This window comes from Prionailurus bengalensis, chromosome A2, assembly GCF_016509475.1.
Source record: "Prionailurus bengalensis isolate Pbe53 chromosome A2, Fcat_Pben_1.1_paternal_pri, whole genome shotgun sequence".
In the NCBI taxonomy this organism is placed as follows: domain Eukaryota; kingdom Metazoa; phylum Chordata; class Mammalia; order Carnivora; family Felidae; genus Prionailurus; species Prionailurus bengalensis.
The window spans coordinates 125,623,980-125,696,068 of record NC_057348.1 but is presented as its reverse complement, the minus strand read 5'-3'; the positions used below and the strand labels follow the sequence as shown (position 1 = coordinate 125,696,068).

General features: G+C 38.6%; 1 protein-coding gene across 2 annotated transcripts; it reads left to right on the top strand.

Annotated features, from left to right (window-relative positions):
- The first annotated feature begins 32,477 nt into the window (after positions 1–32,477).
- HERPUD2 (HERPUD family member 2) lies at positions 32,478–67,997 on the top strand. Of its 2 annotated transcripts, XM_043589245.1 has the most exons (9): positions 32,478–32,859; positions 33,036–33,454; positions 43,200–43,277; positions 46,827–46,940; positions 48,965–49,119; positions 61,454–61,576; positions 65,491–65,814; positions 66,531–66,648; positions 67,133–67,997. In XM_043589245.1, exons 2-9 carry the CDS (start codon positions 33,308–33,310, stop codon positions 67,292–67,294), a joined length of 1,221 nt encoding a protein of 406 aa, XP_043445180.1. In that variant the 5' UTR covers positions 32,478–32,859; positions 33,036–33,307; the 3' UTR covers positions 67,295–67,997. The 2 variants fall into 2 exon arrangements, with proteins under 2 accessions (XP_043445180.1, XP_043445181.1); XM_043589246.1 differs by lacking the exon at positions 33,036–33,454 and having other exon boundaries at positions 32,483–32,859.
- Positions 67,998–72,089: the final 4,092 nt, after the last annotated feature.

Genomic DNA, 72,089 nt, shown 5'->3' with positions numbered 1-72,089 from the left:
CCTTTTGATGTCCACATTACAAAGGTAACAACAGGATCTGAGCTTGGCCTCAGTGTCCTCCAGCTATGTCGGGGCGTCCCCAACAGGATGTGTCATTCGTGCTTACACACCAGCTGCTGCAACCACGCAGATCCACCTGGCCCTTTCCGTCCTGCTCTGGCTCCCCCTGGTCTGCTTCCTTCAGGGCCCCTTGGAAAGAGTCAGCACTGTCACTGCCCATTACAAAAGTAGTGCTGCAGGTGCCAGGCCCACACTCTCTCCCAGTGCTGCCAAGCCCACCAGGCCCCGGCTTGTCAGAGCAGAGTGAGGGTCCACAAAGGAGCAGAGAACATGGCCTCCTGGCTTTCCAGCTCCGCGCTATATAGACTTCATCACCTGGGATCTGAAGCAGTGATATTTGAGACTGAGAATCATATGAATGGCTTCCCCACTTCCCGGCCCTCACCCGTGTAACACTGCTGCTTAAAACCAAGCCCAAAAAGCTCGGTGGGAAGAGAATCCATGCCATCCCTCACACCTTTTTAGTTCTTAGCCATCCCAGCAACTACACTTGGGTCTACTCTCCAAGTCACCCAACAAAATTCCTCATGTCAGTAAAGGCAAGCAGGTGCTACAGTGTCTGTGGGGGTGATCGTTGTGCCAATGAGGGTCTGTGTTCACAGTCTAAAATCAGGCTCAGCTGACCAAAAGATATTTTATGTAGTACTTAATAATTATAATTCACTCCAACAACTGAAACACTTAGTTTTAAATAGATTCTGAAAAGAAGGAGGCCTGGGTGGCTCAGTCAGTTGAGCGCCTGACTTGGGCTCAGATCATGATCTCGTGGTTCATGGGTTCGAGCCCCGCGTTGGGCTCTGTGCTGACAGCTCAGAGCCTGAAGCCTGCTTCCAATTCTGTGTGCGTCTCTCTCTCTTTCTCTGCTCCTCCCTTGCTTGCACTCTGTCTCTCAAAACTAAATGAATAAACACTAAAAAAATCGAATAGATTCTGAAAAGAAATAACCCCATATTACAATGCCATCACCAAAAAGGACTGAACACAGTACACATTTATGTAAGAGAATTCCTAAGAACCGCAAAGGGGAGAACCTGTTTATCGTAGGAATGAAGCCAGAGCTCTGCCCCAATCTCATGTGTGCTGGGGAGTGGAGCTGTGGTTTAAGAGCAAGGCTTGTGGTCTAGCAATGCTCTTGCATGTATGAGGCCCTGCTTTACCTCAAGACGGAGCTTCTCCTATTTTCTGGTGAAACTAATAAAATTGAGAATGGGTCAGTGGGGGACATTGACTTCTCAAGACATTTATTGTTCTTTCTTTTAACACTCACTGCACCCCTTCCTGCTGGGGATGTTAGAAAAAGAAATTTTTTTTAAAGAGAGAGAGCACACATACACGTGCAAATGGGGGAGGGACAGGGGGCGAAAGAGAGAATGCCAAGTAGGGTCCACACTCAGCGCGGAGCCCAACACAGGGCTCAAGCCCATGACCCTGGGATCATGACCCGAGTGGAAATCAAGAGGGGAACGTTCAACAGACTGAGCCACCCAGGTGCCCTGGAAATTTTTTAAAAAGTATAAAACACTCTCTTTAGAAGTTTAACATTTTAAAGAATTGAGTTTTTGAGGGCATTGTGCTAAGTGAAGTAAGCCTGACAAAGACAAATACAGTACAAGTTCACTTATACGTGGAGTCTAAAAAACAAACTCCTAGAAACCGAGAGCAGATTGGTGGTTGCCAGGAATGGGAAGTGAGAGGGGTGGGGGAAATGGAGGAAAGTGGTCAAAAGGCACACACTTTCAGTTTTAAGGTGAATAAGTTCTGGGAATGTATTGTATAGCATGATGGCTATAGTTAATCATACTGTATTGGGTATTTAATAGTAGCTAAGAGAGTAGATTTTAAAAGTTCTCACGATATACATACAAAATTGTAACTGGGTCAGGAGAGGTGCTAACTAACCCCGTATGTAAGTAAATACATAAAAATCATCATGTTGTATACTTTAATCTCACACGGTGCTATATGACAATTATACATCCATAAAACGGAAAAATTTAACCTTTTAGTGAGCCAGGCACTATTTAGTTTACACTTGAGGATTCTCTCACTTAATCTTTACACAAGGTAAAAGCTACTGGTGGCTTTATGTTACTAATGAGGAAACGGAAACTTGGAGATGTTGAGTGACTTACTCCAGGACACAGCAGAGCTGGGATTCAGACCTGGATGAGCCGGATTCCAGAATCTTTGCTCTTATCCAGTGCCTCGTTCCACCCTACCTTCCCTACCCCTGAACACTTTCATTAAAAATCCTAGAACTGTGGGGCGCCTGGGTGGCTCAGTCGGTTGAGCGCCCGACTTCGGCTCAGGTCATGATCTCGCGGTCCGTGAGTTCGAGCCCCGCATCGGGCTCTGTACTGACAGCTCAGAGCCTGGATCCTGTTTCAGATTCTGTGTCTCCCTCTCTCTCTGCCCCTCCCCCGTTCATGCTCTGTCTCTCTCTGTCTCAAAAATAAATAAATGTTAAAAATCCTAGAACTGTTGCCAATCCGGCCATCAGATTCCCCTTAGTACATACTTGATTTGAACATAGTAAAGTCTGTAAGTTGGGATAAATATTTTCTTCACTGACTGGTAAGAATTCTAATAGCCTCACTGAATTGCAATGCTCATTTTCTGAGCAGAAATTTGGATTAAAAAGCTTTAAATCCTGGGGCGCCTGGGTGGCTCAGTGTGTTAAGCGTCAGGCTTCGGCCCAGTTCATGATCTCACAGTTTGTGAGTTCGAGCCCCATGTCAGGCTCTGTGCTGGCAACTCAGATCCTGCAGCCTACTTCGGATTCTGTGTCTGCCTCTGTCTCTACTTCTTCCCCTCCCCTGCTCATGCTCTGTCTCTCTGCCTCTGTCAAAAATAAACATTAAAAAAGAAAGCTTTAAATCCTTAAAAAGTAATAGAGCCTTTAAAATAGTACCACTGGTTATACTTATAGCCATTAGAATATAAATATTGAAACTTAGAGGAAGTTTTCACTAGGTGATATACTAACACGTACAAGCATTTCAAGAGTGAGATTCTGGTAACTACACATTATTTCCCTAAATTTGATAATATAAGAATCTATTTCTTTTTTTTTTTCTTTTTTTTTTTAACGTTTATTTTTGAGACAGAGAGAGACAGAGCATGAACGGGGGAGGGTCAGAGAGAGGGAGACATAGAATCTGAAACAGGCTCCAGGCTCTGAGCTGTCAGCACAGAGCCCGACGTGGGGCTCGAACTCACGGACCGCGAGATCGTGACCTGAGCCGAAGTCGGCCGCTTAACCGACTGAGCCACCCAGGCGCCCCATAAGAATCTATTTCTAATAAAATAATAATAAAAGTGAGAGACTGTGTTCCTGTAAGAAAAACTATAAAAAAAAAAAAAAAGGCATGGCAATACTCTGATTCTGATAATGTTAGGACAGGTGTTATTTGTCTGCCCGGGACGGGGGCTGTTAGTTGTGATATTAGGACTCATGCCGGGTGAGGAGACACAGCACAGCACAGAGCTTAAGAGCATGATGCTCAAGGTCAGATCCCTGTGTTGTCACTCACTAGCACTGTGATCTTGGGCAAATTACCCAACCTGGCTAGATCTCAGTTTCCTAATCTGAAAAATAAGGGGAATAACATTACCTACTGTTATGGATTCAATGTGTTCTCCCCAAATTCATGCTGAAGTCCTAATCCCCCCCAAGTGGCTGTATTTAGGCCTGAGGCCTCTAGGGAAGTAATTAAGGTTAAATGAGGTCCTAAGAGTGAGGCCCTGATCCAACAAGATTGGTGTCCTTGTAAGAAGAGACAGGAGAACGCTTGCTCACTTTCTCCCTCTGCAGGAGCACAGGGGAAAGGCCACATGAGCACAGCAAGAAGGCAGTCCCGTCTGCCACCCAACGTGAGAACTCTCCCCAGACACCAGCCCTGCTGCTGGCACCTTGATCTTTGGGCTTCTAGTCTCTACAACTGTGAGAAAATAAACGTCTATTGTGTAAGCCAGCAGTTTATGGTATTCTGTGATGGCAGTTCCAGCAGATGAAGACACCTACACTCTAAGGCTGTTGAAGGATTAAATGAGCTGATGCATCAGAAGAACTCTACACAGTGCCTGGCACTGGAAGCTCTGTGTGAGGGTTAGCGGGCATTGCTGACCCCAGGACTGTGGACTCGGGTCTTGAGAACTGGTGAAGTTGTGCACAAATGTGGCATACCCGAGTGTCCATGGGCAGGCTGAGTTCTGCAAAACAGATTCAAGAAACTAATTTTAAATGAAGTGGGAAGACATTTTTATTCTGAAGTGAACTCGGTCAGGCAAAAGTTAAACTGCCAGCCTAGGTGAGGGCTGACATCTCACGCTTTCCTCCACCTTTCCTCAAAAGTTTGGCTTCATGTTAGTCTAAAATGGCTTCTCTCCACTTACCGTCCCAAACACAACCTCTCAAATCAACGATCAGTAGATTGTTATGGGTCTCTGGGGAAAGAGAAAATGGAAAAAAAGTGTCTGTTATAGATAAAAGAAGGCTGTAGACCATAGAAGATGGTTGTAGTTTTAGGAATTCCAGTATGAATGGCATCAAATCAAACTCTAATTTTAAATTTAAAAATTTTCAATGTTTACTTATTTTTGAGAGAGAGAGGGTGTGTGTGTGTGCACGCGTGCACGTGAGCAGGGGAGGGGCAGAGAGAGAAGGAGACACAGAATCTGAAGAAGTCTCTGTGCTGTTAGGGCAAAGTCCAACCCGGGGCTCAAACCCATGAACCTCGAGATCATGACCTGAGTTGAAGTTGGACACTCAACTGACTGAGCCACCCAGGTGCCCCAAATTCTAATTTTGAAATAATAGAGGCCAGAATGCTTAAATGCTAGTAAATTATTTTTCCCTTTTAATGTACTAAATTTACATATATTATAGTTCTTTAGTCTTCAGTAATGATTATGAAAGTAAACTTGGGATAGAAGAATCATTTCTATGAAGGGTCAGAGAATCCTCTGGAAAAGAGACAACTGCTTTCAATAAATACAGAAATATACTTTGGGTTCCAAAGTATCACCTCTACTGGGGTGGAGGAAGAATAGTTGGGGAAACAGGAGAGAAAGAGGGAATGACAAGAATAAATAGAGGAAGGAAAAGGAGGGAAAAGAGAAAATAGAAGTGGAGGAATAAAGAGGATTGTGAAAAATTTGGTTCTGTATGTAGGTTTTGAGGGGCTATTTGTCAAGGTCATTTGTAAAGTTTCTCCAGAGGGAGAGAGTCAACAACAGTCTTCCCCATCCTTTTAAAGTTTACATGAGCTGGGGCGCCTGGGTGGCGCAGTCGGTTAAGCGTCCGACTTCAGCCAGGTCACGATCTCGCGGTCCGTGAGTTCGAGCCCCGCGTCGGGCTCTGGGCTGATGGCTCAGAGCCTGGAGCCTGTTTCCGATTCTGTGTCTCCCTCTCTCTCTGCCCCTCCCCCATTCATGCTCTGTCTCTCTCTGTCCCAAAAATAAATAAACGTTGGAAAAAAAAAATTTATAAAGTTTACATGAGCTAACTCTAGTTCACACAGCTTCAACGGCCTAGAACTTGGGAAGAGCGGCCTTTGGCCTGCAGGACAGCAGGCCCTCCAAGTCTGGAGATGTAGCACTGAGGTCTAATTCCAGCAGTAAGACTTAGACCTGTAAGGAACAGTCTGCCACCGCCACTCTTTACTCAAGTGCCTGGTAGAAGGTCTTCCCTGAGCTGGGTAACTCCACCTTACCCACCATTTCCTGTTCCAGGACTGGGGTTCTGCGAGTGTGGGTCCTGATAGAGAACCGCAAATGCGGGGAGTATGGTGGAGAGTGACAGGGACAGCTGTCTTCAGCTCCCTTCCTTTCTTCTTAAGGCTGTGGTTCATCAAGGATATACCCTTCTAGCCTTTTGTAATTAGAAAGTAGAGAAGGAAAATTTTGATTAATGAAAACAATGTGTGTGTGTGTGTGTGTATTATGTGATAGGTATTGGGCATACAGATAGACACTGGGTACAGATGCCCGAGTTCCTGGATCCTTGAGGTTGACATTGGAATGGGGGAGGCAGGAAAAGTCCATCATTTGCACCATATTTTATACCCCTCCAATCCCACTAAATATGTTCATATCTTTAAATATATGCTCTGACTCCCGTTCCCTCCCAGACTCTCCTTCTGGCACCAACTCCAGAAAGCAAGAGACTTTCTTTGTCCCCAATTGGTCTTCAAATCCCTCAAATCTTGCCTCTAGTTCCAAGGCGTTTTATCTTACACAATCAAGCAAGGAATCAATGACAAATACTGTACTAGGTGCTAGGCTTGTAGGTCAGAAATTTGGGGTAAATAAAAAAGAAATCTCTGATGACTAGGAAATAAATAATCTGAAAGACAACTGTTGCATTTCCTCACTTTTAAAATTGTTTTATTATGTGGGGCGCCTGGGTGGCTCAGTCGGTTAAGTGTCCAACTTCAGCTCAGGTCATGATCTCACGGTTTGTGGGTTCAAGCCCCGCGTTGGGCTCTCTGCTATTAGCACAGAGCCTGGACCCTGCTTAGGATTCTGTGTCTCCCTCTCACTCTCTGCCCCTGCCCTGCTCACACTCTGTCTCTGTCTCTCAAAAAGTGAATAAACATTAAAAAAAATTTTTAATTGTTTTATTAAAAAAATAACCTTTCCACATCATTTTACTTAAATTTTTTTTATGTTTATTCATTTTTTTTTTGAAACAGAGAGAGGCAGAGCAAAAGCAGGGGTGGGGCAGAGAGAGAGAGGGGCACACAGAATCTGAAGCAGGCTCCAGGCTCTGAGCTGTCAGCACAGAGCCAGACGTGGGGCTCGAACTCACAAACGGTGAGATCATGACCTGAGCCGAAGCCGGACGCTCAACCGACTGAGCCACCCAGGCACCCCTACATCATTTTACTTTAAATCTACCCTCACTCAAGCAAAACAAAACAAAGCAAAAAAAAATTGTGCACCTTTAAACCCAGGACAGGATCTTTAACAACAAGGTCAGCCCTGCCAGTTCCTGGGAGGAGCTTGATTCTCTGGGTTTCTGTTAAGGCAGCCTCTTTCCCTTGCTTACCTCCTAGTTCTGAGTTCCCCAGGTATCCATGGGAAGCTGGACTCATTGTTCTCCTTGGTGTGGGATCAGGAATTGGCAGTAAAATTATGTTCCTTCCAGTTGTTCTAGGTGCTCTGGTACCTGCTTCATCTTCATCATCTTCTGAGCTTGACTCAAAATTTTCTAGGGGATTCAATGGCTGCACTATTGAAAGAAATGCCTGGAAATCTTCTAGAATAACTCTCACCCCACATCACTGTGGCTCCTTGGTAATGGGTTGCCCATCCATCTCCGGTCCACCCCTGTCTCTTACTCACTGGAGGAGTGCGGATGTGTGGATTTTTGTTAGCTATAAGCATCTCCCACCCCCAGGGACTCTATCTAAGGATAATGGTGAAACTATCCCCTTGGCCAGTGATTCATGTAGTGAAGTGCTTGTGACTTGATCCTGGCCAATAAAAATAAAAATAAGTGGGTAGCAAGTGGCAGAAAGATCCACAAACGTTTCCTTGCTCTTAAATTGAAAGTTATGAAAATGATATGGCATGGTAGGATTGCAGCCATTTGCTAACGAAGCTTGCCTAAGGACTAAATTAACATGTTACAGATGGTAGGGTAGAAAGATGGAAAGAATGTAGGTCTTTGATTGATGATGGTGAGCTACCGAATCCAAGTGACCTTGGGACTACCCTACTCAAGACGTATTATGTAACGTACCACATATTCCTTGTTGCTTAAGTCAGTTGGGTTATTATTTTCTATTACTTAAACCTGAAGGTTCCCTGATACACCTGCCTATGCCGAGCAGTATGAACACCAAAGAGGCTCAGCTGCAGGTCAGACGTAAGTTTTTGTTTGACCATTTTGTCTGACCGTTCTGTGATTTCAGAAGGAGGGAAATGACAGGATGAGAAATTCGTGCCGTGGACTTATTTATTTATTTATGATAAAATTTTTTATTTTCAGATAATTGTAGAGCCACCTGCAGTTGGAAGAACTGATACAGGGAGCCCTGGTGTACCCTTCAGCCAGTTTTCTCCGGTTGCAACAAAGCTATAATACAATATCACAACCAGAAAACTGGCATTGATACATTCCATGGATCTTATTCAGATTTCACCAGTTTTACATGTACTCCTTTGTGTGTGAGCATATTTTTTTTATGCAATTTTATCTCATGTGTAGGCTTGTGTATTCACCATCATGGCCAAGCTGCAGAACAGCTGAGATTTATTTTTTAAAGAAACTTCTAAATTCTTTTACCCTTTTGGCAGAAATCGCAGGGAGTTTCTTTTTTGTTTGTTTGTTTGTTTATGTATGTATATATGTATGTATGTATGTATTTTGACAGAGAGGGAGAGAGAGCAAGCCGGGAGGGGCAGAGAGAGAGGAAGAGAGAAATCCCAAGCAGGCTCCACACTGTCAGTGCAGAGCCCAGTGCGGTGCCACTCCTACAGTATTTTTCAGTGTTCCTCTGAATCCTTGGAGTCTCACCCCTCCAACTCACTTCAGCTGAAGCAGGTTAACACACATGTATTTTATTCTGAGCTTTATAACAAGCCTTCACGGGGGAATAAGTTCTTAGCTTAAAAACAAACAACAAAAAAATGGAACTGATAACTTATGGTAATTATCCCTTTGATATTCAAATAATGTTACTTGGATAGAGCTTTATAGTCTTTCAAGTCCCTTTCCAGTCCATCATCTTTCTTAAGTCTTAAAACAGCTCTGATTAAGTGTGTAAACTAATGAACACATGAAAAAAACATGTATGTGATCAGTGGTTGTGGGAGGTTTAGTCCCACAGGCATGGTCCATGGGAGCTGAACTGTTAGAAAAGGAACCCTGGAGTTCCATGGCACAAACTCCTCAGTCCTCTGCCGGGAAGGAGTGCTGACCCCCTGAAGTGTTTCCCAACTCCGTCCCTTGGCCAGATCCCACCAGAACTGAAAATTAAATCCTTCATGTCAAAGGACAGGATTTGTTCTGGAACATGTGATTTCAGCATTGTGCTGAGTACTATTACAAAAGCTGGGAAGCACTGTTCTATAAGACAGATGCTTTCATGCTCATCACCTGTCATGCAACAAGGTTTGCAATGAATTCCCTGAAATCTTCTAGGCTTTACTGGGGAAATTTACAAAGCAAAAATGAACAAGAAAACAGAAGAGATGGGCCAAGATTCTCTGCTGGACACACCATGGGTGGACATTCCAAGGAAGGGAATTTGTCCCCTTGCTGCATTTAGGGCAAGAGTGGGAATGACCTAGATGGGGGGGAATAATCGAACTTCTTGGATATCATCCAGTTTGCGGTTAGATACTAGGTCTAACTAGATACTAGGAGAATCAGTTATCCAGCACCTGAAGACCTTGTTTTTATGGAAAGCAGAAACCGGTCCCGTGAGAAATTTGGGTGCGATCCCTTCTGTGCGAAATGAGAAGCCCAGGTCCCAGCTGGCCTGTCCAAGCAACCCAGAATGAGGTCGGTTTTTGACAACCCTGCTTGTGGCACCACGAGTCTCATTCATCTTTGTATCCCCAGCACTTAGCACAGAGCCCGGCACATGATAGGTACGTGAGCACCGCCTGATGAGTTAATGAGTAAATACACTTTTGTGCCAATTGAAAACAACTGATTTTGTTCTTGCTGATGAAATGAGAGGAGAGCAAATAAGAAACGTCGTTGCCTACATTTCTTGAATCTGCGGAAGTCGGTATGCATGCTGTGCCTCTGCTTTGGTAAAACCTCTTTGAAGAATCCCTAACTTTGTGAGAAGGCTCCCTGGCTGCAGCAAGGTCTACTTCTACAGAATTTCTATCATTTCTTTGCAGCTCTGGCAAGTAAGGCCGTGGGATCTGGATCTGAGTGTCTGAGATCTGAGACACTCAGCAAAGGAAGTCTCCACAGGCGGTGGCAGCTCTGGAATTTCCCACAGCCACTCCTCCAACAAGCTTTGTAAGTCTTCAGTACTTTGATTGAATTAGATGCACAGCAGAATGGGAAGTAAGCCACTGTTGGTGAAATGTTTATGGAAACAATTTGAAAAGTTACCTCCCTAAAACAGTTTTCTGTCGGACAGTGTTTGCTAAACTCTTCCCCACTGAAAACCCCTTTTAATATGATTTCCCCTGCGCAATCCCTGCTTTGAAAGATTTTGCAAGCACAATGAATTTACCTTCCCAAAAGGAAATCAAGGAATCAAGATTTTTTTTTCCCCCCTAACTAAAAGTCATCCCTGAGGCTTTATTTTAAGTAAACAATTACTTTCAAGCTTCCTGAAAAACTGAAAGTAGCTGGAGGAATTTTTCCCTGTTCCCTGGGACTGCGGTTATTACTTTCTGAAACTGCTAGGCTTCTAAGTTTGAAAGTAGCGTTTCGGATGGCAGGCAGATAGCACCAAATTAACACAAGCCTGTGAGTTCTAGGTCTTTTGCTATCAATTTATCCTCATGACTGCTAATGAGGACTCAACTGTGGCAGCTATTCCTGCCCCAAATTCTCCCTGTGTAGGTGTCCTGCTGAGTGGTAAGATTTTCGTCTGATGAGCAGGCAGAGGCCAGACTTTCGCCCCCAGCTTTCTGTTAATGTGATTATCTTGGGAGAATGTTCAACAAGCAAACTGGAATATCCAATGCCTTTTACCTAAGGAGCTGTCCCTTTGAGATGTAGAAGAAGCCACTTGTCTCCCTAGGTCAAAGTCTTTTGTGGTACAAAGTTGTTTGGGATGCGGGAAAAATTCTCAAGAGCATAATAAAGCAGTAAGCAACACTATTTTCTAAAAGGAAAAAAAGAAGATAACTTTTATTACCTTCACAAATTGTCATAGCACTTTTTGGGGGGGAAGATTAGAATAGATAGGAGCTTAGAAATCTGACCTTGGCTGGTATGAGAGTACAGAGAATCTGGTACTTCTTAATTTCCCATTTAGGTTCTCAGTGTTCCAGGAAGTGGTTTGCTCAAGTTTCTTTTCTCCATTTAGTTCTCCTGAATGCCCAGCTTCAGTGCCTGGGCATTGCTGCCAGGGATCCTGCTGGTGCATTCAGCTGCCATTCAAGGAAACAGCCCTCCACACCGCCTCGCACTTGGAAGTCTGTCTTACAGCATAAAACAGGTGGAAGGACATTCTGCCTTTAGAGTTCTACTGGCATGTCTTGCTACTTCTACTGCCCGATGCCAAGAATGACAAAAATCTTTTGTGTATGTTTGGGGGTGGGAAAGACCAGATAGTACTGTGAATAGCAGTTAACTTGCTGTTTGGGCAAGATTCCCAGGGCAGCTGTTGTAACTCAGGCGGCAATAACTCTAACACTTGGCTCTGTTTCTAGGATGGATTGATAGAAACTCTGGACAAATCATTTAAAAAATTAGGCTCCTGTGATATGTTGAATGTATCACTGATCAACTCAAAAGCTGAATGTTTGTTAGTATCATAATAATGAAGCACAATGAGCATGTTAATCAACCAGGGTTGTGATTACACTTCCATTTCCATTCTAAATATCTTCTGCTTTCAGTAAAGTCATTGGCATCTGTTGGCAAAAATTTGAACTGATGCAAGATTTGCAATCTGTAGCTACAATTGAGACAAGATTACTTTTTTCATATGTTGGCAATCTTTTTTTTTAAGTTTATTTATTTTTGAGAGAGAGAGAGAGCAGGGCAGAGAGAGAGAGAGAGAGAGAGAGAGAGAATCCTACTGACAGTGCAGAGCCCCACACAAGGCTCAAACTCACCAACCATGAGATCATGAACTGAGCCGAAATCAAGAGTCAGACACTTAACTGACTGAGCCACCCAGGCACCCCTATATGCTGGCAATCTTACTTGCACAAGAAGTTAGTCAACTTCACAATGGAATTTTAAGTTCTAACTGTGAATTTGTCAATCATTTGTTCTTTTTTGGGGGGGGGGGGACAGAGAGAGACAGAGCATGAACGGGGGAGGGGCAGAGAGAGAGGGAGACACAGAATTGGAAACAGGCTCCAGGCTCTGAGCCATCAGCCCAGAGCCTGACGCGGGGCTCGAACTCACGGACCGTGAGATCGTGACCTGGCTGAAGTCGGACGCTTAACCGACTGCGCCACCCAGGCGCCCCAATCATTTGTTCTTAGTCACGACTTTAACCTATGTTTAATTTTTAGTCTTGACACATACACGTACACATACATACACGTTATTTTATTTTTTGTGTGTAAAGAAAAACATTATGTTAGTACTCAAGTGGTAGATATTCATGCTAGATTAAATTTACACTCCAGTAGAAGATAAAAATGTGACTAATTGAAATAAATTATTCCTGGAAAATGAATTCTCAACATAAAGTTATATGAATCTCAACATTGTCAAGTTAAATCTTCTCAAGATTCCCAGACCTTATTAATGAGCATCAGTTTTAAAAATAGTTACATGGTTTTGCCTTCATCATTTCCTTTTGCTGAACACATCCAGACCAATAATAAGGGATACAACTGCTCCCATTTCAGAATGGGTTTAGCATGGGCAGTATTGATACAATTGATGATCCTATATCACCAGCAAAGCATAGAATTCAAATTGACCTTGGCCTAAATTGACTTACATTTTAATTGGGTTATTTGATCACAGCTGGAAAATTGGACCCATAGTAACAGCCATCTGGCCTGCCCTGTGTCTGTTCCTCCTGACCACTCACTACCTTGGCTTACCTATTAGGTCTCTTCTACTTTCTCGTATGTGCCTCAACCTCCTTGATCAAAGCCCAACGTGGCCTCAGTTGTGGTACTGGCCGAGCTGGTCTGTCCTGCCTAACAGCTTCCACTTACCAGTGCCAGCCTCTCTGTCATTCCTGGTGCCTGATCAGACCAGCAGCCTGTGCCAGTTTTGCTGTCTGCTTCCTAACCCATGCCTCAACCACTCCCGTGGTGGCCTCTTCTGCCATCACATTTTCTCTGACACTCTTGATTTCTGCCTGTGTTGGCCGCAATCAGCTCAGCTGCTGGTACTTGCATGGGCCCACGTACTGCTAAAGCCAAAGCACAAGGTAAACTCGGCTCTACCACACTGACTTTGGTCCTCCCCCCAACTCATTGGACACGACACTGACACTAGATCTGACAGGGATTATAATCATGGCTTTCTACTTTTTGTTTGAGAATTCTTCCCCCCTTGCTGCCTCCTCCTTCCTGCTCTCACACCCCACAGTAACGGTGATGCCTCCTGCTTTATGTTGCCTTCTCGGGAATGCCCGTGAGTGGGCCAGCCCAGCAGGTCCCCAGGCCTGGCCCACATTCACTTGGATGCTCTTGCTACCACCTGCTTATATACCCTCCGCCATTGCACTGCTTTTTGGACAGGTTGATGGTGTTGCCTCTGTTCGCCTGCCTAGGATTTAAGGCAAAAGAAGCCCACAGATCAGAGCAGATACAGCTAAATGTAAGTGGGAAAAGTGAAACAGTGGGGGGAAGGGGTTATGGGAAAGGAGGTGGGATGAGAGAATCTAAGTGGAGTTATTAGCAGGAGTAAGAGTGAATAACAGTGGTGCAAGACGGTGGGAGTGAGGGGGACATGAGAAAGTGATTGTGAATATAAAGAGAGCTGTACTTGACCATGAAATCCTACCCACTCAGAGCCCTGGCATTTGACTGGTAGCATGCCCTACACACTTAATGGACATAGTTTATTGAACCAATTCTCTTTAATGAACAAATGTCCCAGAAGATTTAATGAGAATAAAACTAAGAAAGGAAGTTCCTAATTCCTTAAATATAAATTGTGAATTCTATGGAAGTAAGGCTGCTATGTAGGGCAGTAAAGGAAATCCACAGCTTTAACGTGACTTTTAACATAATCTTATCATATCCCCAAGAGATAATATAATTGGTGTCTGAGTGCAAAAATCTTGGGAAACCATGGACTACAATGTTACATGAGGAGGATGGTTTTCCACAAAATAAGATGGTTTTTGTGTGTGTGTGTGAAACAAGGCAAAATAAGGTAATTCCCTATAGCAATAAATTAGGGATAATGCTAAAATTATGCTAAAAAGGAGTGGGAAACAGGCTGCTCAAAGGCCTATGTCATGATAATAATGCATTAGTCACGAGAATTTATATTTAAAAATTTTTTAATGTTTATTTTGAGAGAGAGAGAGAGAGAGAGCAAGCAGGCAGGGGCAGAGGGAAGGGGACAGAGGATCCAAAGCAGGCTCTGCACTGACAGCAGTGAGCCCAATGTGGGGTTTGAATCTGTGAACTGCCAGATCATGACCTGAGCCGAAGTCAGATGCTCAACCGACTGAGCCACCCAGGCGCCCTGAAAGTTTATATTTTTTAAATAGCGTATTGGTGAACAAGTTATTAGATACTTGGGCAATCATCAAGATTTGTTTTCACACTTTAACACCTATGTCGTCTCTATCCTTGATCACACTTTTAAATTTACTTCAAGGTAAGTGGTGGTTTAATTTTTTTTTTCATTTTATTTATTTTAGAGAGAGAGTGTGTGCAAGCTGGGGAGAGGGGCAGAGGGAGAGAGAGAGAGAATCTTGAATAGGCTCCACTCAGCGTAGAGTTGGCTCCAGGGCTCAATCCCACACCCCTGGGATCATGACCTGAGCCGAAATAAAGAGTCAGATGCTCAACCAACAGAGCCACCCAGGCACCTGGGTGATTTAAAAGGATTTTCTAATATCTCTCTTGAAATTGTGGACAGAAGTTGGTAAAAGTGGGAGGATGAGGGAGATAGAAGGAGGGGCACTTTTTTGTTATTATAAAGCTTCCAGTGGGGCGCCTGGGTGGCTCAGTCGGTTAAGCGGCCGACTTCAGCTCAGGTCACGATCTCGCGGTCCGTGAGTTCGAGCCCCACGTCAGGCTCTGGGCTGATGGCTCAGAGCCTGGAGCCTGCTTCCGATTCTGTGTCTCCCTCTCTGCTCTTCCCCCGTTCATGCTCTGTCTCTCTCTGTCTCAAAAATAAATAAACGTTAAAAAAAAAAAAAAAAAGCTTCCAGTGTTGTGAGATTATATTTTTGATTATGCTCAGGTATTTTCCAGCCTGATGGCTATTTATATCTGCAATTAGGAATTCAAAAACCCTCTAAAATGACTTATTCTATTTTTCTAATAAAGAATTGAAGGAGGATTCTGCAGGTTGCAGCTTTAATAAAAGAGCCTTACTCTTGTGTTTGAAGGGTCCAGGAATAGCAACTGAAACTGCCAAATAATCCGCAGGTGACTCTAATACCATACATTCCCATCTGCAGTCCTTACAATTTGCTGACAATGTGCTCCTGGATTTGCATCAGGAAATGGATCTTGGAAGTGGATCCTATTTCTCCACAAGAGCAATGTCAATAATTGGGGTCCTATCATCAAGGACTCAGAAGGACTAAATAGATTATAGACGTGAACAAGGTGTGCAAGGAAGGCAAAGCTATAACTATACACCTACATGCTAATTTAAATAGCTAAATATACTCTATGTCCTAAAAAAATGGGTATTCATACATTATGCAGTTTCCTTCTCAAAGTGCTATAATAAAATTTTATTTCAGACAGAAAATAAAATTCTATGAAAGCGTATGATTTAAAATAAATGTTAAGTCTTCATAATTTTTATTTAACTCTTTCAGAGATCGTTGAAATTAGCAAGAGGGCCTGATCCAACAGATTCATTTTATAGATGAGAAGAATGAGACCCCAGAGGAGTTAGATAAATTGCCAAAGTTGGTAGAGTCAGGACAAGACTGTAAGACCACTAACTCCTAGGACAAGACCTCTCTACTTTATTTTGCAGCCCAGCAGCTCAGTGATGGCTTACTGGTGTTCATAACATATCGAAAAACTTTGGGGGTATTAATTACTTGAATAGCCCAGGTCATCTTTAGAAACTGTATGAGAGAGTCTGAAAACAGACTATTTTTCTTAATCCATTTTTCCATGGTAAGCAGATAGGATTGAAATCATTGCTGTTTCAAAAATTGTTTGCAATCTCTCATTCTCTCCACTAAATAGTAAACTTCTGTATGGCCAAATAGCCCAGTGAAAACAAAATCAGAGAAAACTGAGCTCCGGGTCTAAATTAAAACAAATGAAGATTGATGGTGAATGCAGCTAAAATGGGTAAATCGTTTATCTATCTATCTATCGCCTATCTATCTATTTTTAATTCCAGCATAATTAACATATAGTGTTACATTAGTTTCAGGTGTACAATATAGTGATTCAGCAATTCTGTACATTACTCAGTGTTCATCGTGGCAAGTGTACTCTTAATCCCCTTCACCTATTTCACTCATCCCCCCACCCATGTCCCCTCTGTTACCATCAGTTTGTTCTCTGTAGTTAAGAGTTTGTTTTTAAGTTTGTCTTTTTTTCTTCGCTTGCTTGTTTTGTTTCTTAAATTCCAGGTATGAATGAAATCATATGGTATTTGTTTTCTTTGCCTTCTTTCACTTAGCATTATACCCTTTAGATCCATCCATGTTGTTGCAAATGGCAAGATTTCATTCTTTTTTATGGCTCAGTAACATTCTCAAAATGGATAAATCTTAAAAATACAATGTTAAGTAAAAAAAGCAAATTGCAGAAGGTGATATGCAATATGGTGCTACTTTTTATAAAAGGTTAAAATGTTCGTTTATGTATATTTTGTTTAGGAATGCATACATATATTCTCAAGCTATAAAAACACGCATGGGATGATAAACACCAAATTCATGGTAGTGGTTACTTGAAGGGAAGGATGATAGACAGTGGGATTGGGGGAGGTGGTGCCAGGGATTTCATCTGCATCTGAAATATTTTAATTGTGTAAAAAAATTCTAAGGAAAGTGCTCAGGCAAATAAGGAAAATGTTAAAATTTGACTTGGCTGTATAATGGGCACCTGGAAGTTCATTCTATGATTCCTCATAATTTTTTTATATTCTGGATGCACCTCACTATTCACATAAAAGGAAAGAAAGAATAATTCAAGTTTAAGCAAAAGGAAATTGAGTATTTGCACAAACACATTAGACATTTAGGAATATTTAAATACATTTTTGATCTCAAACTTTGTTAACACAAGTCTATTTATGGATGAAGAGCATTATAGATTTAGCCCCATTCAAGAGTTGTAATTTATATGTAAACTGGTGTGCTATGAGATCCAGCCACTGCAGAGTCTCATTCAAAAAAAACATAAGTCTAATCTCAGAAGACGGGAAATAATGAAGGCTCTGGCGTGGGTGTGGTTGCTGCCATTTGGCTCCCATGCTATAGAAATATACTTGCTTGTGACTGGGGAGATAGTATTATTGACATATGTGACAGCCAGCATAGGGATTTGACCCACCCTTAAGATAGCTATATGGTATGACTGGGCTTCCAGAGTTTCGTGTAGATTTATCTTCTTTGGGTAGGATGGTAACTGATTCACTCTCTCTCCCTGATCAACCATCAGGTTCCTTGCTCCTTTCCCTTTCTGCAGAGAACTCTGTGAATTACACGATATTAAATCATTCCCAAACATAGGATCCAAGATCCTACATTACTTCTTCCTTGTCTATTTGAATATGCTTAAAATGATGTATTCTCTAAGTTATGACTGTATTTTTTTCTCCTGATAAGGTGACCTTGTTATTTAATTTCTACTTTCTCCCTTGGAGTCCTGTCATCTACACCAAATTATGTTTTAATTACTCTATTTATAGTGTGTAGAATCAAAAATATGTTCTCTTTTGGGGCGCCTGGGTGGCTCAGTCGGTTAAGTATCCGACTTTGGCTCAGGTCATGATCTCAGGGTTTGTGGGTTTGAGCCCCACTCAGGCTCTGTGCTGACAGCTCAGAGCCTGGAGCCTGCTTCGGACTCTGTGTCTCCCTCTGTCTCTGCGCCTATGCCGCTCATGTTGTCTTTCTCTGTCTCTCAAAAATAAAAAATAAATACGTTAAAAAAATTTTTTTTAAATGTGTTCTTTTTTTAGTTTCACTGCTGTTTGAACGCAAATGTTTTTTAAAAATCTGATTCCCGTAGGTGATGGGCATTGAAGAGGGCATCTTTTGGGATGAGCACTGGGTGTTGTATGGAAACTAATTTGACAATAAATTTCATATAATAAAAAAATAAAATAAAATAAAAATCTGATTCCAACATTCATTAGTTTCCCCAAGCAAATTAGTAAATCAGTTATACAACTGATTTATTAAATAACATGATTACTAGCTCGAGTATTCTTTTAATTGTATTCACGTTTAGGGGCATCTGAAACTCTGAACCATTTATATTAGATTTCTAGAATTCCTTTCCTCTGAAGGAATGATTCAGAGCCAAAGAAGAATTTTTAAAACAATGACTTTCATTCAAAAAGTATATACTCAACCTAGAAAATGAAAAGAGACAGCAAAAAAAAAAAAAAAAAAAAAAAGGTAAAGAGGGGACAGGAGATTGAAAATGAACTGAGAACAAGAAAGTGATAAGTTTGGGGTTGAAAAATTAGACTAAAAAAAGGCAGGATGGAGGAAAAGCTTATCATAAATGCATGAAATGCAAATGTAATGGCATCTAGAAACAAAAATTGAGGTCAAGTTTCTAAATTGTGATTAGATCCAAGGTGTGGATCTGTGATTCCAGGGAGATTTAGCCTTACGGATCCCTTAATCAGAGACTAATTCTACATCTTTGTGATTTCTGTCTTCTTCTATTCACTAGCCCTTAACAGAACACAGTGACATCTCCTAGAGGTGGAAGCTAGCAACAATGTAGCTTTCTACCTTTCCAAAAGTAGATACTAAATTCATATCTAGTGGTAACTTTTCTTGTTTTTACTTGAATTATTTTATTATAGGACATTGAAAACAATAGTTATGAAAGTAGCTAAGATGTCACAAATGAAGGTTTTTGACTTCTGATTAAAAAATTGGAACAGGAAATGATGCAATGTTAAGGGGAAAAAAATTAGGCTTTCTCCCTCCTTTCCTTGGCAAATCAAATGCCCAGTTATCAAAGAACTCAAGCAAATACTGCATACACGAGCATAACTGTTTCTAAATAAAATGTCGAGAATGTAAATGCTGCATCAGTTCCTAATTAAGCATTCTGTAAATAAAGCCTTACTCTTCAACTTTGGTTTTATAGGAAACTTCCATGGTCAGAGATAGCGAATGGAGTGGAATAGTAGAGCCACCCAGTGGCTAATGTGGTTAACCACAGCAACAGTGTATTTCATGGTTCATTTTGTCTGTTTCCTGTTTCACAAATGAGTATATTTCCTCTTGAAGATATGGCACTAAGTACCTTTAAGAAGAAATTTAATAATGTGATAGTGAATATGAAATCCATAACTTGAATATCACTCACAAATTAGGTCTTCATATACAAGATTGAAGAATTTGTGAGTAAGCAACTTTGAAAAAAAAACCCATATCATTTGGGGCGCCTAGGGGCTCAGTCTGTTGAACCACTGAATCTTGGTTTCAGCTCAGGTCATGATCTCACGGTTCATGAGATTAAGCTCGGTTCATGAGATCGAGCTCCATGTCTGGCTCTGTGCTGACAGCGTGGAGTCTGCTTGGGATTCCCTGTCTCCCTCTGTATCTGCCCCTCCCCTGTTCACGCTTATGCTCTCTCTCTCTCTCTCAATACACTGACAATTGTGTATTGAAGGTAACACATTTTCAATTTCCCTTTTTGAATCTGGTAGATTAAACAAGCTGCTTCCAAGAGAAGGAAACATGAGTGTAATTAATTATTTGATGTCTTGGTATAGGCTTTTGGGGGGATTACTCTGTGATAGTGATAAGTGAATGACTTTAACCACTGGGTAGCTAAAAGTGACATAAAAGTTTTATTTGAAAATGCCACTATTTGTAAAATTCCAGGAATAATATCTTTTTGTAACTAAACTCACAATGAAAACTTTAGATGTCAACTTAAAAATGCATGAGGGGTTTCACAGTTAAAAAAAATCGTTTTGGAGCTATAAGAACAACCATTTTTGAAGACTACTATTTTAGGCCCTAGGGCCTGTAGCCAAGTTAAAAGGAGGTTTCCATGTGATTTGGCCTTTCAAGTCAGAAGATGATGGCCTCTTTCTTCTCCTTTGTCTTTTCTTCCTATTTTCCCTTCCCCTCCCTTTTCCTCTCCTCTTTCCCCTCTTTCTTCTTCTTGTGTTCCTCCTTCCTCTTCCCTCTTCTTCATCTTCGTCATCATCATCGTCATCACCATCATCATTATTAAATGACTCTCATTTATTGAGGGCTTGCTATGTGCCAGTCACTGAACTAAGCAGTCTGTATGCTTTATCTCTTTTAATACTCACAGTACCCCATGAAGTAGAAATTACTATCCCTATGCTATATTCAAAGGTACTAACACTCCCAGAGGTTCATTTATGTGCCCAAGATCATATAGGTAATAAGTGATAGAGCTACGTTTGAGCACAGGTTGGTCTGACTCCAGAGCCTAAGTTCTTAACTACTTTTACTTTGTTGTACGATAGTGTCATGGTAATAGAGAGGATGTATTGACTAGTCTTGACTTCTACATATGTATTTTCTCTGAGGATCTAGCTGAATGGACAGAATTCAAGGGTTTGAGATCCTGGGTCCCAGGCAGCTCTTACATCCTTTTCACAAAAGATATGACTAGTAATCTAAAGAAAAAATGGGGGCTCCTGGGTGGCTCAGTCATCTGACTCTTGGTTTTGGCTAAGGTCATGATCTCATGGTTTCATGAGTTTGAACCCTGCGTTGGGCTCCGCGCTGAGAGTTTGGAGCCTGCTGGGGATTTTCTGTCTCTCCATCTCTCTCTGCCCCTCCCTCACTCACACTGTCTCTTTCTCTCTCAAACTAAATAAACTTAAAAAAATAATAAAAAGAAGGGGGAAAATGAATTTCTAATAGAAGGGGAGGTGCTCAGATGTCCCCACTCTCCTGATAATTGTTGTCTTATTCCTTTCTGACTATCCTCAATTGAAAACAAACCAACTTTAAGGAAGGTGGTAATTTGAATCCCGGGTCTTAATTAGATTTTTCAACTTGTTTTCAATTCCTGCTAACTGAAAGTAGGCTTTGATAGGAAACAGGTTAGAAAGAACATTAGGTCACTGGACAGTGGTGGGTAGGTCTGGGAGAAAGGAGGAAGAAGGATACAGTAAAGGGGAGATAAGAAAGTGAGAAAACAAAACTTCTTACTTCACAGTCTTAAATAGGGTCAAGTCTACATTTATTAATTTAAAGAAGTTTAAAAGTAAGAAAGGGAATACACACATCTGTCAAAAACTCCTCGAAGAAAATCACCTCTGTCCAAATCCAAGCCCTCCTAGTAGGGCTGTCAGTCACAGCCTGACAGCTGGGGGGTAGCCTCCCCCGCATCCCCATCAACAAGTGACCAAGATGGGCCAATGAGAGTGTTACATCTTCATGGACATAATGATTGGTACAGGGTAGGCATCAGAGCCAAGCAAGGATAATCAGAATCTTTCAATGACATCCGATATGTGGAAGTCATAGGTCTTAAAGATGAGGGCTTGAGATCTCCAGTGGCCATTTTTCTACTCTGAGAAAGCCCACTAAGGAATGATACCAATACGTCATTGGGTAGTAACGAATGGGAAAGAGAACTGAATCCAGTGATGACTTTTTGATAGTTAGCTAGCACCACTTGCAAGAAAATAGACAAAATGGCATATTTTCAGAAAATTTCAAAACGTTGATGACTACTAGCTGAACTAAAGCAAGTTTTAAATAATGCCAAATTCTTACTTTCATGTCAAGCTTAATTTCAACTGATTTTAAAATATAATGGCCAATGTATATCAAGAGTGACAAAATAATTACTTTTGACTTAGTAATTATTCTCCTGGGAATGTGTTTCAAGAATGTGGGCTAAGCATATCAAGATATTTATAGAAGCATTATTTTTAATAATAAAAAATTGTGAACTCACCTAACACTTGAGAAATAACTAAATAAAATTATGGCATATTAATGCAGTGTTATATTTTGAAACTCCAGCACTGATAAATATGATTTTATAAAATAAAAAAGTACTCAAATAGAAATAAAGAGAATTTATAGAAATGCTTTTATTTTATTTTTATTGTTTAAATTAAAGGGTTTTATTTTATCCTTAAAGATTTTAGCTGGTGCAGCAATAAGAGCCACTAAAACTACCATAAAAGACGAATCCAAAAATATGTGGGTTTACAACTACTTTGTATTTCAATACAGCACTTTTTGTTAAGAGCAAGAAAGTACTCTCTAAATATTTAAGAGGTGAGGGGTGCCTGGGTGGCTCACTCGGTTAAGTATCCAACTCTTGATTTCAGGTCAGGTCATGATCCCATGGTTTGTGAGATTGAGCCCCACATCGGGCTCTGCGCTGTCCACACAGATTCTACAGAAACTCCTTTAAGTGAAAAAAGGCATTTCTAAAATTGTGTATGTATACTATTAGTTCAACTGTATAAAACTATATATACGCATAAATTCGTTATACATATGCATACGTATACAATGAAAATTGGAAGACATAAAAAATAATGATAGTTGCTAACAGATAGTGAGATTATAAAAAATTAGACTAAAATTTCTTATGAAGTCAAAAAATGTTTTAAATAAAAGAAAATCATAGCTGGTATTTTTCTATGATGTTTCTATGAAATAGCAATCTAAAAATAGTTTCGGTTAACAAGAAGTCAAAATGATGTTTTGCCTGGGTGGCTCAGTTGGTTGAGCATCCGACTTCAGCTCAGGTCATGATCTCAAGGTTTGTGGGTTCAAGTCCCTTCACGTTGGACTTTGCGATGACAGGGCCGAGCCTGCTTTGAATTCTGTGTCTCCCTCTCTCTCTACCCTCCCCCACTCTCTCTCTCGCTCTCTCAAAAATAAACATTAAAAAAATTTAAAAAAAGTAAGTCAAAATGAAACAAACTGAGGTTTCTAAGGGAATATTGAAAAAACTGGAGAACCAATACATAACAGGTGGGGGACAAACATTGTGTCTCACATGAATCTGAGAAAAAGTATGAAATTATTCAGAGTGCCTTTTTCCTTCTTTAAGCTTATTTATTTTCATTGGTTCCTTGAAATCCTCACAAATGTGGGTGGTTTGTAAGGAGTGCCTCAAACTTTTCCCTTCCTGAAGTGTTACTCTATAAGCTGCACTTTGGGGTAAAAGTGAATAAAAGATGGTTGTGTTAAACAAAGAATGACTTTCATAGACACAAAATGAAAAGGCTACAAGCATATAATGATTACAGGAGATTCCAGTTACATGTACAATAACAACTAACAGATTAAAATGTTGAGTTTGGCAGGGGAGTTAGCAGAAAAATGCCTGTGGTCTGGCCAATCATTACATGATAGAAGAAAGTGTATAAGAGAAGAATTAGGTATAATGCTGAAATTCCTGGGGTTGTTTTCTCCGTTTCTCTGGGTAGATAACAAACAAAATTTATGGCTAATCAGGGATGCTGCATTTAGTTACCTGAGATTCTTAGCAGATGTGTGAAGAGTGACATCACCGCATCACTTTTGAACTCTGTGACAATTCTGTAGTCTTTTTGCTAATCTCATGATACATCTCCTCAATATGGCCCAGATATCTGGTAGTTCTACTGGATACTCTACTGCCTATTATTGCACACAGAAACAGTACATGGATAGTTAACAAAAATCCTATAGAATCGGAAACTAGAAGCGGTATTAAATAGGAACAAATAGGAAATGCCATAAAGTTAATGGATTTTTGTGTCAACAGCTCTATCAATTATTAATTGGGTGACTTTGGGCAAATCACTTAGCTTCTCTACAGCTCTTCTCCTTTCTCTGTAAAATGAGTATTATCATGTAGTTGATAACATTTATTGTTACTATGCAATAGGGATTGTGCTGAGCAATAAAAATAAATGGTTACAGCATAATATCTAGCCTCAGGGAGCTCACAGTCTAGGGAAAGAGACACACTTATCAAGAGATAATTATCACATGGTAAATGCAATAGTAGATTTCACATAGAAGCATAGAGAAAGCATTCAAGAATGGGGCAAGGTAAGTTGGAAAATGGGGCTCAGGGTTTATCTTGAGAGGATTCAAAGAGATCGCCAAATAAAATCACTTAGCACACTCCACATTTGTAATAGGCACTGTGCTAATGTTAACTTGCTTTATCTTCATTCTTAAGTGATTTTAGTTACAGACTCTTGCAAAGGAACTGAGCATTTTGCACTGGGCAATATCAAAGTTGTGAAACATAAATCCCTTCAGGGAGATAAAAATCCTGCATTCTTTGAGAAGGAGTGTTACAAAGACTACACTCAAGAAGCTGTCCTATTACTCTCTAAAGCCTGGAATGTAACAAATTTTCTTAGTTAAAGCTAGCTTGCTGTTTCAAAGACTCCACCTAGTTGACAAACCATAGGGAGTCATGAAGAGAAATACACAAAGAAACTAAGAAAGGGGGAGGAAAAATGAACTCGGCCAAGATTTTTCTTAGGAACTATGGCCTTTCTCCTCATTGCTTTTATAACTGCTTTAAAAAACTGTTATACATGATTTTGGAAATACTTTTCAAGGTAAGATAAAAAGTAAAAAATCTTTGGGGTGTGAAAACGCATAGAATGAATGAATGAGTGAATGAAATGGGTTTCTAGTGTAAAGTATTTGAAATACTTGACTTAGCTGCCATTCCCTTTTTTTGTTACTTTTGTCAGCCAAACCAGTTAATTATTTGGTCTTAGAATATTAACACAATGAACTAGGAAGCCACTAGGAATACGATTGCTGTACTTACTGGAAGTGAAATGGGAGGGATGGTGGAGAGGGTGATGAAAGGGTTGAGGTTGTCCTTAAGAATGGCACAGCGAAGGGGCGCCTGGGTGGCTCAGTTGGTTAAGTGTCTGACTTCGGCTCAGGTCATGATCTCGCGGTCCGTGAGTTCGAGCCTTGAGTTGGGCTCTGTGCTGACCACTCAGAGCCTGGAGCCTGTTTCAGATTCTGTGTCTCCCTCTCTCTCTGACTCTCCCCCGTTCATGCTCTGTCTCTCTCTGTCTCAAAAATAAATAAACGTTAAAAAAAAAAAAAAGAATGGCACAGTGAAAAATAGGCATTAATAAGGGGGAAGCAGACCTGCAGGCCTGGTAGTGTGGGGTCCAACTTCTGAGCTCCCTAGTGGCTGAACTGCAAGAGTCTCAGCTGGACCTGAGGAAGGGCAGTGGATGGGGTTTTAACAAACATATCATCTAGGGGAAATGTGAGGAAATTTGGAAAAGGCCGAGGGAAGGAAAAATCATGTCAATTATTGTTTGCCTTTAGCAAATTGCCCCCAGCCCACTTTGATATAGCAGATCACATACTTTACCTCACTTTCCTCTTCTGCTTTTGGCTGAGGCATAAACTGGGGTGTGTGCAGAAGGGCCTGGGGCACTCCCCTTACTCTATTTTTTGCCTTGTGTGCTTCTTATTTTTTTCCTATTGAATTGTAAACTCCTTGAAGGCAAGTGCATCTTACTATTCTATGTGTCCTCTACAATAGTGACTAGCACTATTATTATGTAAATGGTGGACATTAAGTGTTTTTGCAGTTGAGCTAAGAATCCACACGGCTCTCTGCATATAATGGCCTCTGATTCAAAACATACTGCATCCACACACCCTCCATTCAGGATGCCATCTCCCATCTGGCACTATAATCAACTCCAGCGATAGCATCCTTTTCAGGCATACTTGGTCTACAAATGAGAGCAACCACAGAGCTTTCCAAGGATGTGGGTGCTCCCCTCACTAATGTATTTCTCAATGCTTTAGTGAAGTGAGTGTTTTCTGGGCCTTCTCATGGAACCTTGGAGAGGGTGGGTGGTGTGTAGGTAACACACGAAACAGTTTAACATTCCTATCTCCCTAGGCCCTCGGATTCCTTTATCTAGATCATGCCAGGAAAGCTCTGATATCTCAGTTGTTTTAAATGTAGGTCATAGTTGAGTCTAGGTTTCAGTCAATCAATCAATAAACTGTGAGAGCCACCTTCAGTTTTATGAACTAGCACATTTACTCTGGAATCTCTAGTAAGTACACTCATATTGAATAATTTGTCTCAATCTAGTGTTATATTTCACCCTCCTTGGTCTAACACTCTTAGAATATACTGCCATGCATGTTCCCAACTTCTGTTGATAATAGGTTAGCAAAGGCTTGCTATTATTTTAGTGGGTAAGCCATTTCTTCCTGGGTCATAATGTGTACCTGTCCTCATGAAAAATGCTGAGATTTGACCCTCATTGTAGGTATAGTGGTGATAGGGGATGGTTATGGTGCATCTTGAGGAGAATAAACATCCCTCTTAAAAGAATCTGCCCTAGATGAGGTTATCACAGATCTTTTAAGCAAAGGAAGGCTAGTCTCTAGAGGGCAACTACTTTACTAACCAAGGAGCCTTAGAGTGACTTGTAGTTTCAAGAATGTCAGTTTCATCTGGGTCCAAGCAGATGTCCCCATTCTAATTTTCAGGATCCCATCCTTTCCCATTTAATATCCTAACTTTCAAGTGAAAAATTTGATTGGACTGTGAATTCAATTATTGCTATAAATTAGCAACTCTTTTGTGCTTAATTTACATCAATATCATCCCTGTGTCTGCAAGATCTAAAAGATTCTTCTATAGCTGTCATGGAAGCATTCTGGTCTTAGACTGACTTGAGCTGAGTTGAAAGACATGAGCTTGTCATTTTCTTTCTGTAAGTGCTATAGTGGACTCAGAAGAATCTGTCCCATACCATTGTCCTGATAGGTATCTTAACCGCCATAAGGGTCAAGTGCAGCAACACTTGGGCAATCCCTTGCTTCAGTTGGTATGTCATCACATCCGACCACACATGATAGTTTATTGTAATGCCCTTATCTCATTTCCTATTGGGAGGAGCTCAGCCAAAGGGCATGACCAAAGCAATTCTTAAATTCTTTGTATGTTTATCTCCTGGGACCACTATTGATGCCAATTCTGTGTATCAGGGTGCAATCAAGAGAGAAGTCAAACAATGTTTTGAACACGGTAGGTTAAATATAAATACTTATTCCTTATAACAGGGAATTGGAATGATAAAAAGATGGTTAATAGGAGCAAAGAACATAGGAGAATCAGATACAGGGATCATCTAACTGCTCTTAGGCCTAAGACTGACCCTCATTAAAGAAATCCAAAGGAATCTACTCCTGAAATCATTACTGCAGTACGTGCTAACTAATTTGGATGTAAATTATAAAAAAAAATTAAAAAAAAAAGAAATCCGGTGAATATGGTTCATTTGAGGTCAGAAGAGTTCGCTGAGGGTGCAAGGTTGCCTAAAGAATGTGAGGGGCAACTTTTCCTCGAGGGTGTTGTACTGGTGGTGTTCCACTGTGAAACCACTTGTGAAGCTGCTCATGGGAGTTGCCTGCAAAGTTGCCCTGAGAGGGCTCCCGGAGAAGTTGCTCACGGGGGTCCCACACAGCACCGGCCTCCAGGCACCACCCAAACAAGGAGCTGCAGAAGCCATGTGTACTGTAAGAGCCTACCTAAAGGAAGATAGGACACTACACAGGTACAGAGATTTCTTCTTCCTCCAGTGTCCCTCCGGTGCCCTCTACTGACAAAGCTTAATTTCATGACAGCTAGAGAAGGAGAAATATTTATAGGGCCTATTACCACAAAACAGGCAGTGAAGAGATTTTTGGACCTATGAGGCAAAAACGTGGTAATTGGCTCAATAATCCATTTCCTTTAACTGGAAAAACCTTACAAAGAGGACGGGATTTTATGGGGGCCCCTACAAATGGCCCCTTTGAGGAGCTGATAAAAACCATGGACTCTCCCTCTGGATAAATGCACATGTGTACATATGTGCACAGTTCTGTAGATGATTCAGGGTATATTTCTGAACTCAGATTAAGAGGTTAGGCCATGAGTACGGCCTAAGGACTATTCTCCAGGTTCAATTTAGTGATTATTCTTAGCTTTATTTGAATGTAGAATAGCAAATGTAATATCCCCAAACTCAACTATATTTGCTTTTAGTAACAAAGATAAACATTTATTTAGAGAGAGAGAGAGATAGAGCCTGAGTGGGGGAGGGGCAGAGAGAGAAGGAGACACAGAATCCGAATCCGAAGCAGGTTACAGGCTCTGAGCTATCAGCGCAGAGCTGGATGCGGGGCTTGAACCCACAAACCATGAGACCTTGACCTGAGCCGAAGATGGATGCTTAGCCAACTGAGCTACGCAGGCGCCCCACAAAGATAAACATTTGTAAACATTTGAGAAATATAGCCAATAGTGTTAAGCATAGGTCTAATTTTGGGGGGTAGGTAAGTGGTGAAAGATCTCTGGGGAGAGAGAGAAAGGATGTCAGAGGAAAGGCAGGCAGTAGTAAAACAATCACAAGACTGTTACTGGGATTTGGACTTGGATGGTTGTATATAGAAGGAATGGGGTGTTTATCATGACCTGCTATGCTTTGGTAAAGTACATTATGGTAGCTGGCTTCCAATATGAGATGCATGGTCCTTCCCTCCTGGTCTTCATGCTTATATGTACTCTCCTCCCACCTTGACTCCGGTGGAGGAGGAAAAGTTGCCTAATGACAGATTATAGGAAGGCAGATTTTATTTCACTTATAATAACCATGGCTGTTTAACAACGGGTCATGCTGTCATGCTTCTTCTCCTTAGAAGGATTTAAGCCAAAGTTGGCTGATTGCCTTTCAGAGATGTGGTGATTCTGGCAGCACTTGGAACACTTATCTAGATAACCTCTAAGATGCTGTTCCTCAAAGCCTTCTCCTCCTGAATGTGTCTTGGTATGTGTGAATATCCTTAAATAAGAAAGCTCAGTGTAGTGGGAAGGGTCTGCATTATAGAAGAGTTAGAACTCTGTTTGGAGGTTACTAGCTGTGTGACTTTGGGTAAGACACTTAGGACTTCCGTGTTTCACTGTCCTTACTACCTCTCAGGGCTGTTCTGAGAACTCATTAGATGACACATCCCTCAAATCACCCATTTGGCATTTAATGCATGTGTGGTTTTCTTCCTTCCATTTTCTACGATATGATTTATAATCAAACATCTGGGACCAATTAAGATTTTGGAAGTGCAGTGTTGAAATGAGCTAATTTTCCCAGGCTTCAAGTATAGGATTTCATTGTTTTTAAACAATGAACTTGATTAAGATTTGATTAGATGCTTTGTAGCACAGAATCTTAAAAAAACTAAAAAAGACAAGTTTGGTGTAAGTAGAAATAGAAGGAATCAGAAACCAGATGGCCAACGTCATCTTTGCAATTTGCAACTGCAAGATCATCACTTGACTAATGTCTTTCCTCTCAAGATTATATATATAAAAAATGCCCCAAATGCCAAAACACCACAAACCATATTATTCAACATCATAAAATATTTTACCTTCCTGTAAGGTATTCCAAGTTTCAGTAAGAAAAACTCAGTAACAAGCACTTTATTTTGCTTAAATTTTTAGAATAAACTGGAATTTCACAAAATGAGTCAATATATGCTTTTCTAGCTATCCTCCTTCCCACTCCAAAGATGAAAAGGACTGGAAGTAAATAAATATTCCATAAGTACTGGAAATCAACTTTTATTATTTACAAATGATTTTCTTTAGATTTGTTTTACTTTGTTAACAAAGCTATCTCATGGGCAGAAATCACCCTGAACTACCGAATTAGCTACTAGGATTATGTGTAATGGATAGTTAATATTGTTAAAGTAGATTTAGCCTTAATACCACAAATCCTTTACTATCTATTAGCATCATACCCTTATGCATTCTCATTAGAGGCTGTCTATAAGCAATACACGGTAACTGAGAGGTGCAACTGCTCTTTCGTATTTCCATTTATTTGCAAAACGTACAGTGATCTAAATAGGCAGCTTAATGCTCATAGCAGCCTTTAAATAACTGCAATTTTCCATCTCCTCAATGCTAACGATTTTTCCTACCCCAAATTCCAAGGTCAACACTATCAATATTTTAGGGACCACCTTTTCATACATTGTTCTATACACGTATAACTTACTAAAAATGGGATCACATTCCTGTATCATTTATTATGGCCAAATTCAACAGCATCAAAAGCATTTCTAGGCACTTAATTCAGGTGGCTGTGAAATAAAAAAAAATAATTTTTGTCTTTATACCCATATATTTCAATCTCTGGAATGTTCATTACATGTTTAATTGTTTTTGTCCACACTGGCGAACCTTTGATGGATTCTGCTTTAAATAGTGGAATGCACATTCTGCCTTAATATTAATAATTATTAATGTATATCTCTTTAAAAATATACATTTCACAGTACCAAGTGAGATGACATTACTCTAAAGGATTCTTGGAAGTCTGAGTCACAAGCCTAAGTGACAAGAGCTGCAGGGTTAGGTGGTGGTGGTTGTGGAAACTTCCTGGCTTAAACAGGAATTGGACAAAAAAGAAGTCTTAGGGCAGACAGCTTAGGACTTCTGTGGTTGCACAATGATGCTATAAAGGATCTAGCCTCTTTTAATTGTTCTGCTCTGCCATCCTGGGAATGCAGGCCTCTGTTCTGTTCATTGCTTCATGACTGAACTATGGCTGTTGCACCTCCGGCATCACATTCCTTAAGCAAGAAAAACAGGTGCAGAACAGGGTGAACTCTGGCCTGTAGAACATGCCCCTCTAAAAGTTTTCCTGAAAAGGCCAGTAGCAACTTCAGCTTTCATATATATATATTTTTAAGAGAGAGCGAGAGACAGAGCATGAGCAGGGGAGGGGCAGAGAGAAAGGGACACGCAGAATCTGAAGCAGGCTTCAGGCCCTGAGCTGTCAGCACAGAACCAGACTTGGGGCTCGAACTCATGAACTGAGAGATCATGACCTGAGCTGAAGTCAGACTCTCAACAGACTGAGCCGCCTGGACGCCCCTCAGCTTTTGTCTTATTGACTACAACTGTGTCAAACAGCTGCCCCTAGATGTAAAGGGGTCTGAAAAAGTATTTTTAGCTAGAATTAAGTGAAGGTTCTTTTTAAAAAAAAATTTTTTTTTCAACGTTTATTTTATTTTGGGGACAGAGAGAGACAGAGCATGAACGGGAGAGGGGCAGAGAGAGAGGGAGACACAGAATCGGAAACAGGCTCCAGGCTCTGAGCCATCAGCCCAGAGCCCGACGCGGGGCTCGAACTCACGGACCGCGAGATCGTGACCTGGCTGAAGTCGGACGCTTAACCGACTGCGCCACCCAGGCGCCCCTAGAATTAAGTGAAGGTTCTATTAGCATGACTAGATACTAGATCGAAAAAGACCAGGGTCTGCTGCAGAAAACCTGAGTTATAGCAAGCTGTCCTCAGCACGTGACAAAAAATAAAGGGAACCTCACTCTTACTTCCAAAGAGCATCCAGAGGGCATGGCTAAGATATGGTCGATGTCCTACCACAAAGAAGGAGGTGAAAGAAGAGCGGATATAAGGGCTCCTGCTGCATTAGCTATAGAGGGGAAGTATTTCCCCACGGTCAGTAACTCAATGGTAGTTAACCTTCACTAACCCTTCTGAAGCCGAGAGGAAAGAAGACTTGCTCTCTATGTGTTTGCATTCTCATGTAAGTGGAAGCCCATGAAAATGCACATCTAACTAACTTGCTGTCCTGACTCCTAAACCCATGCAGAAAACGGAGAGGAAGTCAGCTTTGGGCAGTGGACATAACCTTTGCGTTCTACGCCTAAACGGTAAAACACCCCCCCCCCCCCCACTGTACTAAACACACAGTAGGGTCTCCGTAAACACTTGCCAACTTCTGTTAAGACTAAGAGGAAAAAGATGGAAATTGAGATTTGAGAGACTGTCATATGCCTGAACAGTATTAGATGGTTTACATACATAGCTCATTTGCTCATCAACACGCAGTTAGATAGCTTTTACTATGTAGACAACTAAACCGAGGCTCAGAAAGGATAGCCAGGGTCACACGGAAAGTAGAGGTAGACTTCAGGTTTAACTGAAAGCCCCTGCTCCTGATGCAGTGCTTCTAGTCAATGCTCCTAATGATCTCTCCTCCGCCATAGCTCCTGGTACCCTGCTTTTCAGACAGGAGACACCAGAAAATTTGAGAAGTTTGATTCGACATCTGAAAGGGCACTAACTTTTGCAGACAACTCCTAGGATGGAAGAACGCTTCTCAAATCTTCAGGGTGTGGTCAAAACAGGATGTGCTAGCGCCAGCTCGGCTAGTGGCGAGGCGCGAGTGCGCTGCGGGACGGGACCCAGCGATTGGTCAGGCCAGGTGGACTCCAACAACTAGCGGCTTCGGGGCAACCCGGAAATCGGCCCGCGGTACCCGGGGCTGCGGGGGCGCGGCGGGCGGTAGCTGCTGGACAGAGAGGGCCGCGCGCCGGGGCGGGCCGCGCGTGACGCACTTCCGTCCTGCGTCTTCCGGCTTAAAGGGGAGCTAGACCTTCCTCATAACAACAACAAAACCGGCGCGCTCGCGCCGGGCGCCGCGGTTTCTAGTCCCCGCCCTCCCGCCACCTGCAGCCGCCTTGACCGCGCCCGGCCCTGCGCCGCCGCGCAGCTGTGTCCTGCCCGAGGGGTCAGGCTGAGAGCGGGCCGCGCCCTTTGGCCAACTTCTCCAGCGGCCACCGCGCCACCTCGCGAGACACTGGGCCGTGCCGTGGCCGCCGTCGAGCAGCAGGAAGGGAGCGGCCGCTGCGGAGGACGCCCGGCAGGACTGTGCTGCCGGCGGCCCTGCCCGGGCTCGAAGGGCGACGGTGGCGGGCCCCGCGGCCTTCTTTCAGGTACTCCTGCCCCGGCTGGTCGCATTGAGCGGCTCGGCCCCTTCTCTGGCCCGCGTGGCAGGGCCGTCGCTTAGGGGCCTTGTTGCGTTTCAGCTTGGGGGTCGCGGCGGGGGCGGGGCGGTGACTGTCTCCGTTATCATCAATTTTTCTCTCTTCCTCCCGGCCTCCCTTCGCAGTCCGGAGCCCGGCGGAGCCCGGACCTGGCGGGGAAAGCTGCACCCACGGCCGGGCCCCCCAGACCCCGCCGCCGCCACCGCCGCCACTGTCCATCATCCTTGGTACCGGCAATGGCCTTTGTATCACCCGATGCACTTGTGACTGACTTGGACACGGAATATTAAGAACCTACTTGCCGCCCTCCCCATACCAGTCGCGCCGGCAGTTACCACCTCGGCCCATTTGGGCTTAAGTACTGCTCCTCTTGACTCTGTTCAACTTTGGGGGCACCATGGACCAAAGTGGGATGGAGATTCCTGTGACCCTCATCATTAAAGCACCGAATCAGAAATACAGTGATCAGACTATTAGCTGCTTCTTGAACTGGACCGTGGGGAAACTAAAAACGCATCTGTCTAACGTGTACCCTAGCAAACCAGTAAGTGTCTAAAAGCTGGGCGCAGCTGCTCTGGCCAGCAACTTTCCGTGCCATGCACTCCAGTCTCTCTGTTCATTCCCTGCCCTCTTGAATCAAGTAGGTCTCTTGCTAGACTACGAAGTATTTTGAGTTTCGAAGTGTATGTGTGTCCCTTGAGTGTTTCCCAGCCATCATTAATATCTTCCTCCTGAGGTTCAGTTAATTAGTGAGAGTACTGTGTACAAAAATATAAAAGGACATAAGAATTGACAGGCATAAAAAAGGACCATTTTCATTGGACATAAGTCATCGGCCTAGTATAGGAGTGACAGATGGACCCTAAAAAGAAAAGATAAACACTGCAACCCATATAAAAGCTTTTATTGCTTTCCTTAGGCGTTTAGGCTTCTAGAAGTACAGAAATAGGGCAGTTACTGCAAAAACAGGAGGCTTAGAAAAACAACTCAGTTGGCGTTATCTATGTTTGTCAGTACTCTTTGATACAAATATTTTTAGTAGGGGAAATGAAAACCCTGAGGTATTTAAGTACTTGGAACAAGCTAGTTGGAACTCTCATTTATTCAGATCTTTTGTTTGAAAATTAAGATTTATATAGGGGGTGACAATTTGTTTTAAAATTTTCTGCATTACAGAACATTTCCTATTGCATATGATTCATTTTACATGTTTTCAAATTGGAAAATAGCTTTTCAGAATAGTCAGAATTGAAAGTCATAGACTTCCATAGTGTTGTTCATAACATAGCATGAATACCATTGCTAAATATATATGCTGAAATTTGTGTTTATGTGAGATCTTTATATTGTATGATTAAACCAAAAGGGGCTTGGTTTGCACGGTGATAGACCAAGAGGTATCACTTTTCAAAAGGTATCTAAGAGTGTGAAACCCATTTGCCTTACCTGCACACGGGAGAAGCCAGCTTTTGGCAGGAGTTCTGCCCTCCTAGTACTAATCTCCAGTGCCCACATGGATCATTTGGCTGCTGGAGGACAGATCAGTTGCAAACTTTCCTACACCCCCCTGCCCCTAACCCACCTGCTTCTTGGGCACACACTTCCAGAGCCTGTACAAAATGACATGCAGCCAATTAATTACCTGTGGCAAACCTGACTTTTCTACTCTTCCAGAAAGTCATCTCTTAAGAGAACTGTAAAAACTGGAGTTTATTTCTGTGTTAATGAGAGTGGGTGGAGCTGGGGATGAGGACCATGTGTTTGTTGTCTTAGAATGTCACTGAAAACTTCCTGTGGTTATTAGATTTGACAGACTTACATTCTAATTTATTGATCACATGAAGACTGATTTGAAGCATCTGTTTAATGACCAACTGTTTAATGATACCCCCTAAGTAGTCCTAAACATAGGATTGGGGACTAAAAGTTAACTTTGTAAGACGGTTACAAAGGACAGAGGACATTTTGTAATAGAGACAATATTATTATTAACATATTATGGGGGAAGTTTGGGTTCTTATGACCACCCACAATGACTACTTAACACTGATTCTGTGTTTACCGAAACACAGAATCTCAAGCGCTATTTGGTGTTTAACAGAGATTATTTCTTATGCCTGATTTCTTTGTACATCTGATCTGCCTGGTGGTGGTGGGTGACTTGGAATCCAAGTAGGATTCCAGTGTCTTGTAGAAGCAGGTGTTCCCTGGTAAGAAGTAGAAAAGTTGATGGCTCTGATAGATCTGATGAGCCAAGGGTAGGTGGAGAGCCTTGGTCCCTGTGGGCACTGGCTTCTAGGAAAATAAATAGGAGCTACTAGAGTGAGAAGAATGGAGATTTGAATTTGTCCTTTTAGGATGTCTAAAAGGATAGGTCACATGTCTACTGCTGTTAATAGAATTCTAGCCAAACTGCAGTAGTGTGTTAAGTCTTAAGATTCTAGCTTTATGGTCAGATATTGACTTGACTTAATCACAGATAATCTCCACCTGGATATTTTAATTCAATTCTCTGTTCTTCAGTAAGCTCAGAGCAAATATACTCCTTCCCACCAAAGCATACTTTCTTGGGCTTCATTTATTTATTTAATTAGGATTTTATTGGCCTGGCATTTGGATGTCTATATGCTAAGCATGAAGGTGGTGATGGTTCCTTTGCTGTTATGAAGCTCAAGTCTAGTGGGGTATACAGATATGTAAGTAAAAAACTGTAATATTATGTGACTAGTGTTACACAAGCAGGAGGTACTGAATGGTGTAGGAGCAGAGGGAGAGAGTGGTCAACTCTGAAGTGTAGGTAAGGGAATGTGTAGCTTTTTAAGAAAAGGTTCACAGGGACATTTTTTGCAAAGAGTTGATAACAGTTTAAAACAGTTTTTTTTTTTTTTTAACATTTTTATTCATTTTTGGAGGGACAGAGAGAGACAGTGCGAGTGAGGGAGGGGCAGAGGGAGACACAGAATCTGAAGCAGGCTCGAAGCTGTCAGCCCAGAGCCCAGTGCAGGGCTCGAACCCACAAACCACGAGATCATGACCTGAGCAGAAGGCCGCTTAACTGACTGAGCCACCCACGCACCTCAAGAGTTGATAACAGTTTTAAGCAGACAAGATGATACCTGTTTTGTTTTGTTTTTTTTTTAACCCTGTTATTTCAGAGGTAACATTGCACTGATGATTCTAAATGTAATATAGTACTATGTATGAAGATTACAGATTCATAATGGGCTAAAAAGGGGAAGGTGTTTTCCAGTTAGGAAGTAAGGCAGTTGCCATGTTTATGTACAACTTTACAGTGTCATCACTAAAAACCTCAAATGTGGAATTGAAGGCTTTTGGAGTTTTGTTTAACTTTGAATGGTATTGATAATTGGTTTAGGACCTGGTTTAGGAACTGGAAGATACCATCGGTTCAAGCTGATAGTGTATATAGATAATTGTGAATCATGTTCTAATGTGACATTTCTCTTTATGACTTTAGATTGTCAGATACTGAAATTGGCCTATAGTGTGAAATTATTCTGTAATTTAGGTAACTGCCATTGGGATGTGAAGATGCCTGTCAAGAAGGCCACTTTTACTTGAATAGTTTCAGACTTTGATCTAGTTTAGACTTATTTTCTAGAGATGTAAATATCAAAATGGTTGGACTTAATGTTATTCAGAGAATGGACTATCCTAGAGAAAACTTAAAAAGTAAGAATCTCGGGGCGCCTGGGTGGCGCAGTCGGTTAAGCGTCCGACTTCAGCCAGGTCACGATCTCGCGGTCCGGGAGTTCGAGCCCCGCGTCGGGCTCTGGGCTGATGGCTCAGAGCCTGGAGCCTGTTTCCGATTCTGTGTCTCCCTCTCTCTCTGCCCCTCTCCCGTTCATGCTCTGTCTCTCTCTGTCCCAAAAATAAACGTTGAAAAAAAAACAAAACAAAAAAAAAACAAAAAAAATTAAAAAAAAAAAAAAAGTAAGAATCTCGAAGTCTGATTAGGCAACCTTCTCATTATCTCTTTCTTTCTCTCCTCTCACATACAAACAACTAAGATGGACCTGATTCACCCTGAGTTCAGTTTTAAGGCAAACCTTTCTGGGGCTTGTACGCCGTGGCTCTCCTTTTTTCAGTCTTGAGGGCAAATACCTGTTGAACATGTAGATTTCCTTTATCTTGGTGCTTTATACTGTTAAACTAAGGCAGTCAGTTTCGTTGCCTAGGTCTTCTAGCTCTCCTGCTCAGCTGAGGAGGTTTGTTGTGCTTTTTTCAAACTGTTACTCTGCTCTGTGATTCTGTTGGAATTAAAGAAATAGGAACAGAACCAGTTGTATAATGCCTGAGAATTATACATTCTGTAACCAAACAGAATATGACATTCTGTAACCAAACTGCCTATAGTTCAGATAGAAGTATTACTTTCATTAGCCGTGGAAATAGCTTATGTAATATAATTTGAGGTTTATATCTGTTTCAGTTTTGTGATTCTTTATTACCTTCCTCAGGTCATTTTTAAAACTTACTCACTTAACCATCTCAGAACTGTTGACTTAAAGGAGCTTTAATCCATATACATAAATAATTTTTGTTTTATAAGACTTGTCTTTAAAATCTTACTGCATGTGTTTAAGAGGGTTTCATGTCACCTAGCAATATAGTTCATATTTTTAAAACACTTCAAACAAAAGATAATAAATTGAATGTGAAGATTGATGAAAAGTTAAAAGTTTTGAATGAGTGCTAACTTATTTAACTCCTTTGTAGCCTTTTTTCCTAATGTGTTTTTGGGGAAATAACAGTACTGTGTTTTGTTTAGTCATGCATCAGTCTTTTGTTTTTAATAGTTTTTTAAAATTTACTTATTTTGAGATAGAGAGCATGAGCAGGGGAGGGGCAGAGAGAGAGGGAGAGAGTCCCATATCTTCCCTAAAATTTATCAAAAATCTGTGCTGTCAGTGCAGAGTCCGATGGGGAGCTCCATGTCATGAACCGTGAGATCATGACCAGAGCTGAAACCAAGAGTCAGATGCTTAACCGACTGGGCCACCCAGATGCCCCTCATGCATAAGTCTTTTTAAAATAGAATTTTTCTAGAACTTTAAGTTTTTCTCCTTTATGTAACAGATAGTGATTTGATGGTCTCAAATGCGTTTATTTAACCGTCATATTTGGTGCTGAAATTTTAAACTTCCATTTACTAAGTGGTTGCCATGTGTACTAGGCATTCTACTAGGCACTTTGGCATTCTACTAGGCACTTTATATGTTTTATCACATTTATTCTTCATAGACACCTTATGAGGTAAGTTTTATTATTAGCTCTATTTTTAGATAAGGAAACTGAGGCTTGGTGACTTTTTTCCCCCAAGGTCATAGAATTCCTTAAGTGGTAGAACTGGAATTTGAACCCAGGTTGGTCTGACTTTCAAGCCTCAGCGCTTAACTATTATAATTTACATTGTATGTGATGGTTATGTGTAATAAGATGAAGAAAGGCTTTTAAGGATCTGGCCATCTTAGTTTTTATATACTTGCAAATTGAAAAGAAGTAAGTGAACTGTAAAAGGAGGTGTATGCGTTTAGATGGTGTGTCATTTAAAGGCTATAAATGAATGGATAATAACACAGCCTTAATTCTGTTCTGATGTATGTCATCTTAGTGTGTGATTCTCTGTTTATTTTGATACATTTTAGGGAAGATATGGGAACTTGGCATCTTAAAAGACTTCAAAGCACATTGTTTTGCTTTATCTTTTCACATTCTTGCTTGTCTGTTTGAACCATAGCAGTCAGGTATTGTGGCATTCTGATTTGCAAGTGGCCTATAAGTGGAAACAGCTAAGCAGGGAATGTCCCTTTGGAGTTCCAGAGAAAATTACTTTTTAAGCTCCTGAATGCTGGTTTTGTATACTGTTGTTGCACAGAGATAAAGGGTGGAGGCAGTTTGGGTAAACCAAGCTTCCATTTTACAGTATTTCTGAATTCTCTGGAGCTATAAATTGGGTGAATTCAGTGGCAGTGGGAGGAAGATATGTCGCAGTACAAATTCAGAGAATTCATTTTCCACAAATGTGAAGGTCCCACCTCTGGGAACCACCTCTTTAAAGCTATTGGACACTTGTGACTGAACTATATTATATGTAAGTACTGAAATACTAATTATGACCACTTTCAAAGGACTTGGGTTATAGTTCTTTGAACTAACATATAAGATGAAGATTTTTTACTAAGCTATTTGATTATGTTGATGTTAGATATACTAAACATGATTTTTTTTAAGCCATGCATATTGAGAGACCTATTTCTTCATGTAAAAAAATTTAGTCTTTTGATACCAACTAGGTGATTTTCTAGAAATATGAAACTGTTGTTGGCCTTTTAGCTCATCTATCAGACTCTTGTGAATATTTTAGGGATTAGGGATACATAGAATTAAATTTTTTTAATGTTTATTTTTGGGAGAGAAAGAGAGACAGAGAGCATGAGTGGGGAAGGAGGAGAGAGAGAGGGAGACACAGAATCTGAAGCAGGCTCCAGGCTCTGAGCTGTCAGCACAGGAGCCGGATGTGGGGCTTGAACCCACATACCGCAAGATCACAACCTGAGTCAAAGGTGGACACTTAACTGACTGAGCCACCCAGTTGCCCCAGGGATACATAGAATTTTATCTCTTTCTGATATCTGATTGAACATTAAAAAGTCAGATACTTTAGATAGTATATGTAAGCCCTGTAGAAAACAAATATCCCCAGTTTATGATTTTTACGTATTATACTAGTAGGTGAGCTTTCCTCACCATGTTTTTTAGTAATGTCTGTTAAGTGGATGGCAGAATTTTTTGGGCTAGCTAGTTAAGCAGGTATTTATTTGGCGTGGCATAGTTCTGCCTTTGGGCTCCTCAGAGTATCATCAGGATGTTTCCAACTTGGTAATTTAGCTGTTTCTGCTCTACCATATAACACCAGGTACCATACATATTTCCCTGGACTTCGTCTGCTATTGACAGTGGAGGCAGTGAAAATAGCATATCTGATAGGGATTGCTGCCTATTATTGGATGTAGCATATGAGCAGTGGGAAGAATGATGGTAGTGTTAACATAAATGGTCAAGTATATTTAGATGTATCTGTGTAGCCAGTATGTTAACAGTAGACTTTTAATTGACAATTCAATCAGTACTTTGTTTTAGATTTACCAATCTTGAGTCTTATGGATTTTTATATTGAAAGGGGTACCATGTAATATTTTTTTTAATTGAGAGAAAAATGAACTTCTATTGTGTCAAGCTACTGAGATTATGGGGTTTGTTATAGCAGCTAGCATTACTTACCCTAAATAATACAGAAATGGATTTTTAATCAAGGTAAAAGGTACTGTTATTAGCAGGTCTGGAGAAAAAAAATTGTATCACTTTTATAAGTGAAATTGAATTTGAATTGAGATCTCAAAATTTCTATTTTTCCTGATACTGTAGTCTATAATCCAAAATGGCTAGTTGAAAGCTCAGTTGATTATTGGGTTGTTACTATATCTAACCACTGGTTTTCCAGATATCTAAATTAATTCATTAATATTTAAAGTGAAGAGGCAATTTTTTTAGTGACATAGAAAAAATTTTCAGATCATCTCACCTAAGTTAGGCACATGAAAATTCCTTTTTTTCTGTTTTCAATCCCAGTAAAATTAAAGAATTCCTTTCTCTTTTTAAAATTTCTGATTTTTGAAGGCATTTGAATAATTTCAAGCAACAATTTTTTAATTGAGGTATAATTCACATAGTATAAAAATTGCTCTGTAACATGTACAACTCAGTGATTTTTAGTAATTCACAAAGTTGTGCAGTTGTTACCACTATCTAATTCCAGAACATTTTCGTTACCTCAAAAAAGGAAACTTACACCCCCTAGTAGCCACTCTCCATTCTCTCTTCCCTCATTCCTTGTAACTACTGATCTACTTTCTGTCTCTGTAAGATTTGCCTATTCTGGATATTTCATATAAATGGAATCATAGTATATGTGGTCTTTTTTGTCTGGCTCCTTTCACTTAGCCTAATGTTTACAAGGTTCACTCACATTATATAGCATGTATCAATTCTTCATTACTTTTAGTGGCCAACTAATATTTATTATATGTATATTTCATGTTTTGTTTGTTCATTTATCAATTGATGGGCATTTGAGTTGTTTCCAGTTTTTGGCTATTATGACTAATGCTGTTATGGATATTCTTAGGCATGTGGACATGGTTTCAGTTCTCTTTGGTATATACCTCGGAATGGAACGGGGTATATCTTGAATCATCAGGCAACTCTGTTTAACTCTGAGGAAGTGCCAAACTTTTTCACAGAGGCTGTTGCATTTTACATTCCTATCAGCAGTGTGTGAGAGTTCTCCAAAGTTTCTCTACATCCTCATCCATGCTTGTTTTTGCTTCAGTGTACTTTATGGGAGGGTACTGTGTAATTTTGTTATTTTATGTATTCTGCCTTTTTGAAAATTGATATTCCCTTGCTGTGAAAAGATAAAATTTTATTTGAAGTTGACCAAATTAATATTTATTTTGTTGATTGTGGTAACATTGTGGTTATTTGAAAACAAAAAACAAAAAACAAAAATCTGTTCCAGAAACATACTGTTTTTACGGGTGGAAAGAAATGATGTGTGATATTTGCTTTGAAACTCTTTTCCCTCAAAAAAGCAGCAGGGGATAGATGAAACAAGAATAGCAAAGTATTGATAATTATTGGAGTTGAATATTTGGGAAGTTTTGATGATGATAACTGGGGTTTCATTTTGTTCTCTCTACCTTGTGTGTGTTTGAGAATTTTCATAGTGAAGTAAAAAATTCATAAGACTGATGTCCTTTGTGCAGAATGATGATATGACATAGAAGTATCTATTAAATGTTTGGACTGGTGGAAAAATGATAGCTTATGATGGCTGTAGTCTTTGTCAAAGAAACTTTAGCTTCCAGCTGAATTAATAAATGCATTACGGAAACTTGTATTATAGAATTCATTTAGTTCAAGGGTTAAATCAATTATTATCTACTTAGCTTTTAATTTATGTTATTTATATAATTTACTATTTATTCCTCACTCAGTATTTAAATGTATTGATTGAAGTTTCAAGATTTGTGATATGTATTTTTTTTTTTTAAACCTTCTGTATTCTGTTTGGTTGTTGATATACAGGAATTTGAACTTGTGCCTTTTAGGAATGGCACACTCAAAAATACAGGAGAAGCTAGATTATATCTAACAGCTAAATATCTTGGAAAGACAGTTATACCTTTCCCTTCATCTTTGGTACCTAAGAACCCCTGAACCACAGATCTTACTTATTCAGTATGACAGGTTCTATTATGGTTATTTTTATTATAAGACCCTTTTTTAGTAGCCATGTTGAATACATATGTTTTGTTTGAAAATTGTTATATTTGTTTGGATTCGGCATATTTACCAATTGTTGATATGGCTAATATTTAATTGTTTTAATAGAATTCATGGAACCTTTGCCTGTTTTCTGGGGAGGTCTTATGGGGACTGTACATAAATGCCTTGATTTTAAATACTTTAATGCTAGCATTGTGAGCACTTAGCAGATTTATCATACGTACAAAATAAGGCAGAGACAACCAGAACTTATTTCCTATTCTTGGTTGCATATGGAGATGGCAGCTGAATCTCCATGCACTTGAGTTAGTTTTTCTTTAGTCTTGTGTTTTTGAAAAATATATAGAGGTATTTGTGAGAGTGGCAGGAATAATAAAAACTAGAATAGTTATCATGTAAAACTGTAAATCCAAATGGCTCTTGAATTAAAACCAATAAATTGTTCTGTATGATGTTAGTAAATAAGAAAATAAATCTTATGTATCTTTTTAGATTAAAAATACTGACAAAACAATACAGACTAATTGTGGTGACCTTGAAGGTATATCCCATTGTTAGCTATTACTGCTAGAAGGCCAACCACCTTCTTATTTACAGTCTTGAAGGCCTTTAATGATAGTCACACATGCATTGCATTATGGCTGAAAGGCAAACTTCCAATTTACCTTTTTTTCCTTATCTTTTAAAACATTGTTAATTACCTGTATTTTATTGTACCTACAATAGGTAGACTACCATTTGCTGAGCTCTTAATGTCTTATGTCGAATTTGGAAAAAATAATTTTAAGTTATGTCAGTTTTCTGCTTATCTGTGCCTAAAGGGAGTTTTACTTTACTCATATCTAGGCATGTTATTCCCAATTTCCAATTTGTATAATTAGAAAAAGTTGAAATCTTTTCTTTGTCCCATTTTTTAGTTGACGAAGGATCAAAGATTGGTGTATTCAGGCAGACTGCTTCCCGATCATCTGCAGCTGAAAGACATTCTCAGAAAAGTAAGCTTTTCTACAACTATTTGATACCAGATACATTCAGAGTGAGAGGAGATATGTTCTGAAGCTTTACTGATATTTAGCTGGTTCAGTTTTTAGATACTTAAAATCAACCCTTTTGGGGAGCATAACAGGTAAACTTGAACTAGAAAGTAAAGAACATAATGATAGATTCTAATTAGTTTAGGTAAACAGTTTTGTATATCCATCTGATGGCTAAATCTAAAATAAGATTATATGTGTTCAGGTATTTGTCATATTAGAAAGCAGTATTGACTTACCAGTAGTGCGGGAGTAGTGTTCAAGTAGTGGTGAAGGATTTTCATTGATAATCTCTTCTCTCTTAAATCCCCTTTTGACCAAACTGCATGATATTTTAATACAAGTTGCTTGAGGTAGGAATTTAATTTCAGGACAGGAGATGAAAGGAAGTACAATTGGCCCATCGATTAGCAAACTTTGAATGCTAGTGCTCAGAGCTAAAATATATTTCAAAGTAATTTTTTGACAATCAGCTTAAATGCTAGTAATTTTTTAACTTTATTATTATTATTTTATTTTTTGAGAGAGCACAAACAGGGCAGGGGCAGAGAGAGAGGGAGACAAAGAATCCAAAGCAGGCTCCAGGCTCTGAGCTGTCAGCACAGAGCCCAATGGGGGGCTCGAACCCATGAACACGAGATCATGACCTGAGCTGAAGTCAGATACTCAACCTACTAAGCCACTCAGGCACCCCTGAATGCTAGTAATTTTAGTGGCAGCTCGTCTTAGCTCATGTTCATTTGTGGAATTTATACTTTCATAACTTTTCTGCATTTGAGATGCTGCTTTTTGTTTGTGATTTGAGCAGAATCAGATACATAGCTTTTGTGTTTCACAAACTTAACTTTTTGACTTAACTTTTAATGTTCTTTTGGATAACCCTAATCTGATTTAGGAGGTCTATGTCACTCTCCTGTATGTTTATGATCATCTGTGGGAAACTTTAAAAAATCTTATATTGGTATGTTCCTTTTGTTTAGATAGTTGAAATTTTAGCTTTGCCAGTGTGACTTCTTGCTGTAATTTTCATTTTAATCATGTAGTTTCAGGTTGGCAAAGTGGTTTAATAACCTCTCCTCCCTGGTCTCCCTCAAAAATAGTGGAATTTGTGGCAGATTTTTTGCCTCTCTCGCTGATAGATTTGGGGTTTTTTTTGTTGTTTTTTTTTTGTTTTTTTTTTTTTAATGTTAAGCTCTATGCCCCAATCTGGGGCTTGCATTCATCATTCTGAGATCAAGAGTCACATGCTCTACCTACTGAGCCAGCCAGGTGGCCTAGACATGAATTTTTGGAGCAGTTTTAGGTTCACAGCACAGTTGAGCAGAAGGCATAGAGACTTCCCATATGCCTCCTGTCTTTCCACATGCAAAGGCTACCCCACTAACAAAATTCTGCATCAGAGTGGTATATTTGTTACAATTGACATTGTGCACAGTATCTTACACTGATGAAGCATTATCATCAAAAGTCCATAGTTTACATTAGGGTTCACTCTTGGTGGTGTGCATACAATCTGTGGGTTTTTACAAATGTGTAGTGACATGTATCCATCATTATAGTATCCTAAAGAATAGTTTCACTACCCTGGAAATCCTCTGTGCTCCACCTGTTCATTTTCCCTCTTGTGTTTATGCTTAAAAACGTTTCTGCCATATGCTCTTTGAAATACACATTTTTGGGGTACCTGGGTAGCTCAGTTGGTTAAGTGTCCGACTCTTGATTTTGGCTCAGGTCTTGATCTCATGGTTTGTGAGATTGAACCCCACGTTGGGTTCTGCGCTGGTGGAATGGAGCCTGCTTGGGATTCTCTCTCTTCCTCTTTTTCTGCTCCTCCCCTGTTAGTGTGCCCATCCATGTGCGTGCACACCCTCTCTTCTTAAAATAAATAAACTAAAAAAAATACAAATTTATTTATTATTTTTTAAACCAAGGATGGCTAGACTTGGCATGTGAATACCTTTTAGAAGGTTTTTGCTTCCAGAAATGATTTCTGACCAGAAGAGTTCAAATAAAAACGCTTCAGTTCAAGGACTGTTGTACCCCCACAGAAAATGTTTTGAACAGTATGTTTATATTTTGAATAGATCTTTAAAGCGTTTTTGTTAAAGTCAGTGTATTTGCTTTTATTCAGATAGGTCCTGCCATTGGTTTTACTTGTTTAGTTATAAAATGTTTTGCAGAAATATTTCTCCCAAAGGTGAATGAAAATTGTTACTTGTGACTTATGTGACCTTTGAAACTAGGTTTCTAAGGATAAACATCTTTTTTTTTTTTTTTAAGGATAAACATCTTATACTTGGATGCCTTTTAGTATTCTGCATTCCAAAGCTAAGATGACATTGTAAATCAGGCGTGCTTTCTACCTACTTTGCTAGGCACATCTCATGTCATGCTGTCTCTGGGGATGCCTTTTCCCTAGCATTCCAATCCCGTTAACTCCTTTCTCTAAACTCCTCAAGCAATTGCAATTCGTGCTTCTCAGTTTTGTGCCAAAAACTGTTTTATATATTCCCTAATTGTGCTCTGATATGCTAGTCTGATCTCTTAACAGTTTGTGAGCTTCTTTAGGGGAGGGGCTGACTCTTACCCTTTTTTGGATTCACCTCAGAATTAAGCCCAATTCTGGGTTTATGTGAGATAGTTGATAAATTTTTAGTTTCTGGTAGCTTTGTTTCTCTTTCTCACAACTGGGCATCTTTCTTTTCTTCCTGCCCCCTTTTCTTTATCATTCTCTGGTTTTCTCTTCTGTCTTTAAATTGCTGAGCCATCCTTTGCTCTGCCCTCCTTTATTTTCTTTCCTTTCTCTATCTTCTATCCTAGCTTTATGTCTGACTATAAATATACTCATGAAATCACTAAGCTTAAATGCCAATCCTAATCAATATTAGAATATTTTCCTTTAGTCATAGTTGTAGGTTTATGGAAACACATGGAATATGTAAGGAATATAGTTCAAATATACCCTTTCAATCTGTGTATAATTGTTATAGGTAAAACTAGTTTTTGAATTAAAAAAAAACAAACAAACTATACATTACCTTGCTAGGATTAAGGCATATGAGAGCATGGTGAAATTGAGTTTTCTTGTAATGGAAATATTTTTAATACTCAAAAGTTTGTAGGCCTCAGCTTCAATGTGACTATTACATAGTTTTGGTACTAAGGTGCTAGGTGTTTTTATGTTGAAGTAATAGATTGCATTGATGCAACTTTACAGCACTTCTTGCTTCAAGATTCCTTGATATACAAAGTAATCATTTTTTCATATAGCAGGTACTGAGTAGTTAGACCATTTTCTAAGCATGGAGAATATATTGAATTCAGAAGGGTGTTAGTACCAAATACTGAAATGGTAAATGTACCTTCAAGTGGCAAAAATTTACTACTAATAAAATGACTGTGCTAGAAAGGAACTTAAAATTTGAGTTAAATATTTCAGCTTAGCTATTGACTTTTTGAACTAAACATTTTCCAATACTACCCTTTAAATGTAATCTTCTTTAATTTTAGCAAGATGAGTATCATATGGTTCATCTAGTGTGTACTTCTCGGACTCCTCCCAGTTCTCCAAAATCCAGCACCACTAGAGAAAGTCATGAAGCATTGGCATCCAGCAGCAATTCTGTGAGTTGTTTTGGGAGGAGTAAATGTTGAAATTTTCTGATTATCCTTTTAAGCGAAAAACAGAACGATTGGAGCTTGTGCATTGTGAGACTGTGTTTTGAACAGCTTGAGTTAGGCATCTAAACTTTGTTTTTAGAGATCCAGTGTAGAGTATTACTCCTTGAAGCTTGTTCTCCATGAGTTATAATTTGTGTATAGGCTGAAGATCCAATCTTCAAGGTTTTAATTACTAAAATACTCAGAAAACAGAGTGATGATATGGTTATATAATTTAAAATGTAAGACCAGTACAGTTTCAAAAATACTAAAGGTATTTGATATACTGTATTATATTCAAGGTTCATTAAATTATTTAAATTTTAAGTATGCTAAATCATCTTCAAGTAGATTGCTCAAGAATTTTGTTTTTTAAAATGACTGGATTTAGGCATGCATTTCAATGTCAGGAAAAAAAATTTCTTACTCAATTCTTTCAGACTTGGGTATTCATTTTTCCCTTCTTATTTTTCATCTGACTAAAATTGTTTTGGAATTTTTTTTTAATAGTTGAACTTTTCAACCTAGTCATACTCTACCAGTTGAAAGACAAATCCTTTATGTTAAATTATTTTTGTTTTCCCATTATTTTATATGACACCTTTGATGATGAGAGAAAATGATTGGATGAGTGGAAGTTTGCTTTAAATTTCATGGGCAGGGAACTTACATACTCTGCCAAGTATACTTTCCTTCTTGTTAAGAGTTGAGCCAAAACTTTAAGGAGGGGATGGATCTCAGAGGTGGTAACTAGTTGGAGGATCTTTCAGTAGTTACTAGTTAACTGCCTCTTTAAGAAAATAGATCCTTAAGCATGGCCTTAGTGGTAAGTATTTTCTAGTACTAGCTGTGGGAATTTAGCTTGCATTAAACTGAGATATGGTTTGTCAACAAAGGCCAAGGGGTCTTCATATGTTTCCTACCTTTCATGAGAAGGGACAAAACATTGGCATTGGCACAGAGTCTTTGGACGCAGTTGTGTTGCTTCAGTTTTTGTTCAGAAAGACCCCTTTCAACTTGTCATGTGGTTCCTCAGCCATGATTTCATGTCATGAGTATGTATATTCAGTTTTTTCAAGGTGTGTTAGGAAAATCTGAAAAGTATCAAGGGAAACTTAAGTTGAATTCTCCTTTTTTTTATGGCTGAGAAATTTCAGTGGGATTTGAGAATGTCTTAAAAATCTAGTCATGAAAGAGTTAATAAGGTCAGAAATCATTAGTTCTAGCAAAATTAGGCTGTGCTGCCAAATGGCTATGCCTTTCTCCTATGATTTTTTTAAACTGAGTATCATATGATGCTGGTCCATTTAGTGAGCAATCTTGACAAAAAGGAAGCCTTTACCAGTTTATGCCCCTAAGAATCACACTCTCTCGTAAGATATTTGACGCTGTTTTATGTGGAATAACCTCTTAAAGAAAGCTTTGTTAGTTTTGCAAAAAGACCAGTGTCCTTAGGACCTTTTACGTGGCAGGACTTAGAAAGGTAGACATATAAAAAGACATTCGGTAGGAAGGCAGTACAGGTAAAATACAATTTTAATGAGCTTGGAAGGATGTTAAAATTATATTGTCTCCAGCTATTTAAAGTGGGAGAACTACAATTTATATCAAATGTAATTGTGTTTTACATTTACGTAAAACTTGTGACACACTTTTCAAAAGGTAAATTGGGGTCATCTTCAAGGGGTCATATTTTTTAAAGTTATTGAATTTGGGAGTTAATAACATCATCGGAACATGAGAATTTTAAAATCTTAATTGGTATCTTGTTCATTCTTTGAAAAAACGTGTTTGTTGATTTTCTGAACTCTTAATCTCATCAGAATTAAAATATCGACCTATTATGGGCACATGATTCAAGTCAGTATATTTCTAAAGTTCACTTTTTGCAGAGGTATTTCATCAATACATATTTAGCAATGTGTGTCGAATCTCTTGATTGCAATGAATTAAATCTCCTTGGAAAAATAATTACATTTTTGTTGTAGAATTCAGATCAGTCAGGATCAACAACTCCATCATCCAGTCAAGAAACCTTGTCTTTATCTGCCAGTTCTTCCTCGGAAGGATTGAGGCAACGTACCCTTCCACAAGCACAAACCGACCCAGCACAGACTCATCAGTTCCCATATGTAATGCAAGGGTGAGTGAAATCGTAGCGGTGGGGCTCTTAAAAATCTGTTACTCCTGACTTTCTTGGTAGCCCCTTTGCAATAACCAAACTACACTGGAAATTTATTCATAGTCTTCCTTAAACATTTTGAGAATTAGGGAGTTAAATAGAGTGGTGCTTTTGAAAGCTGGCAATACATCAGAATCATCTAGGGCAGTGCTTTTCAGACTTTTTTTTTTTTTAACGTTTATTTATTTTTGAGACAGAGAGAGACAGAGCATGAACAGGGGAGGGGCAGAGAGAGAGGGAGACACAGAATCTGAAACAGGCTCCAGGCTCCAAGCTGTCAGCACAGAGCCCGACGCGGGGCTCGAACTCACGGACCGTGAGATCATGACCTGAGCCAAAGTCGGACGCTTAACCGACCAAGCCACCCAGGCGCCCCCAGACTTTAATGTTTGTGCTAATCACCTGGGGATCTTGTTAAGCTGCAGGTCTGATTCAGTAGGTCTGATGGGCCTGAGATTCTGTAGTTCCAACAAGCTCCCAGGTGATATTGATGCTTCTCATGCTTTGAATAGCAAGGATCTAGGTAACTAAAACAGTTTCTTAACTTCTTTTTTTTTTTTTTAACCCAATGTCACTGTAGATCTACTCAAATTAGTCTTCTGGGAAGCAGATGGGTGAGTGAGGATGTTCTTGGAAGAGTAGAAGGCCCCGTAATCCGTTCTTAAAAAGTTCCACAGGTGTTTCTGATCAGCTAGGCTTGGTAACATCTGAGGTAGGGTAAAACTGTGATGTGTTAATAAAGACATACTAACCATTGTCTGTTATCTAGAGTCTTTGTTAGAGTTTATGCAAGAAGCTTGCGTATGGCTACCTTATATTTAGCAATTGTAGCAGGCCTCTTGGGTTAGGCAGTTCTAGGGGGAAATGCAGCCAACAGCCACAGCACATCCTTCAGACAGCTCAGAGAGTAGGATCACGGAGAATGTGGTTTGGACCTGGCTTATATATGAAACCAGGGTACTTTACTGGGGTACTCTTGAAGTAAAGGAAACGTGAGTAATAGGTTATTGAGATCGTTTTGTGTTGCATATCGTGCTGTGGGATGCAGTGTGTGGCAGTGCTCCAGACCCACGATTGTGAAGATAGAAGAAATAGGGAAATGGCTGGGACCTCAGAATGGTAGTATAAATGACATAACCAAGGAGTACTTTTTACTTAGAACTTTAGACTTAATTCCATTCTTTTTCTTTTATATTGAGTTATATTTGATGTAAAACATTATATGAATTTAAGGTGTATAGCAAAACTTAATTCTTAATGTTGAAAATCAAAGCTGAGTATATAGCAAAATGTAAGAAACTCATTGTGTCACATTTCTTTTTTTTAAAATATAATTTATTATCAAATTGGTTTCCATACAACACCCAGTGCTCATCCCAACGCATTGTATCACATTTCTTGAATGTGAAGCTTTTTCTCTGAAAGTAAGTGTTTTTAGATAAGGCTAATTGTAGACTTTTATGAAGCACCGATGAAACTATTTTTGTTTTTAGAAAACGATTACTGCAAAACAAAACTTAATTACTTGTAAAAAGCAATGTTCTCAGGGTTTACGTTATGGAATGGCAGCTTAGAATATTTTCTATCTTATGACAGTAATTCATTTCCTGTCTTTTTTTGCAGAGTAAAACAGTTTCAGTTCCTCTCAATTTATACAGTGATTTTACTTATTTTATTTGGTGGTATTGGTGGAAAGTGAGAGTATTATGCATATAATAAATCTGGAAGAATAGATGATGACATGTTAATAATAGTTATCTCTGGATAATAAGATTTAAATTTTTTTTTAATGTTTATTTTTGAGAGAGAGAGTCAGAGAGAGAGAGAGACAGAGACAGAGACAGAGAGACAGGGCACGAGCTGAGGACGGGCAGAGAGAGAAGGAGACACAGAATCTGAAGCAAGCTCCAGGCTCTGAGCTGTCAGCACAGAGCCTGACATGGGGCTTGAACTCGTGAACCGTGAGATCATGACCTGAGCTGAAGTTGGACACTCAACCAGCTGAGCCACCCAGTCGCCCCTGGATAATAAGATTTTTAACTCTCATACTTATAGTGAATGTATTTTGTAATAAACAAAACAAAGCCTATAAGGTTGCAAGTCTTTAGAATAAAACCATAGATATTGTGGGAAAAGATTAATTTCTCTAAGCTAAGCTGTTGAGGAAATCAACGAGACAAAAGCATTCAGCTCTTAGCAGTGTATTAAGCAGATTAGAAAAATCTGAAATAATTGTGCTCTTTTTTTTGCCAAATATAAGTATTAAAATGATGAACAATAAAACTTTAAAGATGTTACAGCTTTATTTAAGGAATCTATTACTAGATGAATAACATTTGGTTTTAAATCAGGAAAGCAATATAGTCTAGTGGCTCCAGATTCTGGAGCCAGCCTGCCTTGGTTTGAATGTATCTACTGACTAGCTTAGGCAAGTCTTTTCCCTACTTTGCTTCAGTTTGCTCATTATCTGGAGATAAGAGTACTTATCATACAGGATTTCTGTGTGGATTAAAAGAGTTCTTGTATGTGAAGTTTTTAGTGATGTGTTAGTAGTTACTTACAAATTCATTAATATTTACAAGTGAATGTTGTACAAACATTCAGCAAACAGATTTGAATGAATGAATGCCTGTGTTGGGTGCTGGAAAATAAATATATTTGAGAAGAGCCCTTTGTGATATACAATGCAATTTATTGAAAGTTTAGTAAATAGGTTGTTTAGTTTAATAACGAATATAATTTAACTTAATCTCATAGTTGTAATTTTTTACTAATGAAGACTTTAAATCTCTCTTTAAGTAGATTTTGTTTAACATAGGCCTTAGCCTTAAATGTGCAAGAGTAGTCAGTGATTTAGTGACCTTGATGAATTCACCAACAAAATAGAAGCTCTGCATTCCTTTTTCAAAATTCACTACAGCCTACATATAACTAGTCACATGTTTTTCACCACATAAGTTAGTATTCTCAATCTTTATTGAGCTTGTTAAAACTGCTAAATCCTGGTGTCTACTCCCTGAGATTTTGAATCACTAGGTTTGTGGTGGTACTCAGGAATTTGCCAACTTAACAAGACTTTGGGAACCTTGCTTTGAGAAATCCTAATACAGGTGATTATTCACCCATATCTAGCTCTTGAAGAAACATGAGAAGACCAGAGCGGTACATACACATCATCGTATTGGCTGTCCATTTATAATGTCACATTTATCAATCCTGACTGTTTTGGACTCAGTCTGTTGTGCTGTCACATTCATTTACTTTAACTCCAAAAATTGCTGGTTGGGTTATAGAATACCCACTCTTTGTACATCACTTTTTCCCCCTGAGATACTAACAGCTTTGTTTTATAGTTAATAAAACTGAAAGCCTACTCATTGTACCTTTCTATATTGCTTGATTTTTTTTAAAGTAAAAATTGCTTTAGTTCACCACCCAGAAATAACTATTACTAACATTTTTGTAATATCCTTTTACTTTTTTCTAAGTAAACTTTAAAAAATTTTTATTATTATTAAAAAAATTTTTTTTTAAATGTTTATTTACTTTTGAGAGAGACAGAAAGACAGAGCAAAGCTGGGGAGGGGCAGAGAGAGGGAGACACTGAATCTAAAGCAGGCTCCAGGCTCTGAGCTATCAACACAGAGCCTGACATGGGGCTGGAACTCACGAACCATGAGATTGTGACCTGAGCTGAAGTCGGACGCTTAACCAACTGAGCCACCCAGGCGCCCCTCTAAGTAAACTTTGAAATAAAACATTGTACTATTTTACTTTGTAAACTTTTTTTAAAAACATAATTTAGCCTGGACGTATTTCCAGATCAAATATAAATCTACCACATTTAAAGTCTTGAGACATGTGGCATTCTGGATGAGTTCTTACATACACACTAATATTTTTTAGATTTTTGTTCCACATTCATTTAGGGTGATTTAGCTCTGGAGTAGACTTGGGGGTGGGAAAAAAGAGGGACGAGAAGGCTGTGCCCAAACGGCAAAATGAAAGCCCTGTAGCTAACCAGGAAGTTCAACGACCAAATATTGTTATTTGAATGTGAACATGCATACTAGGCCCTTAATCCCCTTCCCACTACCCCAAGCAGTTTATTGAAATAGTCCTTCCACATATGTGTAGTTCTCCTGAGAGGAGATCCAAAAAGTACAAGTTTCTCCAGTTGTTTATATTCTAGTAATGCCTTAGTTTAACATCCTGGTTGCCACCCTGTGATCTTCCTCTGTACCCACGTCTTGTTTGAAACAGCCTTTGTTCAGCACTTTGCCAAATCATATTCTTATTATGCACCACCCAATTCAAAGCTCATTCTTTCCAGGGAGACTACTTTGATGTACCCAGAACATTTTATCTTTCCAGCTTTATGTCTGCATATTTCAGCATCTGGTGTCCCATTTATTAAAAGAAAAAATCTATGATTTTTAATTATGTGGATGTGCCAGTTTGCCCACTCCTCTGTTGATGAAGAATGTCTTTAGTTGCTTTTACTGCAAAATAACCTCAAAACTCAGAGGCTTACAACAACATACTCATTTTTCCTGTTCACGAGTCTTGTTAGTCACTTGGGACATCTCTGCCTCAGGCTGTAGGTTGAGTGCTGGTTTGTTTCATGTTTCTCATTCTCTGGACTAGAAACTCCCCAAGACATGTTCTTCTTATGACAAATGACGGGAATGCAAGAGGGGAAGCTAACCACTGAGCACATTTAAAACCTCAGCATGTGTCATGTTCACTAACATTTCATTAGCCAAAACGAATCACATGGCCCTGCTCAGTAGCATTGGGATTGGAGAGGTATTGCCAAGTTACCAATGCCGTGCTGGCAAGTGCTTAGTAACTGGCTTTTCCAGGGGGGATATTAAGTTAATTTGTAGCATTTGCTGATTTCTCTGGTCTTGAATACTTTCACTATGGCAGATTCAAGATACCAAGGGTTGGCTTACAAAATTCTTGAACTTGAACAATTAGCTTTGTGAGTCAGTATTAGCTGGCATGGGCCAGCTTTGCCACCGTGTGTCAGACAGTGTGCGTGTATAATCCTGTTATAGAAGAGTGAAGAATTGGGGCAATATTCTTTTTTTTTTTTTTTAATTTTTTTTAACGTTTATCTGTTATTGAGAGAGAGACAGAGCACGAGTCGGGGAGGGGCAGAGAGGGGGGAGACACAGAATCTGAAGCAGGTTCCAGGCTCTGAGCTGTCAGCACAGAGCCCGACGCAGGGCTTGAACTCATAAACCGTGAGATCATGACCTGAGCCTAAGTCGAATGCTTAGCCTACTGAACCACCCAGGCGCCCCAAATTGGGACAATATTCTATCAGAAATTTTTGGGTTAATTGCTTCCCACTAAACCTCACTATAATCAGTATTCTTAGATACTTACATATTATCAGTTTTTCTTTTAGGGTAAGTTGTGAAAAAGAGAATTCCTGGGTCAAAGTGTTCTTAAGACTTTTTGAGACTCTTAAAGACTATTGTAGAAGTGCAGTGAATTTGTACCAGTTTATTCTAATAACAGCTGTCCATCCCTTCACAGATATGTACTTGCCAGTCTGAGAAATTGGAATGTTCCTGTTTTAAGACATGATAAAGAGACATTCTTTTTGTTTTGGTTTGTGAAATACTTGTTGGTGTGTTGTTATTTTTGAAAATTGATTTGTGACAGTTCTTCATGTAAAAGAATATTAATAATTCTTATGGAGCACTTAGTACAAGCTAGGCATTGTATTAAGCACTTATACATGCTATAATTCAGTGCTAGACATTGAATTTTATATCAACTCTGTGGTCTAGGTACTATTTTCTCCCATTTTACAGGTGAGGAGAATGAGGCTTAAAAGATAGCTATGTAGCTTGCCTAAGTTCACAGAAGGGGTCAGCAGTGGAACTAGAATTCAAATCCATATCTGACCTGAAAGTCTGTATTCTTTTTTTTTTAATATGAAATTTATTGTTAAATTGGTTTCCATACAACACCCAGTGCTCATCCCAAAATGTGCCCTCCTCAATACCCATCACCCACCCTCTCCTCCCTCCCATCCCCCATCAACCCTCAGTTTGTTCTGTTTTTAAGAGTCTCTTATGGAAAGTCTGTGTTCTTAACAGTCTTTTGGAAGTGACTCTCTGTTTTGTCTATCATTAGTTTTAGTATTTTTTCCTAGATTGCCATTTGTATTTTGACTTCATTTATAATGCCCCTCTCCTCTCCGCCCTCCCATGCAAAACCTTTTTCTAGTCAGATCTCCTGGTCAGATTTTAAGTATTGGTGACCGAGTAAGCAAATCTGTATGAGGATCTTATAACTTTCTTCAGTATAAGTTTACTTTAGAATTTGCTGTATACTAGGCATTGAAGACAGGAAAATGAATTATGTACTTGCCCTCAATAGAAGTAGGTCAGATAGGCAAATAAATTACCATGTGCTGATGTGCTCTCATGGTCTTGAAAAAAGTTCTGCAGGAGCCTGGTTGAGGAAATGACTGTCTCTGAGTGAAAGAGTGGGGAGGGCTTCTTGGGGGTAATTGGAGCTGATTTTAGGGGAAGTTCAGCAGGTAGAACAAAGCAAGTGTGGGGAGTCTTGAGAAGGCATATTCTGGGAGCAAGGTGGGTATTCCATGCAGTTGCTGCATCTTTGTGTGGAGTAGTAAGGGAAATGGGGCTGACTTAACAGGTTTTTTGGAAAGAATTTGTTCCTGATTATTGAAGTTTGCAGTTCCTTTTATCTTCTCTCCTTTGTAATTCTTAACTTTAAAAAACGTACAGGGACAACTTCGCTCAGTTGATGAAGCGTCTAACTTTGGCTCAGGTCATGATCTCATGGTTTGTGAGTTCGAGCCTCGTGTTGGGCTCTGTGCTGACACCTCGGAGCCTGGAGCCTGCTTCAGATTCTGTTTCTCCCTCTCTCTCTGCTGCTCCCCTGCTCACGCTTTGTCTCTCTCTCTCTCTCTTTCTCAAAAATAAACATTAAAAAAATAAAATAAACATACTAATGAATGTCTTTTAGTATAGCTTTTCAAGTATGTATTTGTGAATGACAGTCTTTCAAGTTCTTTGTTTTTGTCGTCTTCTCTGTTGTGCTCCATTTCCATGTGTTTCTGTGAATTTCCCTGACCCCTTTTTTTCCTGTGTTTTTATCGAATAGTACTAGCTGGTATAGTCTGTCTGAAAAGGAAAAAAAAAGCTTCTAGAATTTGTGTTATTAAATGATTTCCTCCCACATGTGTATATCAGCAGTTTCCTCACTGACTTTGCCAAGGCCAGAGGGAGAGGCCAGGTTATCCATTTACTTTCCTTGAATAAAGAATATGACATTTTGTATGGAGACAGGCATATTTCAGATTCCAAATAGTTACATTTTCCCTATGTTCCTGCTATTTTATTTGGCTCTTTGCAAAAAAAGCAATACTTAATTATTTTGAGTTATAAAAGTATATATATATAATATAAGTATAATATATATTATAAAAGTATATATATTAAATATTATATTATAAAAGCATATATATATATTAAAGAGTTTGGGGAAAAAAACAAGGAGGGGAAAAAGTATCCCTGTCTAATCCTCTAAAGACAGCTATTTGTTAACATTTAATGTTTACTTCTAGTATTCTTTTCTTTGCAAATGGTTTTCTTTAATATAGTTGTGATTTTTGCCTTGTTAACATTACATTTTCATTTAATGTTGAAAATTAAATGAAATTTTAAGTTTCTAGGTTAGTTGCTTATAAACAGTACTTTATTTCAGAGTTTTCTTGCTATTTATATGTTGTTGTTAGACACATATTTATTGTGCTAAATCCTGGACATATTATAAAGGGTAGAGCCTATTCCCTTTTCTTAGGAGCACAGAGTCTGGTCAGAGAGACAGGAAAGTAAACAGGTAATTCATTTTTAAAGTTATTTTCTAAGAGGTGGTACCTGTGAATGGTACCATTTTTAAAGTGAACGATGTATGCAAGTTTCCTTCTTGTGTCTCCTATGACACAAGCTATCCATGATAAACTGTGTGTGTGTGTGCCTGTGTATATGTGGGTATATGTGTGTGCACACATGAGTGTGTGTATTTAACACAAATAGTAGCGTACATCCTGTACTGGCCTACATTTTGTTTTTTTCACTAAGTATATTAACATCATTCCCTATTAATACACAAGACCTGTCCCATTCTTTATGAAGTACGCAATTTTCCATTATATAGATTACTATATGTTTTTAAAGGTTTTTTTTTTAAACCTTCTAGTTTTCCTTTTTTTTTTTTTAATGTTTATTTATTTATTTAGAAAGAGAGTACACGTGTGTATATGAGCTGGGAAGGGAGAGAGAGAGAGAGGAGACAGAAAATCTCAAGTAGGCTCCACACTGTCAGAATGAAGCCTGATGCGGGGCTCAATTTCACGAACTGTGAGATTGTGACTAGAGCCAAAATCAAGAGTTGGACACTTAACTGACTGAGCCACCCAGGTGCCCCTAAATAGTTAATATTTTTAGTCACTGCTTTTTTAATTTTTAAAAATTTGATTATACTTTTTAAATATTCACAGTAGAGAAAATATAATGAATCCCCATTTACCTAACACCCAGCTTCAACAACTGTTAACAACAGACCATACCATTCTTCATCTGTTTCCCTTTGTTCCTCCTTTGTTCTTGGGCTGGATTATTTCTAAAGCAAAACCTAGACATCTTATCATTTCATGTGTAAATACTGGGTATCTGTAACAGATAAGACAGATATAGACTATAAGAAAATCTTAATCAGAATACCATTAGAATACTCAAAAATTCTTTAATATCATCAACTACCCAGTTCATGTTCAGTTTTCCTTGATTGTCTCAAATGTCTTACAGTTGTCTTGATTGAGTCAGTGTTCGGAGAAGTTGACATATTGCATTTAGTTGATACGTTTTAAAACTCTTCTAATCCTTAAATCCTTCCTGCCCCCACTTTTTTTTAAAGATTTTTATAATGTTTATTTTTTATTTTATAGCTAATAGTTGCTATGCTTTTCATAATATTACTAATATAAAATGTCACTTGGTTAGGGCAGAGATGTGAAAATTTTTTCTGTGTTTCATATTTCTTTAAGTTAATTTTCAGAAGCAGAATTACTTGGGCATCTGGGTAAAAGTGAATATTTTTAAAGGTGTTTAATTTTGTAAAATTGTTTTTTAAAGTCTATTCCAGTTCATCCTGTTAGCAAATGAGTTGGGTTTCACTTATACCCTTGAGAGCCAATACCAAATATTGGCAGACGAAAACAAAAGTCTTTATTTTAACTTGCCTTTATTTGATGTCCTAATGATTATTTCCAGTTTTATGAATTCCTTATATAGAAAATATATTAACTTATGTATTGAAAACATTTTTTTGTAAGCTCTGTCTCTTTAAATTTTATGTCATCAAATAATGTGGATTCCTTTTTTATGCTTTCTAATATTGCTTATAAGTTAGGAGAATCTTCTTCCCTCCAAAGGCTTGATAAATAATCAATTCCAGTTTCTTCTAGATTTTCTGTGGTTTAAGTTTTAATACTTTTATTTTAGTTCATTTGAAACTTACTTGAGCATTTGGAAAGAGAGGAAGCTTTAAACTCCTTTCTCTTCACCACTTATTTGGTAATCACTTTTCCCAGCATGAAATAATTCTCTATCATGTTGTTTAATGATGCATCCTCTGGAATATATTAAATTCTTATTTAATTTAATAAGATCTATAACTATATATTTTAATAATAACTTATTGAGTAATTAATTTATTACTTACTTATTTATTTATTACTTACTATTATTTATTTATTTATTTATTATTTACTATTATTTATTATTACTATTATATATTATATAATTATATATATAATATATAATATATATTATATAAATATATAATATATATATTAATTAATTAATATATTATTAATATATTATTATATATTATTATATTATATAATATAATTAATATATTAATTAATTAATATTATATTATTAATATTTATTAATAAATATTACTGTTTATTATTATTATTATTATTTATTATTTACTATTTATTATTTACTATTATGTATTTATTTATTTATTATTTAGTAAGTAATTATTTATTACTTACTAATTAATTAATTAATTTAATTGATCTATAACTATATATTTTAATAATAACTTATTGAGTAAATATGAATTTAATAAGTAGCAATATTATAATAGTAATAATTATAATAGTATATTATAAATATAATAAATAATATTTAATAAAATAATTATAGTAATAATAAATTATTTAGTAATTTAGTGTCATGTAAATCCTTTATTTCTTGTTTTCTGGAGAGTACCAAATAAATACATAACATCTTGTCTGAGGATAGTCAGCACAATTGAAAGTTGTAGTATGCCAGGTTGGGTCTGGAATGTGTCTTAGCAAGTATATAGTCCAGTAGTTTTTAACTTACTGGAGAGTAAGGGAGGAAGCATTTTGGAATCATCTAGGGGAGTTTAGTAGTTTTTGTTTGTTTGTTTTTGGCAACATATTTTTGATAATCACCATCTGTTCTCAACCACTGTAGGGTGAGGTAGAAAGCTATAATAACTTTTTTCCAAATGATTGTTAGTGGTTCTTTCTTCCCTTGATCTTTAAAACCAGTGACAAAGCCCAGTCTTCTGTTTTACAATTGAAGTAATGGACTTGTGTGAGGTTCTGTTTCTTAGCTGTAGGGATTGGTAGAGCTGTACTTTCAGGGGGATGGGTTTTTTTTCTTTTTTCTTAGTCGGGAAAACTAAGAACATTTAAAGTGTACACCTAGATATAGACTCCCCTTGTTGCTAAGACTTGATTTAGGTGCCTTTCAGATTTGCTTAGATGTATCAGCTTACTGATGGAGATTCTAAGATCTTTATACAAGTATTTTATAATGCTTCTCTGTTCCAGTGGTATGGCTTTCTCTCCAGGTTTAATCAGTGATCGGTATCTTTGTAAAGGAATAGCTGAGTTAAATTTCTTTTCCTTTTCTTATATGGGACTTGTTTATCAAGAGCTGGGAGGAACTCTCATGGAGGCTTCTCTGCTTTTCCCTCTTAATTCAGTTTGTTGGAAAGCTTGGAAAGTAGGGGGAGCAGGGCTCTATTCAGGAAGTAGGAGGATTTTCTGAGGATAAGAGCGCTATATGGCTCCCACTACTGCTCCAAGGATGAGAAAAGTTCAGTTAATATGTAGGGAGGTTGGTGGCTTACCTAGCACCAAGTTGCCTTAAGAACAGATAAGCCTCTCAAGCTCTTTTGAATTAGATTTCTATAATCAGTTATTGCCAATTGTACATTAACAGTCTTTTGAATATAATATTAAAAATTTATCAATTTGTTAATGATTTTTGTCTCACTCTGGTTAGCCCCTACTTATATCAGCTAAAGATAAGGTTCAAGTGATATGAAGAAAAGGAGAGTTAGAAAATTAACAAATTCTGCATTTACTCCATATGCTTATCCCTGTAGTTGTCTTGATATATGTGAATTTCCACAAATATTTATGTATTTTGGAGTTGTATTCAGATTTAGGGGTAAGGGAGAGTAAAAATAAAAATAGCTAACATTTATTGAGTACAGACTAACAACCCTGTGAGGGTTATTAGCTCCCATTTTAGAGATAAGGAAACACACATAGAGAACTTAAATATGACTTCCACAAATTTTACCAAGTTAATAGGCACTTAACATACTTTTAGAATGCGTGTATAAGTATGTACTACTAATCTTGGTTTTTTAACTTAAATTTTTTTTTACAGATTGTATAATGTTTATTTTTTATTTTATAGCTAACAGCTGCTATATTTTTAATAATATTACTAATATAAAATATCATTTGGGGAAAAATATCATTTGGGTAGGACCCCCATTCCTCAAAACATTTGGTCATGAAGTTTATTTTAGGGCTTTTGGTTCTTAAGGAGAATGTACTTAAGATATAATGAAAGTATTTTTGTCCTTTTCTGCTGAAATGAGAAGATAGCAAATGTTTAGTCTTGTCACACATTTTGTGGATGATTTGCTTTATTTTATTCTTAAAATTGGGCTGAAATGTTAGTCATTCTATATACTTGGAGTCAGGGTCATTTTCTATAAGCAATTTTATGTAAGACATTAAATATGTCTTATTTGAACAATGTTGAAAATATTTTTCTTTTCAGTAAGATTTAATGTATTCTGTCAATGGGTGGCTTATACTTAAGAAATGAAAATTCAGAGATATGCCTTCAACTTTCAGAGCATAAAAAGACATTTCTTTATCTCTTTATTGCAGAAATGTGGACAACCAGCTTCCTGGGCAAGCTATTCCAGCTGGATTCCCAGTGTATCCTGCTTTCAGCCCACTGCAGATGCTGTGGTGGCAACAGATGTATGCTCATCAGTATTATATGCAATAGTAAGTTAATTTGAGTTCAGTTTTTTGCTCAGTGTGCCACTTGCTTTATTTCGTTTTTCATCCTAAGTAAGTTGATTTGGGATTTCATTTACTGATATATTTCACTGGTTTTTAAAAATTATTATGAGAATGAGTTTGCCAACATTTTAGCAGATACTTTCTTTTAAATTATTTGGCTAGAGAACACCCGAAAAACAAATAATCCAGTGAAGAAATGGGCAGAAGACATGAATAGACACTTCTCTAAAGAAGACATCCAGATGGCCAATAGGCACATGAAAAGATGCTCAATGTCACTCCTCGTCAGGGAAATACAAATCAAAACCACACTCAGATATCACCTCACGCCAGTCAGAGTGGCTAAAATGAACAAATCAGGAGACTATAGATGCTGGAGAGGATGTGGAGAAACGGGAACTCTCTCACATTGTTGGTGGGAATGCAAACTGGTGCAGCCGCTCTGGAAAACAGTGTGGAGGTTCCTCAAAAAATTAAAAATAGACCTACCCTGTGACCCAGCAATAGCACTGTCAGGAATTTACCCAAGGGATATAGGAGTACTGATGCATAGGGGCACCTGTACCCCAATGTTTATAGCAGTACTCTCAACAATAGCCAAATTATGGAAAGAGCCTAAATGTCCATCAACTGATGAATGGATCAAGAAGATGTGGTTTATATATGTACAGTGGAATACTACTTGGCAATGAGAAAGCATGAAATCTGGCCTTTTGTAGCAACGTGGATGGAACTGGAGAGTGTTTTGCTAAGTGAAATAAGTCATACAGAGAAAGACAGATACCATATGTTTTCACTCCTATGTGGATCCTGAGAAACTTAACAGAAGACCATGGGGGAGGGGAAGGAAAAAAAAAAAAAAAGGTTAGGGAGGGAGCCAAAACATAAGAGACTCTTAAAAACTGAGAATAAACTGAGGGTTGATGGGAGTAGGAGGGAGGGGAAGGTGGGTGATGGGCATTGAGGAGGGTACCTGTTGGGATGAGCACTGGGTGTTGTATGGAAACCAATTTGACAATAAATTACATACATACATACATACATACATACATACATACATACATAAATAGGCTACAGAGAAAAGGGTTCACATCCCGTTCGCATTAGCTAAACCTATTCTCTCCTTCTCCCTCTCTCCCCTACATTTATAGCAGTATTGAGATGCTTTCTTTAATATAACATTTTATCTATTTAAGAGGAGAAAACTTAGGAAAGTTTTACTGGAAGGCAGCAAATCTACATGAAGAGATAGGAAGTTGAATGAAAAAGGGAATCATATGTCAGGGAGGTTCATGTTGATGTGGGTCTCAGTGGAGGCTTGTATGGTTCCAGACTGTTAGTACTTCAGTAAGTTTTGCTTCTGGTCAGCATAGATCTTACTTAGATCCGAGTACGGTTTCTCAGCCTTCATTCTTCTGGACTTCTGTGCATTCATTTAACATTTCTAGCTCCTCTTTGATGTTCTCCTCTCCTTGTTTCTGTGATTTTGTTATCCTCTTCATTCTTTTTGTCTTTCTGATCACTCATGTTGTGTCCTTGAGGGCCCATTTTTTCCCTTCTAAATGGTAACATTCCATGTTCAGTTAGACAGATATTTGTATACTTGTCATGTACCTTAGGACACTCAGTCTCATAAAGAAGACAGGATTCAGTCCTGGACCAGTCCTCTTGGATTTCTTTCATCTGTGGCCTTAGTTGTTAGCTCTCTGTGGATGACCCCTATTCTTTATCTCCTATGCTTCATCCTGGTTGCTGGAAGATTTCCATAGGGAAATTTGCCTTTCCTTTAAATTCAGGATGTCTAAAATTTGACACCACCATCTTCTGTGTGTGTGTGTGTGTGTGTGTGTGTGTGTGTGTGTGTTCAATAAGGTTTACTGTTAGCTTTATTGCCTATAGTCTCTAAGATGCGACTTTATTGTGCCTTTGCAAACAGGATACATTTCTTAAAAAACTGATCAAAATTTCCCTTACATATAGCTCTATATGATAGATTATAGTGCAACACTATTTTTGTTACATAATTATAGAAATATCATAGAATCCAAGAGTACAGCATAAGCGAAAGAAATACAATCCTTAGCCATCTGAGCAAGATGACTTGATGAGTCCTTTTAGTGTAAGTTTAGAAAACATGGAGGAGAGAAAAAAGATACATGCACTCTGCAGTCAGGAGCAAAATACATTAACTACCCGTTCCTTGCAAGGCACAGGTGGGGGTAATGGTGAATTTCAGACACCACCATCCTCTTAAGTGTCTTCTCCTTCCTGACGTCTTTGTCAGTGACAGAGTCTCTTTTTATTCATCTCCAGGCTCTTAACCTTCATCAGCTTTGACTCTGCTTTCACTTATCCCTGAACCCAATAACTTACCAAGATGAGTTAACAATATGTTGTTTCTAACTTTTGTTCTTCCCCTATATCTTACTTTCAATATTTTGCCTAGATATTTTCTCATTTTGGACCTACTTTACTGCAACTGTTCTCTCTCTTTTTAGACTCTCTACCATATTTCATCCCAGGCTAATGTACTTCACACAAAATTGAGCCAGTCATTCCCCATCCTCCCAAATGTCTGATGACTCCCTTACCTACAGTGTGAAGTCTGTATCCTTATCCTTACTCCAGACCTTACCCCATTAAGCTGATCTGCTTCATGGTCCTCATATCCTAATGTTCTCTTGCATAATCCCTTGGCTGCAGACAGGCTATTTGTACCTTACCTGTTGCTGTGGTAATAATTATCATTTGAGTGACTGCTTTGTGCTTAGTACTGTGCTAGATTCTAGATGCTTTCCACCCCTAGTCTCATTTATAACCTCCTGAGAACTGTGTAGGGTAAGTGGGGCTTATTGTAGCTTCCTAAATCATACAATCTTACGTACATTATTTACCTTCTGAGCCTTAGGTTCTCTCCTTTAGTGAAGTAACTCACCTATCAATCAGAATATCTATGAAGTAGGGAGTGTTTTGGAAACTAAAAAGCCCTATACAGATACAAGGTATTAGCATGTTAAATAGACTTTTGTAGCCAGGGAAACTTCTGTTTTATTTTATTTGCTATCTTGATTTTTAAACATTTTATCGTAGAAACATTTCAGCATGTGAGAGTATAGAATAGTAAAATGAATCCCTGTGCACTCACCACCCAGCTTCAATATTCATCAATTCTGTAACTTTTCCCTTCTGTGCTGGATAATTTAAAGCAAATCCCGGATACATTGTTATTGTACTTGAGCCTCTTATAGGAAAATTTATTCTTTCAAGCAATCAAATTATAAGCAAACTTCAGGACCACAGTTATTCATAGGTTTACAAGTACCTATTCCAGTGGTTCCCAGATGGATTTCCCAAAAGTCAGGATTGGGGGTTGTTATCTGAGATCTAGTTAATATCTTAAAATACAAATTATTTATCACTGACAATGGACACACAGGGTAAATGATTAATGTACATTTTTAAACCTATGTTTCAAAACATGGCTCTAAGGGAGAGGTGGTGGGTACAGTGGTAGTCATCCCATTTGGAAAAACAAAAGTGGCCGTTAGTGAACAGGTTTGGAAAAAGATTTGGTCGTTACCTTAGAAAGTAATTTAATGAAAGAGAGAAAATACAGTGATTACCATGGCCTTCTCATCTCTTCCACCTCTCCCCTACCATCTTTGTGAGGCTAAGAGAATATCTTTTCTTGAACTCCTCACTCCTACCATCACTCTTGGCTCTACTTTTCCACTGGGGTTTGTGCTTGCCTAAGAAATGTGGTACAGGAGTTGTGATACTTTGTGCTAAGTTTATGAAAAATAATGTATGGCTCCCCAAGGAAGTTTTACAAAATCTAATATAGTATGATAAAGTTTTCTTTTTCTTTTTAATACTTCTTTTGTTGAATATTTCAGTCAAGCTGCAGTTTCAGCTCAGGCTACATCAAATGCCAACCCAGCCCAGCCTGCTGCTTCACAGCCTCTAAATTTGGCACATGTTCCTGGAGAAGAACCTCCACCAGCTCCAAACCTAGTGGCCCAAGAAAATCGACCCATGAATGAGAATGTTCAAATGAATGCACAGGGAGGTCCAGTGCTAAATGAAGAAGACTTCAATCGAGACTGGCTGGACTGGATGTACACGTTCTCCCGAGCTGCAATTCTCCTTAGCATTGTATACTTCTATTCTTCTTTTAGTCGTTTTATCATGGTAATGGGAGCCATGCTGCTGGTTTATTTGTGAGTGGTGTTCATTACCTTTTTGCGGTTTCTTTTAATTACTTTCTAGAATAGCACAGAATTTGGCATATGGTGGTCTGTCCTGAATGTTGAGTGAAGGAATATGAGTCTTGGACTCCATATATCTAGCACCAAAATCAAAGCAGGTTATGTTGAGTAAGAATGTTTATCAGAACTGTACAAGCAGATTTTTCCTTTACCATCTTTCATAAAAATTATTAATTCAGTTAGACATGCTCTGTTAATTATTTAGTGCTTGAAGGGTCTGAGGCATTATTGTATAAGGATGTTCTTTTTAATTATAGTTATCACTAGTAAATCCTATAGGTATAGGCCAGACTTCTTTTTGTAAGTAGACTTTTTTTTGCCTCCCTTTCCCCCAAGAGGCAAAGAAATGTGTAGTTGAATTTCATTTTCAAAAATATCAGAAAAGATGTTATGATTCCCAGTACATTGAGACATTAAGATAGGTAGGTTAGATATTAAGATATCTGGCATAGAGCCAGTTAAGACCATGGTAGATTTTTAGACTTAACTTGATTCTTGTTTTGCTGTCATTGCTTTGAGAGGGGTAGTCCTTGGCCCGAAGTAGGAGATTTAGTCTTTTCGTTTATTATAGTTGAAATCATTTTTCTGTTGTAGGGCACTAATGGTTATAGCATTGCAAATAAAAACAGTTGCGACTTATTTTCTTTTCTCTTTATTTTACTGAACAGACACCAAGCTGGATGGTTTCCTTTTAGGCAAGAAGGAGGTCAGCAACAGGCTCCCAACAATAATGCCGAAGTTAACAATGATGGGCAAAATGCCAACAACCTAGAACTTGAAGAAATGGTATGCTAACGAGGTTTTTGTATACTTCAAACATAGATATTTCCTCAGCAGAAGAGACCAACATGATTAAAGAATCTTGGGGTGTTCCACAAGTTTTTGTGGAATGGCACATGAAGAAAAGTTAACATAGAAATTGTGTGATTTTATCTGGGAGAACTTAGACTATAATACAGACTATAATACGGTCAGGAAGAACTAACATTATTCCTAAATATAGCCTAGAAAGAAAATTATGCACACAGTGAGAATTTATTGTTTTACATTGGCAGTTACATTCACCTCAAAGTTCCTTTTGAACTTGAGCACTGAGGAATTTATCAGTTTTGGATTTAACAAAGATTTCTGACGGCCAGGTATATACTACTTCCTTGTGACATTGCTCCTGTTCCTTCTCTCTGTAGGGAAGAATTCTCTCTCTTTCTGTCATGAGTTAATGCTAGCTGTTCATATCCCTTAGGAGTATGTTTCTTGTTTTGTTTGAAAGGAGCGTCTTATGGATGATGGGCTTGAAGATGAGAGTGGAGAAGATGCAGGTGAAGATGCCAGTGCAATTCAAAGGCCTGGTTTAATGGCGTCAGCTTGGTCTTTTATCACCACCTTCTTTACTTCACTGATACCAGAGGGGCCTCCCCAGGTTGCCAATTAGACCTGAAAAACTGTGCCAGCTCCGAAGGAGGGTCTGACTTTAGGAAAGTGTTTTAAATAACAGTGCAATTTCAAACAAATTTATTACTTTCTTTTCATCATCATGTACAGAGGTGTTTTTTTCTTTAAGCTTCTCATGCATATGAATATTTTAAGCACAAATGGACTACTAAATGTGTGATTTTTTTTTCAAGATCCTAACAGAACATAGTATAACAATATTGGTCTTCCAGATTTTATTAATTTCAATTATGTATATTCTGTCAAGGCAGATCTATTTGTGTGTCTTATTTCTTTAAAGAGCTGCTTCACATATAAATGTCTATAGCTAATAGCCCAGCCCTTCAGTGTGTAATTTGAATAAATATCTATTTTCTGTGAATTATCCTGAAAGTTTTAAACAGAATGACCTCATAGTTTTTAATAAAGAATATTATTTACCTAAAATGTGCTAGCAGCATCTTGCCCAGCCATAAAGCAATAAACTTCTCAGTAATCTTAATTTTGACATTTGGATAAATAATGGAAACTTTCTATTTTAAGGGCATGTATCCCATCAATTGGAATTAGTACCTTAAAAAAAAAAGGCAGCTCTTCAATGGAATTAATAGTGATATAAATGTTTGATACAGGCAGTACTTTTATAAAATATGCTGGAAATTGCTCCCTGTAATTTTTTTAAATAAAAGGTCAATTATGGTAAACTGTCTTATGGGATATTTGTTCAGATTCTTTAATAATGTACCCATTACATGCCAAAATCTATATACATTTCAGTAGTTGTTGGGAAAGGTTGCTGAAGTCTTCAAGTTCATTTTCATCTCTTTATGTTCCAGATGGGTATCTCTTCATTCTCAGTCTGAAACCTTGCTGGTCTTTTTAAAAATTCCTGTGAAGGCCAATTCAGTATTTTATAAGAAGGGTGTAAGTTTCTCATAGGGTAGCTAATTAAAATTAACCAATGAGGATAGGAGAACTTACTATGCAAGAACTTTATCTGACATGAAATGTGTTATAAAGTTGTATGAGGTACTGGTCCAGTAATATATGATTAGATAATACAACAAAATAGAAGAGTAAGAAAACATTCATGAATGCTTCTCTAAGTTGTTTACTTAAAGCGATAAAAGTGACATTTCAAGGGATAAATTGAAAAGTAAAGTAAAATTGAAAAGTAAAATTACAGATACACAACCTAACCTTATGCCTTAAAGAGCTGGAAAAAGAACAGCAAACAAAACCCCAAACCAGCAGAAGACAGGAAGTAATAAATATTAGAGCAGAAATCAATGCTATCGAAACCAAACCAAACAAAACAAGACAGTAGAACAGATCAATGAGACCAGAAGCTGCTTCTTTGAAAGAATTAACAAAATTGATAAACCACTAGCCAGTTTGGTCAAAAAGAAAAAGGAAAGGACCCAAAGAAACAAAATCAAGAATGAAAGAGGAGAGATCACAACCAATACAGCAGAAATAAAAACAATAATAAGAGAATATTATGAACAAGTATATGCTAATAAAATGGGCAATCTGGAAGAAAGACAAATTCCTAGAAACATATACACTAGCAAAACTGAAACAGGAAAAAATAGAAAATTTGAGCAGACCCATAACCAGGTAAGGAAATCGAACTAGTAATCAAAAATCTCCCAAAAAACAAGAGTCCAGGGCCAGATGGTTTTCCAGGGGGAATTCTACCAAACATTTAAGGAAGAGTTAACACCTATTCTCTTGAAACTGTTCCAAAAAATAGAAATGGAAGGAAAACTTCCAAACTCTATGAGGCCAGCATTACGTTGATTCCAAAACCAGAGAGAGACCTCACTAAAAAGAACTATAGACCAATTTCCCTGATGAACATGGATGCAAAAATCTTCAACAAGATATAAGCCAACTGGCTCCAACAATATATTAAAAAAATTATTCACCACGACCGAGTGGGATTTATACCTGGAATGCAGGGCTGATTCAATAACTGCAAAACAACATGATTCATCAATCAATAAAAGAAAGGACAAGAACCAGATAGATGGACAAGATGGACAAGAACCACTTTCAATAGATGCAGAGAAAGCATTTGACAAAATACAGCATCCTTTCTTGATAAAAGCCCTCAAAAAAGTAGGGATAGAAGGATCATATCTCAAGATCAAAGAAGCCATGTATGAGCGACCCAACGCTAATATCCTCAATGGGGAAAATCTGAGAGCTTTCCCCCTAAGGTCAGGAACAAGACAGGGATGTCTACTCTCGTCACTGTTATTCAACATAGTATTGGAAATCTTAGCCTCTGCAATCAGACAATGCAAAGAAATAAAAGGCATCCAAATCGGCCAGGAGGAGGTCAAACTTTCACTCTTCACAGATGACATGATTCCACCAAAAAACTGCTAGAACTGGTTCATGAATTCAGCAAAGTTGTAGGATATAAAATCAGTGCACAGAAATCAGTTGCATTCCTATTCACCAACAATGAAGCAACAGAAAGAGAAATCAAGGAATCGATTCTGTTTACAATTGCACCAAAAACCGTAAAATGCCTAGGAATAAATCTAACCAAAGAGGTGAAAAATCTATACACTGAAAACTATAGAAAGCTTATGAAAGAAATTGAAGAAGACACCAAAAAATGGAAGAAGATTCCATGCTCCTGGATAGGAAGAACAAATATTGTTAAAATGTCGATACTATCCAAAGCAATCTACATATTCAATGCAATCCCTATCAAAATAATATCAGCATTCTTCACAGAGCTAGAACAAATAATCCTAAAATTTGTATGGAACCAGAAAAGACCCCGAATAGCCAAAGCAATCTTGAAAAAGAAAACCAAAGGAGGAGGCATCACAATCCGAGACTTCAAGCTATACTACAAAACTGTTATCATCAAGATAGTATGGTACTGGCTCAAGAACAGACACACTCAGATCAATGGAACAGGATAGAGAACCCAGAAATGGACCTACAAACATATGGCCAACTAATCTTTGACAAAGCAGGCAAGAATATCCAAGACAGTCTCTTCAGCAAGTGGTGCTGGGAAAACTGGACAGCGACATGCAGAAGAATGAACCTGGACCACTTTCTTACACCATACACAAAAATAAACTCAAAATGGATGAAAGACGTAAGACAGGAAGCCATCAAAATCCTTGAGGAGGAAGCAGGCAAAAACCTCTCTGATCTTGGCTGCAACAGCTTCTTACTCAACACATCTCTGGAGGCAAGGGAAACAAAAGCAAAAATGAACTATTGGGACCTCATCAAAATAAAAAGCTTCTGCACAGCAAAGGAAACAATTAGCAAAACTGAAAGGCAACCGACAGAATGGGAGAAGATATTTGCAAATGACATATCAGATAAAGGGTTAGTATCCAAAATCTATAAGGAGCTTACCAAACTCAACACCCAAAAAACAAATCCAGTGAAGAAATGGGCAAAAGACGTGAATAGACCCTTCTCCAAAAAAGACATCCAGATGGCCAACCGACACATGAAAAAATGCTCAACATCAATCATCATCAGGGAAATACATATCAAAACCACAATGAGATACCACCTCACACCTGTCAGAATGGCTAACATTAACAATTCAAGCAATAACAGATGTTGGCAAGGATGTGGAGAAATGATCTCTTTTGCATTGTTGGTGGGAATGCAAGCTGGTGCAGCCACTCTAGAAAACAGTATGGAGGTTCCTTAAAAAATTAAAAATAGAACTACTCTATGACCCAGCAATTGTACTAGTAGGTATTTATCCAAGGGATACAGGTGCACTGTTTTGAAGGGACATATGCACCCCAATGTTCATAGCACCACTATCAACAATAGCCAAAGTAGGGAAAGAACCCAAATGTCCATCGATGGATGAATGGATAAAGAAGGTGTATTATATATATACAATGGAGTGTTACTCGGCAATCAAAAAGAATGAAATCTTGCCATTTGCAATGACGTGGATGGAACTGGAGGGTATTATGCTAAGTGAAATTAGAGAAAGACAAAGATCTTATGACTTCACTCATATGAGGACTTTAAGAGACAAAACAGATGAACATAAGGGAAGGGAAATAAAAGTAATATAAAAGCGGAGGGGGGAAAAACAGAAGAGACTCATAAATACGAAGAACAAACAGAGGGTTGCTGGAGGGGTTGTGGGAGGGGGATGGGCTAAATGGGTAAGGGACACTAAGGAATCTACTCCTGAAATCATTGTTGCAGTATATGCTAACTAATTTGGATGTATATTTAAAAAATTAAAAAGAAAAGTAAAATTAGGTTTCTATTTATAGATGTCAGTCAATACGTCATGATTCAATATGAGCAGTTGAACATGCAAATACTAATAGAAAATATAGATGAATACATATATAATACTGGGGGACAAAATGCCTTTATGGTAGAATCTCTAAAAGAAAAGGTTGCAATGTATATTTATAATATTTTGACAAACATAATTAAAAGGCAAATAGGAAAAAAAAAGATAAAAATGATAAGTAAGTCTTAAATTTAGTTAAAAAGAAACAAAGACAATATCCCAGTAGGTAATGGGCAAGGATACTCTTTAGTCAGCTGGGGCTGCTGTAACAAGTTACCATAGACCGGTTGGCTTACACATTTATTTCTCACAGTTTTTGAGGCTGGGAAGTCCAATGTCAAGGTGCTGGTAGATACGGTTTCTGGTGAAGGCCCTTTTCCTGGCTTGTAGGTAGCCGTCTTGCTGCGTTCTCATGCGGCAGAGAGCAGAGTAGCAAACTCTCTCCCATCTCTTCTTTTTTTTTTTAAAATTTTTT

Bases quoted from the DNA above. Each gene is read 5' to 3' on its own strand.
- HERPUD2 (XM_043589245.1), top strand. From the start codon at position 33,308: ATGGACCAAAGTGGGATGGAGATTCCTGTGACCCTCATCATTAAAGCA. The intron at 43,278-46,826 runs GTAAGCTTTTCT...CTTTAATTTTAG, and splicing joins TGAAAGACATTCTCAGAAAA to CAAGATGAGTATCATATGGT. The intron at 46,941-48,964 runs GTGAGTTGTTTT...TTTTTGTTGTAG, and splicing joins TGGCATCCAGCAGCAATTCT to AATTCAGATCAGTCAGGATC.